Source organism: Spinacia oleracea, chromosome 3 (assembly GCF_020520425.1).
Source record: "Spinacia oleracea cultivar Varoflay chromosome 3, BTI_SOV_V1, whole genome shotgun sequence".
NCBI classification, from domain to species: Eukaryota; Viridiplantae; Streptophyta; class Magnoliopsida; order Caryophyllales; family Amaranthaceae; genus Spinacia; species Spinacia oleracea.
The window spans coordinates 24,551,204-24,622,905 of record NC_079489.1 but is presented as its reverse complement, the minus strand read 5'-3'; the positions used below and the strand labels follow the sequence as shown (position 1 = coordinate 24,622,905).

General features: G+C 37.8%; 6 protein-coding genes and 2 long non-coding RNA genes across 27 annotated transcripts; 5 read left to right on the top strand and 3 right to left on the bottom strand.

Annotated features, from left to right (window-relative positions):
- Positions 1-9,432: 9,432 nt before the first annotated feature.
- Positions 9,433-11,008, top strand: LOC110800436 (probable aspartic proteinase GIP2). The gene has a single exon (XM_022005743.2). It carries the CDS (start codon positions 9,472-9,474, stop codon positions 10,801-10,803), a length of 1,332 nt encoding a protein of 443 aa, XP_021861435.2. The 5' UTR covers positions 9,433-9,471; the 3' UTR covers positions 10,804-11,008.
- Positions 11,009-11,941: 933 nt separating this feature from the next.
- On the top strand, positions 11,942-13,379 carry LOC110800276 (probable aspartic proteinase GIP2). The gene has a single exon (XM_022005591.2). It carries the CDS (start codon positions 12,042-12,044, stop codon positions 13,362-13,364), a length of 1,323 nt encoding a protein of 440 aa, XP_021861283.2. The 5' UTR covers positions 11,942-12,041; the 3' UTR covers positions 13,365-13,379.
- Positions 13,380-19,253: 5,874 nt separating this feature from the next.
- On the top strand, positions 19,254-20,748 carry LOC110800428 (probable aspartic proteinase GIP2). The gene has a single exon (XM_022005737.2). The coding sequence runs from the start codon at positions 19,306-19,308 to the stop codon at positions 20,623-20,625; it is 1,320 nt and encodes a 439-aa protein (XP_021861429.2). The 5' UTR covers positions 19,254-19,305; the 3' UTR covers positions 20,626-20,748.
- A 1,649-nt stretch (positions 20,749-22,397) lies between these two features.
- On the bottom strand, positions 22,398-26,774 carry LOC130470254 (uncharacterized). 16 transcript variants are annotated; one of them, XR_008930226.1, is made up of 6 exons: positions 26,294-26,771; positions 26,052-26,102; positions 24,648-25,963; positions 24,318-24,491; positions 24,127-24,210; positions 22,398-22,667 (listed from the first exon to the last, which is right to left on the bottom strand). It is a non-coding gene; the product is annotated as an uncharacterized lncRNA (long non-coding RNA). The 16 variants fall into 16 exon arrangements; XR_008930218.1 differs by having other exon boundaries at positions 24,648-25,850; positions 26,287-26,770; XR_008930231.1 differs by having other exon boundaries at positions 24,648-25,850; positions 26,294-26,770.
- An 11,286-nt stretch (positions 26,775-38,060) lies between these two features.
- On the bottom strand, positions 38,061-39,848 carry LOC110800422 (probable aspartic proteinase GIP2). The gene has a single exon (XM_022005731.2). It carries the CDS (start codon positions 39,464-39,466, stop codon positions 38,306-38,308), a length of 1,161 nt encoding a protein of 386 aa, XP_021861423.1. The 5' UTR covers positions 39,467-39,848; the 3' UTR covers positions 38,061-38,305.
- Positions 39,849-40,093: 245 nt separating this feature from the next.
- LOC110800269 (uncharacterized) lies at positions 40,094-42,084 on the top strand. Of its 3 annotated transcripts, none has more exons than XM_056839967.1 (3): positions 40,094-40,808; positions 40,888-41,027; positions 41,112-42,084. In XM_056839967.1, exons 2-3 carry the CDS (start codon positions 40,902-40,904, stop codon positions 41,565-41,567), a joined length of 582 nt encoding a protein of 193 aa, XP_056695945.1. In that variant the 5' UTR covers positions 40,094-40,808; positions 40,888-40,901; the 3' UTR covers positions 41,568-42,084. The 3 variants fall into 3 exon arrangements, with proteins under 3 accessions (XP_056695945.1, XP_056695946.1, XP_021861269.2); XM_056839968.1 differs by having other exon boundaries at positions 40,096-40,808; positions 40,900-41,027; XM_022005577.2 differs by having other exon boundaries at positions 40,096-41,027.
- An 830-nt stretch (positions 42,085-42,914) lies between these two features.
- Positions 42,915-45,146, bottom strand: LOC130470256 (uncharacterized). Of its 2 annotated transcripts, XR_008930235.1 has the most exons (3): positions 45,046-45,146; positions 44,690-44,822; positions 42,915-43,330 (listed from the first exon to the last, which is right to left on the bottom strand). It is a non-coding gene; the product is annotated as an uncharacterized lncRNA (long non-coding RNA). The 2 variants fall into 2 exon arrangements; XR_008930234.1 differs by having other exon boundaries at positions 42,915-44,822.
- Positions 45,147-46,091: 945 nt separating this feature from the next.
- LOC110800402 (dual specificity protein phosphatase 1) lies at positions 46,092-52,579 on the top strand. Of its 2 annotated transcripts, XM_022005713.2 has the most exons (7): positions 46,092-46,240; positions 47,195-47,341; positions 47,440-47,575; positions 51,227-51,347; positions 51,841-51,986; positions 52,161-52,189; positions 52,320-52,579. In XM_022005713.2, exons 2-7 carry the CDS (start codon positions 47,234-47,236, stop codon positions 52,356-52,358), a joined length of 579 nt encoding a protein of 192 aa, XP_021861405.1. In that variant the 5' UTR covers positions 46,092-46,240; positions 47,195-47,233; the 3' UTR covers positions 52,359-52,579. The 2 variants fall into 2 exon arrangements, with proteins under 2 accessions (XP_021861405.1, XP_021861411.1); XM_022005719.2 differs by lacking the exon at positions 52,161-52,189.
- Positions 52,580-71,702: the final 19,123 nt, after the last annotated feature.

The following is a 71,702-nucleotide window of genomic DNA, read 5'->3' as shown; positions in this document are numbered from 1 at the left end:
AATGCTCGGCACCAAAACCGAGCATGCTAATAATTATGAATGTTCAAATGAAGTTTTTAAGGAAAAATAATGTTCGAATAAAAAAATAATAAATCCGATTCTAGACTAGGCTATGCCAAAGTACAATCCAAATCCTAAAATCTTAGTTGTCTTATCCATAGAATCAGTCCTGATGCTTGGTGTCGTTCTGCAAGTTAAAAGGTTAAACCATATTTGAGTCTCCCTTCCTAACATTTAAATCAATAAGCACCCATATGTAATTGCCATCCCTTGCTAAGAATCCACGGCCTCAATACTCTCTCTCACCAATAAAAAGAATATATTATAGTATTTGCAAGAGGGAAACAGTCACATTCTGAAAATCATTCCCACATAGTCGCACAACCCCCAAAGTGAACCTAAGGTGTCAACACCATTGGCAAAGAAAAAATTAATGGCCTCAAGGCTTATAATCACATTGGGTCACGACTATCATAGTCCTCTCGAGTCACTCCCTCCATGAAATACTCCTAAGTACGGACTAAAAGATTTTCCATGAATGCAACATGACGAACCATGAAAATACCCAAATCGGCATACCATAAGGCTACCATTGGGGTAAAGCAATACACACTAAGAGGGAAGCCGCACTAATGATTCTAGTCTTGCAAAAATAAAAATTCGATCTCCCCAATTAACTACCTTGCCAACATTAAACAAAATGGCGCATGACAAATGAACACCCAAGGGTTAAAATCTAAAGTGTCAACCAACGAAAGTTATGGTCCAATTAGCCTAAGTCCGAGAGTTGCTTGGTCAAGTATTATAGGCTTACGCCACGTCATTATTTTGAGTCTAGGCCACGTCCTTGTATTCATACACGGGTTATAATTAGAAAGATTAATGAAAGTTTGAGTCTAAATCACAACTTCCAATTAAATCCCAGAAACTGGAATCTCAAAGAAACAAAAAATTACTTTCGATGTAATTCTTTCGTTAAAATTCAATAAGGTAAAAACAACATTTTGAATCTACGCTATTTGCATATTTTAAGAAACGACTAAATACGCTTGCAAAGTAAGACAATTTAAAGGTCCACCCAAGGCCTACTAAAATTAAAGGTCCACTATAGGCCTACCAAACGAGGCTCACTCAGTCTCGCCTCGTGACTCAAAGACCACAACCCTCTACCTTTTAGCCCAAATTAAAAATTGAAGAATTTATGTTAAGGAGGAATCCCAAGGAAAAAAGAAAGAAAAAAATAGAAAGAGAAAAGGGAGAGCGAAAAGAGCAAGCCAGGGAATACTTATCCCGTAGTGCAACATTTACCTAAGTAAACGAAGGAAAAGAACTGAGTCAACCAATCCAAATCATAAAATTCTACGATGTCTACCCTTTCCAATCCTTATGCTCTTAGACGCCTTCGCTCTGGGCCCCTGTTCAGCTCATCTAACCCATCCATGTTCTCATTGCCATGACCCAAGAAACCATTACCTCGACTCTTGTCCTTGAACTTGTTGTCAACTGCAAACCACGCACGGCCATTGACACGTGCGTCATACCCATTATTTCCAAAACTTGCTCCTACACCACCATTAGCACAATGACCGTATAACTTGTTTGGATACGTCCTGTTGATATACCCTTGAGCCGTCCCTATGCTACTCATTGGCCTTGATTGATGTAAACTCGTGACACCAGCCTGATGCCGTAAAATGTGAATCCTAGCAGATGTAATCCTTATGCTTGACCAATACCTATACAAATTACCCTATCTTTTAAACCGTCTTGAGTCACAAATAAAAAAGGAGAGACAAATAAAAAGTGCATTCTACACTCAAAAATGAAAATTAAAAAAAATTAAAGAATGTGAATAATAAAAAAAAAGAAACTTTGCCAAGCGCCTCTAAAGTTAGTCTCAAAAGAAAAAGAAGCATTTAGCGCACCAAAAAAGATCCGCCCAGAAATAATTTTCAGCGCCCACAGCTGGGCGACGAAATCTTTAGCGCCCCAGCCTGGGCGCTGAATCTCTCTGCCAGCCAAATTTTGTCCAAAAGTGCTCGTCATTTTATCCGCACATACGCGGAAAAACAACGAACACTTGGAGGGGTACAGCACGTATTCAAATATACGTACCACCAAAGAAATACATGTACTCAATCAAAAAAAATATAAAAAGAAATTTTTGGCTTACGGCAAGGCAGCAGATTAAAATAATAATAAACTTCACTTATTCTACCATTTCAAATAATATGTTTCCACCTCAGAACATACTTGTCTAAAATCGGCATTCTAAGAGACCATTTTCTAGGCTAAGAACTACGCAAGACCTGATTCCAAATTAAATCTATTTAAGGCGGATACGTAGGCAATCCATGATTCGGTCCAACCAATTTGTAAAAATATTAAAGCCTGTAGAAAAACAAGAATAAAGAATAGAAGTCCCTTATTGAAATTTAATTACTTGCAACCCAAGCCGAAAGAAAAACTTAAGTCAAAGAAAGAATCCAAGTCGTCAAGATGCCAAAATGAGCACACATCGAAAAATAATAAAGGGCACGTACCCTTGCCAGAAGGAGCACTCACACTCCCAGGCACTTAGCCAAGACTCAAAAGACCGCTTTGCCTCAATTGAATGGGGGCTGGCGCAAGCGTCCATGACCTCTAAAGTACTCGACTTGACCCTCCCTAAAGCGAACTAACTCACTTAAAGACCTTCTTTCACCACTAGACACAATCATGATCGCCAACAAGTAGTAAGGCAGTAAGCTTGCAATAAAGAGGATTGTTCTACGGCATCGCCCCATCGTTCCTTCGAACTCAGGGCACCCGTTCATGGTAATTCAAATGCTTGCTAATCCCCTTTGAAAAAAAATAAAATATGGTACATTGTCAATAGGACTTGGCACTTAACCAAGGCTCACCCTACTCAGGAATATCACATGGGCATCTAAAATCGAAATCTGAAAGCATCATTAATGGGAAGACATAACAGCAACTAGGGGCTAAAAATTGAAATGAAAGAGCTAGGGAAAGAACTAAGTATACCTTGACCTTTTGTACAGACATACACCAAGTAAATCTAAGTCAATTTGAAAACAGTTTATATTCCCGCAATTCTGGAAAAGATGGCCCTAAAAGCCCAAAGCATGTGCCACACGGGCACAAGTAATATCTTGACGCCTGCACCCTGGCTTCCAGCAAATCCTTAGACAGCATCCCAAAAATCGTAGCAGTATTTTGATTCACTCATGTGATCCTGTACGAACCCTTCTATAAGTCAACCTACTTAGGACACCTCGGATTGTACACAGTAGGACTCGGATTTTAAATGATTTTCAAATGATTTTAAAAAAAAAGACTTCTCCAAACGTAATAAAGTGTCGTTGGTTTAAGCTAAGTATGCGTTTATCTCGATGTTGCAAGTGAGTCAAAAGATTCTAAATATGGTTATGGGTAAAGAAAGGCACCTAGCTTTTGACCAAGGCATACTACAACATGTGACTACCTTGACCATGGCAATGGCGCACAATACGACATTTACAAAAGAAGTAGCAAATCACTACTCGAACATACCTCGCACTAAACGAGTCTGGTTCAAACTATTCATGATCCGTGTCACCATGAATGCATAAAAATGTATGCAAAGCATTATAGCACCTAGCCAATCCCGTAGCTACAATTGGGGGCTTGAGAAAAATACTCTAAAAATGCTCGAAATGACGATTTTATCGCAAATTCTCGACGCTAATGCTATACATACATCATAGGGGCACAATCCTAAGCTTTAAATTGTGAAAAACAAACCTTAGAATGGCTACAACCCCTCCCAAATTCTAAGCACTACTTAGAATATATAAAGTCACCCCACTAACAAGGGTAACTGAAAATCGTGAGTCACCAAAACTTCGATCAAACCACTGCACATAACGCTCGCCCTATAAAACGCCCGTTACACAGTCTACATCGTTCCAAAGCAAAAGCGAAAGAAAAAAATACTGTCAAAGTTCTGCCCAGAAATCATTTTCAACGCCCAGAGCTGGGCGCCGATATCTTTAACGCCCCAGCCTGGGCGCTGAACCTTTCTGCTAGCCAAGTTTTTCCCAGATACAAAAATAAAAAAAAACACATATGAATCCTCGCATCGAACGAAGTGATAAGCCGTGCAAACCCGCGCGGAAGGTGCTACACTTATTCGAGCACCTGAACGAGGCGTGATGAAAGTACTCCAATGCAAAAAATAATAATGTTATATCCCAACACCTGGAGAAATGTTCTAATACATGCGGTTAGGCCACACAAGCCTACGTCGCACCATAAGTTCAACCATCCCACGGTACAAGTCTAAAAAAGGGTAAGGCACATTGCACTAATGCAAGCACGACCAAGAGTAAGAGGCAAAGACTACTTATCGCCCAAATGCAAGCCACACGACTTCTACATTAAGGATTAAAGGTAGCAAAATATTACCTACCACGGAAGGGATAGCTCGCACCTACACGACCGGAACCCCAAGGCATCTTTCTCGAAAGAACCTACAAAAATCGTACGCCAAAAGGAAAGCATCCCAACATGCATACTTGGGGGCTCCAAACTACGAAACGACCATAGCAAAATAAAAAAAACTCGAAGCAAATGTTTGAACGATCAAGAAGGGCACGATGCTTGGGCCCACTTCATGAATGGGCCTGAACCCTATCAAGCTTCTAAGGAAACTATTCAAAATCAGTCATTGCTCAAAAAAAAAAAATGATTCAAGCAAACTGACTAATGGACCGCACACAACGGCCATTCTAGGAACGCTCGTTCGCACATACATATCATCATTCTGAGTATCGAACATTCACGAACGCGTTCAAAAGGAAAAATATACAACAACAAGAGCGGTCAAAGTCTTACGCCTCAAGGTATGTTCCTCGGGCCATATAGACTCGCCCGACTATTGCAATAACTGTACACCTTAAGAGCAACAGTTCCTTAAAATAATCGCCCCAAAGCGACAAGCACCGTAGTCCACCAATCGGCTACGGCTTCTCAAGAAAATCATCACAACAAAGAAAAAAACAAAAGAAAAGAGAATACATAGAACTTCCAAGTGAAATAAACGAATGAACAAGAGGCCAACTGTGTCATCAAAAGACTAGCCCGAACAACACTTTCAACGCCCCACCTGGGCGTGAATTATTTCAACGCCCAGGCCTGGGCGCCAAAAATGTACCCATGCTCAAAAAAGGCCCTAACTTCTATTGGGCCCTGCCATATTTCGGTTTGAAAATTGCCGATTTCTTCACTGAAAGTCGCACCTCACGGCTTTATTAAGAGTAGCACACTACTATAGAAGGTCGCTCGCACATACGAGCATGACCCCAAACATGGTTACAAGCTGCGAAAAATAACCAACGAGCCCTAGTGCTTGGGGGCTCGCGAAAAAATAGACTTCAACGAGGAGCGCACGATCAAAATCACATTTCCAGACTGCGTCAAACACCATATCATGTTTGGATATCTCAAAAAAAAAAAAATTGTTAAACAAAAATATACACAGTGTGGACCCACTTATAGGACACATCTAATCAGGAAATATTACGACCCACCAACAGGTTGTAATCACAAAAGCCCTTTTACATAGGCAAAATAAGAAATTCAAAATGGGCACGCCCACCCTCAGCGGGCGGGGTCTGCGTCACTAGCCGCGCAGGTCCTCAGTTTTCGAAAAATAAAGTCTTCAAATTTAAAATAGGCTCGCCATCTTCAGCCGGCGGGGTCTACGGCGCAAACCACGTAGGTCCTTATTTTAAAAAAAAAACAAAATAAAATTTCAAAACAGATTCGTCCACTTCTATCGGACGGGGGGTCCACCCTCAGCGGACAGGCTCGTCATTTTCAGCCGGCGGGGTCTACGTCACAAACCGCGTAGGTCCTTATTTTCAAAAACATCAAAACAGATTCGTCCACTTCTATCGGACGGGGGGTCCACCCTCAGCGGACAGGCTCGCCATCTTCAGCCGGCGGGGTCTTCGTCACAAACCGCGTAGGTCCTTATTTTCAAAAAACATCAAAACAGATTCGTCCACTTCTATCGGACTGGGGGTCCACCCTCAGCGGACAGGCTCGCCCACCTTCAGCGGGCGGGGTCTGCGTCACTAACAGCGCAGGTCCTTAGTCGCTGCAGCGATAACTTTTAAATGGATTTTCCTTCGTTTTACGTCCTATAAAAACAAGGGTGCTGGATTTTCCTTCGTTGTACATCCTATAAAAACAAAGGGGTTTTCTCGTTTAGCTAGCCCTGAAAATGAGAATCTTTAAAAAAAAAAACGTTTTACCTCGTGATTGGGCTTGGCCAGGCCCAATTACACTTTACAGCTTTGATTTTGAAAACATCTGTAGTTAATCCCAATGACAAAGTGAGGGAGTTTCAACGCATCTTTAGATCCTTCCAATGACAAAGTGAGGAAGTTTCTATACTATCAGTTGACAAATCCCAATGACACGTGAGGGATATGTCGACACTTCAAGTGATGACCCTTAAGTCAAATGTTATCACTCGGGGGCTCGTGAGACCCTCGCAAAACAGGTCGCATACACCATGGCTTGTGTGACGCACTCCGTCTAATACTTTGACCATCGTCTTACTCCAAGACTCAGTCAAAGTGAGGGCTAACTGTAGACACCTACTTTTGTCCCCATTCCCGCAAGGGAAAGGTTCGATGATGAAAGCATAAAAACTCCACTTGACAACGCATCTCCTATAAAATAAACGAATCTCAATTCTCCATTTCATTTCACCCAAAACCTGCTATTTATGAAAACCTGCTAAAAATAGTAACTGCCGTAAAAGGTAGCGTCTAAAAGTGGAAAATCATAAAAGATAGAAACCTGTCAGAATTAGGTGTTGCACTCCAACATAAATCCTAAATGAGATAGAAAACCGCGAGAATCCTATTCCTAATATGATTCGGAAATAAGAGTTACGTATTAATTAAAATCCTAACGAGCCTAGAGTTCGTAACGGGCCCAGACGCATTCCGTCATAAAATTGATACGCGCTAAAAGACTCGATTAAGTCTCAAACTCTACGGATTTTAGGAATCCGAATCTGACTAAACAAAACTGCCCATACCCTATTTTCAACGCCTGGCTCTGGGCGCCGAAATCTTCGGCGCCCAGGCCTGGGCGCTGAAAGTACCTGGGTCCGTGTTTTTTCCTAACTCTTTGCGGATTAGAACTCTGCAATTCTATCTTTCCACGAACTCTTCCCTATAAATAGGCCCCTAGTTTCGACGTGAAACGACACAACAACACATACATTCTGAGTATTGACTCTAAACCCCTTACCCTAAGCCTCTCGCTGCGAAACTGTTCACGCGTTCTGTCGCAAATTGATCCATAAATCGAACAGAACGTATCCTGTCCCATAATCGAGATTCGTTAAATAAAAAGGAGAAATAGCAAAGTCAAAGTGGTTAGTTTTCTGAGAACCGTGACGCACCTCTCAAGGGTGCGTCGTAATGTGTCCCTTTTCGATGATTTAACCGCTTTCCTCGCCCTTTTTATGAACTGTTAAACTAACCTAATCTGATTGTTCTATCACGCCTAATAAATATAATATTTTTGGGAAATCGGATTAGCATGCTAGTTCCCTTAATGTTATTTAAATCAGATAATCACGATCGAATTAGTATTATATGTTGCATATTGCTAAAATCAACTCAGATTAGTTTAATAGTTAACGCATGTCCCTTCAATTATTTATGCTGAGCTAGTAAGGATATCCTGCCTCTGGAGTTATCGACGAGCGAATTACTCCTCTCGGTAGTTACAGTCCCCCGAACCCTCAATCTCTACCTTGCGGGTGTATATTGAGAGATCCCCACACCAGGGATCACAAGGGAACCTACGGTCGTCGTGGTCAAACATAATTGCACTCCCTTTGTGTCACGATAACCGGGTTTTGTCAGTTTTTCTCATTGTCGTTAAAAACTGAATGGCGACTCCTATATTACTAGTCAATTGGGTGTATACTCACAGGAAATCCAATTACACTTGATTGAATAAAAAGAATCGTCACACCCACGAGGGACGAGGTCACGCATTAGCCTCGCGCTTTTTCGACCCCCCTCACACCTAGTTTCTATGCATGATCATAACATCAATAACTAATATGTCAGTTATATTAAACGTGATATATTAAACGTGATTTAATAATTGATTTCATAGGATTTACAAGTTAATAGGAACCCACCTAATTAACCTACTGATGAACGTAAATTAATATTTGACTAACCTAGGATACCCAAATTAATAGGACTCTAATTAATTAATTAATTAATTCCAAGATACCCAACTTAATAGGACTCTAATTAATTAATTAATGAATTCCAAAATATAAAACATATTTATCTTATTAAGAATCCTAGACTTAGTCAATTGCCTATTTATTTAAGGACTTTTAATCAAATCAAAACTCTTAAATAGACTATACTAAATCACGTTTATATTCTAAACTTACTGACAATTAGATTAATGCATACTGACATTATATTTAGGATGCAGACCAAGTTCCTAGACACGAGTTCCTCAGACAGGAGTTCCACATACCTGAGTTCCTCAGACACGAGTTCCTCAGACATAGGTTTCACTTACACGAGTTCCTTTACATTGAAGCCCATAATGTAAACTCGTGCCCTCCAGACTTCTTCTATTCGAGTTCCCCCTCAGGAACTACTGCTTCTCTTTCGGAGTTCCTCTAGCTCATCTGGAGTTCCAGTTCTTCCGCAGGAACTTTGCAACTCCCAGCTTCTCTAGAGTTCATCCTTAGGAACTGCTCTGCAGTTCCAGCTCTGGATTTTATGCTTCTTTGTTATAAGCATCTCACAATCATCAACTTCCAGTAAGCTTTATTATTGATGACTTGGGCACAACTATTCATTAATGATCCTTGCACACATACTACTTCAAAACCACGTTAGTTGATTACTTTAGTTTGTCATCATCAAAACCATATTGGCTCAACATGTACGTTCCAAGAAATTTTACCACGGATTACTCTCTCCGTCTCTTAATACTCGCACCAGTTTGACCGGTGCGAACTTTAATACACTTGAATTGACTAAATAATTTAATGGGCGTTAGTTAATAGTGAGGTATTTTTTTAATATAATTAGTGGAAAATGTGTAAGGGATGGAGAGGGGTGCAGTGGTGAGTGTGAATTTAAGTTAGTTGGTATCTACTATTGACATGGTTTAAATTGATAAAATGCGAAATCTATATTTATGCACTCTAATTTTAGTTATGTCCCCCACCGCAATACTCCGACCCTACTTAGAATTGTGAATTACACATCGTCGACCCTACTTTGAATAGTCAACGTCGTTGGGCGCCCAGCTATCATACGTAATAATTGATCTGATTTCCACTTCCCAACACCCTTAAAACTGGTGACTGGTGAGGATCACTTTCATTTTTAATCCTGCCTCTCCAATTAACTTACCATGGTTTCTTCCTACCATCACCATCACCATCACCATCTTTTCACTTTCTCTATCCTCCTCATCCATTTCATCTCCACCACCTCTTCGTCCGCCTCCTTTCATCCTAAAGCTCTAGTCCTACCAGTCTCAAAGGACTCCTCCACCCTCCAATACACAACCAAACTCATTCAAAGGACTCCTCTTGTAACTGTACCCTTAACACTAGACCTAGGCACTCCCTTCTTATGGTTATGGATCAACTGCGGCAAAAACATCATCTCCTCCACATACCACCCTGTTTCATGTGGCTCTCCTCAATGCACTCTCGCCAACGCTAAAATCTGTAAGACGTGCCCTTCCCAACCTACCACCGGCTGCAACAACAACAACAACAACACATGTGCAACTCACTCTCTCTACAACCCCATCACCAATATCTCCCCACCTTTGGGCGGGGAGCTGGCTACCGATGTAGTCCAAATTCACTCGACAGACGGGTCCAACACGGGTAAAACCGTGACCGTGCCCAACTATCTCTTTGTTTGTGCGCCCAAGTCCTTGTTACAGGGCCTACCAAAAGGGGTGTCTGGGATTGCTGGGCTTGGGAGGACTACTGTCTCGCTCCCTTCTCAATTCTCCTCAACCTTCGGTTTCCCTCATAAATTCGCACTCTGTTTATCGTCTTTCCCCTCAGAAGACGGCGTCGTTTTGTTTGGGGACGGACCTTACAACTTGTCGTCCGGTTCAGATGTCACAACCTTATTTTCATACAATCCTCTTATCCGAAACCCGGTCCGACCCTCTGAGTATTTCATTGGAGTTACAGCAATCAGAATATTGGAAAAAGACTTGCCACTTGACAAGTCTTTACTATCTATAAACAACAAAGGAAATGGTGGAACCTTGCTAAGCGTTATTCATCCTTACACTGTTATGGAAACTTCTATTTACAAGTCATTTATAACCACCTTCGATACACTACTGAAGAAACTGTATCAATTGAAAAGAGTTACTCCGGTTGCGCCATTCGAGATGTGCTACGATTCTGGTACCTTTGGTTACACGAAGATTGGGCCTTTTGTACCGGATATCAACCTAGTGTTGCAGAATGGAGTGTCTTGGAGGATACAGGCGATGAACTCCTTAGTGAGAGTACAAAGTATACAAGCTTATTGTCTTGGTTTTGTGGATGGTGGGAGGAACCCAAGGGCTTCCATTGTTATCGGAGCGTATCAAATGGAAGATGTTTTGTTGCAGTTTGATTTAGCTAAGTCTAGCCTTGGGTTTACTACTTCTCTGGTTCCTGATAGGATTAGATGCTCGAACTTCAACTTCACTTCGAATGTGGTATGAAACGAAATCGTATTAGTGTTCGTGTTTGATTTTACTAGCTACAAATATATGATATGATGTCACACAATGCAAAGACTAGGGACTTACAAAAAAATACTCGTATATGAATATCATCACTATTGTACCAAGTTCATAATTTCACGTAGTATATGTGAGAATGTGACATATCGGGTAATGATCAATATTTAATTATCATATTCATATGCATGCCGTTTTAGCTTTATATATCTTTACCCATAATAAAAAGGCAATCAAAAGTCTTCGTTATTGTATCCAACCATCTTAATTGCTATGGACCTATGGTCCTGTACTCCTGTAGTTTGTTTGGCATTGTTAGGCTTGGACACTTTTAATTCAAATCCTAGTCCTGGAGTTCATCCCCAAACGGTTTGTGCTTGCTCGAACTCGATTGTCAAAATCAAATCTATCTCTCGAGTAAATATATATATTAATCTTACTGTGACAATCAAATCTATCTTTCTAGTAAAAATATAAATCTTACTTCCTACGTACCTGATGAAGAGAACAGACAGGGGATGAAAGTTTATTATCGTTGTCATTGGAACCTTGGAGGAAAAAGTTGGTCACGTGATTTTACGTAAATAAAATAACGAAACTTTATTTAATACGCCTAACTCAGTTGATAAGGTGCAAGAGGTCAAGTGCGCTATGAAAATACATGGCATGGTCTAGAGTTAAAAATAACGTACCCATGATTTCCATATACACTGACCAATTGTGACACATGTTGTGATTAACCTCCTCCAAGACACTCGAATACCAATGGGGGCCGGGTTAGGCTTTTTCCATTTAGATTTGAAAAAAAAATTGTCAAATGGGTGAGTATGGCAAATGTAGGTGTGTACACTCCATCTACACCGTATGATTTTATTGCCGTTTATTTGGAATTCTGTAGGTACGTTCTTGTAGGTTTTATTGACCATCCAAAACATTTAATTTGCCCGTACGTTATGGGGCCTTGGAGGGTTAGGTTTTTAATTTTGTTTTCTCACTCTACCTTCCAATCCTTATTACCGAAAAACACTTTTGCTGGCAGGCACCACTCAAGTTGCAATCAAACAACTTGATGTCTAGTATAAAGATGAAGACTTTCATCATATCCCCAATTGACTTTGAATTTCAACCACTAATAAGTAATAAGGCATCCATCTTTAACTTTCTATAAAATGTATATTATATTTGTTATTCAATTACACTAAGTCTCATACCTCTTTAACATGGCTTCCTACTTGAATCATCATCCCTTCATTTTCTATCTCCTCATCATCTATACCATCTCCATCTCCATCTCCATCTCCATCTCCATCTCCACCACTTCCGCCTTGTTCCTACCCAAAGCACTAGTTCTCACAGTCGTAAAAGACCCCTCTACCCTCCAATACACAACCAAACTCATCCAAAGAACTCCCCAACCCTTGTCACTCGACCTAGGTACTCCAATCTCATGGGTGATTTGCGATAACCGTTACATCTCCTCTACTTACCACCCTGCTTATTGTGGCTCTCCTCAATGCACTCTCGCTAACTCCAAATTATGTAGGACATGCCCTCCTCCAGCTAAGCCAGGGTGCAACAACAACACATGTACAACTACCTCCCTCAACAACCCCTTCACCAACATCATCATCTCCCCACCTGGAGGCACTGAGCTAGCTACAGATATAGTCCGTATCCCCACTACGGACGGGTCTAACCCGGGCCAACTAGTAACCGTGCCCAACCATCTCTTTGTTTGCGCGCCTAAGTCCTTGTTACAGGGCCTTGCCAAAGGAGTGTCCGGGGTTGCTGGTCTAGGAAGGTCTAAAATCTCTCTCCCGTCTCAAGTTTCCTCATATTTCCGTTTCCCTCGAAAATTCACGCTATGCTTACCTCCACTTACGGAAAGTGGTGTAGTCTTTTTTGGGGACGTAACTTACAATTTTAACCCGCCTGGTGGAGCGGCCTCAGCCAACCTTTCTTACACTCTACTTGTTGCAAACCCATTCCGACCCTCGGATTATTTCATAGGAGTACAAGGAATCAAAGTTGGTGGGGAAGATGTTCCATCAGTGAACAAGTCCAAATTATCTATAAATAGCAAGGGAAATGGTGGAACCATGATAAGTCTTAGTCATCCCTATACTATTATGGAAACGTCGATATACAAGGCTATCACTACCATCTTTAACGAACAACTTACTACAGTAGTTAAAAGAGTTAATCCAGTTGCACCATTCCAGTTTTGCTACGATTCTAACACGATCGGTTTCTCGCCGATCGGGCCCATGGTGCAGGACATCGACCTGGTATTGCAAAGCAAGGAGGTAAAATGGACTATAGCGCCATTAAACTCAATGGTGAGGATGAATGATAAAGCGTATTGTCTTGGTATTTTGGATGGTGGAAACAACCCAAGTACATCAATTATAATAGGAGGGTTTCAGATTGAGGATAATTTGCTGCAGTTTGATTTAGATAAGTCTATGATTGGGTTTAGTTCTTCATTGATTTATAATCGTATGAGATGTTCCAACTTCAACTTCACATCCAATGTAATATAAATCAAATTTAGATTATGCTTAACAACTTATAGTCACGTACATAATGAGTCTAGCAGTTGGCAATCTTATGGTAGAATACCAATAAAGTGGTTATGATCGAACTTGATGACAGACGTACATGGTTATAATAAATACAGCATTTTAACTTAAGTCACAAAGTATATTTACAACTCGAGTAGAACTAACCGTGATCATATGTAACTATCTCTAGCTTTTTTACTACGTACTCCGTAGTATGTAATAGTTTCGTAAGGGGTGGACGTGTTGTAATTATTGGGTTTTCAAGGTAAAATATTAGAATAAGAATAACAAACGTGTTTAGAAAATCGTAGCGCCGTGGTAACCAAATCACTGCCTTGAAAACGAGATTTGGTGCAAATGGTGTGCACAATTGTATTCACCGATTCATTCCCTAAGCTTTACACAATTCTCAACACACAAAGACATTTTTGGGTGATGAGATTGAATCACTAGAACTTATGCCCAAAAGGAATAAAGAGATAAATGCTAGAAAAGATAAGAGTTATCAAGACTAAATCACGAACTGGAAATCTTCCATCCAAATCAAGAGAGAGGAAGAGCGGAGAAAGAGAAAAGCATTCTCTATTCCAAAACAAGAAAACAAGTATTTATAAGATTTAGTGGAGGAATCAAAGCACATTGAAATTAAGTTCTGTGTTGTTAAAGAAAGAGGTTAGAGTGGAAAAGTGTCTATGAAACATATAAGAACAAATTCTACGGTTGCGGATCCGCTTACTAAGGGATTACCACCCAAGGTCTTTCATGAGTACACTGCTCATGTTGGTGGTATGCCATTTAATGACATTCAGGTTTAGTGGGAGTTTGTGATAGAGTGCTCATTTTGTTAATGACACATATTTTGTATTTAGATTTTATGTTTCTGCAGAAAGAATGTTTCAGTTTATGGTTAACTCTGGTCTATTGTGGTACGATCTCGCTTAAGATTTTAATAATACTAGTTGGAAATAAGCATGTTAAGATCACATTACATGAAAATTTCATGCTACACATCCATAGTTGATCTATGTCATTTGGTTATGTTAATATACGTAATCATTGAGGGCTGAGTCACAATATAGATAACGAAAATCGTTTTGTTCTGTGTTGGCATGATTAATGGACGAGATTGTTCGGTGATATCTTTGATAATGATAGCAAAGATTTTGAGCTAATAAGGTTATACATATTACATAAGGTAATACATAAGGCCCAAGTGGGAGATTGTTAGAAATAACCATGTGGGCCTACATGTATGAACGTATGTGTATAAAAACTTTCTTAAATATAGCCCATAAAAGTGATCGGTTTATATTTAAGTATATTGGGCTTATATGTATCTTATTGATATAGGCTAATATGGGTAGATACCCACTTCTCTATCTCTTATTTTATGATGGCTTAATAGGAGATATGGAAGACCTTATATATATACTCCCTCCGTCCCTTAATACTTGCACCGCTTTCCTTTTCGGGCCGTCCCTTAATACTTGCACCGCTTCTATAAATGGAAATTCATACCAATATTATATTATTTCTCTCATTTACCTACTACCCCACCTACACCCTCACTCCCTACAAAAAATCATTGAAAAATTCACACCCCCCACTCACCATTTCCCACTCCTTACACATTTTCCACTAACTATATTAAAAAAAATACTCCACTATCAACTAACACATATTAAATTAATAAGTCAATTCAAGTATCTTAAACTCCGCACCGGTCAAACCGGTGCGAGTATTAAGGGACGGAGGGAGTATATATATATATAGGTGCTAGGGTTAAGGTTATAATGGTCCCCGATTCGTATGGTTTTCTGTTCTCTCTGACATCCCATCATCCAGGGGCGGTTTTGAGGGTGTGCGAGCCCAAATATTCAGAATATAATATAATTAATTAATCTCCTTAATATACACAAAAACAAAGGCAGAGTTGTGGTTAAGGCCTTATTATATAACTAGTATAGGACCCGTACCATGCACGGTTATCCAAAATTATTGATATGTTATAAATATAATTTTTTTTTAAATAATTCGTATCCATCTATTATGTACCACTAATATTCTGTTTTTCAAATACTTCGTATAATTATTAATTTCCATTGTTCTTACGGTGCATAAGTGAACGATCTATCTACTAATAATATGAATATATACGCGGTGCAGTCCCCTGTCTGTCTGCCCTCCCCACTTTTTTTTTAACAAAATAAAAGAAAAATAATATGAATATAAATGAATAAGAAACAATTTTAAATTTTTATATTAAACATGGATATACAGTTTGGCAAAGAAAAAAGACATATTTTTTTTTTTTTGTAAAAAGACGTTACACTTATAATATTAAGACAATATTATAATCTCGTAAGTTACTAAGACAATATTCTTGAACATGGTAATTTGAATAGGCGTTAAACCAAAAAAAAAAATTGAGAAGCAATTTTCTCCTCTGTTCCACCGCCTAAAACTTATTCATGCCACAAAACACACCAGATCGATTGAAGCCAAACCAAGAACAAAGTAAATTACGCCTAAATTTGTAGGTTTGCAAGATTTCTTTCACACCTTCCAAAATTTAGATCAAGAGTTTACAAAACTGTTTTGGAAATCCAATCAAAAACTCCAAATAAATCTTTCACACTTTCCAAATTTTGAAGTTGATTTAGTGTATTGCGTTGAAATCGTTCACCATCCGCGTCGTTCTTCCTCCTAATGTCTTACAGGTTAGTATAATACAATTTTGGTTGAATTCTGAATTTTGAGATTTGAAATATACGAATGTCTTTGAAAATAGTTTGATCGAAAAAAGTTCATGAATATATTCTGGATCTTTGAAAATATATTGATAGAATAGTCTTATTAATTGTTTTATTTCATTTGGATCAATTCCCACTTGATTTTGACCTTTCTGGCATTCAGATTTGTTCCTAATACAAAGGTGGTGACACAAGCGGTTATCGGTCATCTTATTGGAAGAATCGGGTCATGTCAATTGTTCCGATTGAAACGCCGGTGGTGACACCAGCGGCGGTGGGGGTGGGCGAGGTGATTGGGAAGACGCTGCCGGTAAATGGCGGAGGTGGCTGATCGGATGAGGAAGAGTTGGCCGAATAGTCATGGCTGCCCTGTTGCTTTTTATTCTGATGATTATGTGCAGGTAACTGATAATATCACCTTGGAAGGTCATTCTGATGAAAATGTGTTGTTGTTGATTCTAATATCAGCTTTTCGTATTTTCTGATTTTCCTGAAAGTAATTGCTAATTAACCTGGATTCCTGTATAGCATGATTATCTGTATCATTAGCCTAGTACCCAAGTTTGTGACTCAAATTACGTCCTGTTGGTCTAGGGGTTTAAATTAATGGTTTGTTTAGCATGAGAAACTAATTAAAGGGGACTGTAGTGCAGCTTGAGTGTCAATACTCTGGGGTGTAAAATGTGTAGGGGGTGATTAGTTCTCAAGAGAGATGCCAAAACTGAGCATGACTTTGAAGAAGCTGAAGGTGATTGTGTCAACTAAAAAGTACTTGGATGCTATTTTCAGTTCCTCAAGCCTCAAGTTTGATCGACTCCATACATTCCGCTGTGAGTGGAAATCTAGCATGGCCTTATGTGTAAATGGTGTTTTCTCTCACAACCAATACCTGAATAAGTTGATATTGGTCGGGAAAATACGTTTGCAGAACCCGAATCACATTCTATGTACCACTTGATTCTATTGGTCCACCTCATTACATTACAATTTCTTAATTAAAATAATAATAAAAAACTGTTATAATTTAATGATGTGGACCAATAAAATTAAGTGGTACATGGAATGGGACACAAGATTGGGACGGAGGATTTGAATCCTATTATAATACCCATAGTCCTAGGTTCAATTTCTATCTAGTTCATTTTTTTATTCCCTTTTCTTTGGTTTTTAAGTAAATGAGGGTCTCATTTATTCATTTAGAGTATTTAGTTTTGATCAATTCTAACAGTGCTACCAGAGCGTGTCACAGGGAGGATGTTTTTAATTTGTTGCAGTATGATTTAACAAAGTCGATCTAGGCTCGGGTTTTATTTTTCTTTGGTTGCTGGTCGGATAAAATGCTTCTAGTTAACTTCAACTTCGGTAGGTAGAGGCGTAGAGCTGGCAAGTGGCAACACGGGTAAACGGGTTTTGAACGTTTATGATTTTCATCAGATGTACTCACTTCACATGCAAGGTTGTTTTTTCGCATATCAGATGTGTGTGGAAACACACATATCAACTAAAATACAAATAGCTAAAAGATAAAAAAGGAAGTACCATTCATGTAAAAAAAATTACCATTCTATAAAAAAATTACCATCTGTAAAAATAAAAAAATAAAAAAAGTACCATTTTTATTTAAAAAAATATCATTTAATTTCTTTTTTGTCTTTTTTCCTATTTTATCTTTTGTTCTAATATATATTTGCCAATACATATCTAATATGCGTTTGTACTTCCTCCTTCACAGAGGGCGTCAAAATCGCAGCCATGCATGTATTATGAAATACATGCCATGGGCTTGTTTGTAATTTCCCAGCCATTTTGAAATTGTTGAATAGTCAACCCCGTTTGCCAACTTGGATCCTATGAATACCATTTTAAAATATTTAGCACCATTTTTGTGATATTAATACCACTTTATAAAATTTAGTACAAAACGAGTACCATTTAAAAAAAGTTTAGTACCATTTTTGTAATACCAATACCATTTTTGTAATACCAATACCAACTCAGCAATGCCAAATCACCACCCCGTTTTACAAATTTACAATTCCGTTATACATTTCCCCCCAAAAATATTTAACATTTACATTTATCTTTTTATTTGGGATTGGCATGTTTTTGCAAATACATGCCAGGCATGTATTTGGACTTCCTCTCCTTCACATGCTATGCTAAGTAGGGCAGTCGGCAAACCTTGCATTTTGTCTTGGTTGTTGCAACTTGCAAGTGTACCCATACGTAGTACTATTATTTAATTATGTACGGAATTATAAAGTTTTGGCAACATATCGACATCACATATGGCATATTAAATGGTTACTTGAATCGGGTTCACGTCAGGTTATTTCGGGTCTCAGGTCGTGTTGGGTCCTTTATTACCCTGGTTTAGGTCGGATTTGGTCGGGTTTGTTTTCAGTCAGACTGTTTTTTTTATTTCGGGTACAAGTTGGGTTCAGTCGAATCATATTCGGGCCACGTAAAAATTAATGTTCAATTTATTTATTTCAAATGAGTTTATACAAATCAATTAAGTCACCTACTCATCGTGTGTTCTTGTTAAGTCAATAAAATATAAAGTTAATATGAATTTCGACCCCCGCATTATTTTAGAGGTTATAAATTGACTTAGACAAGTATTAAAAATAGTTTAATGTGATGCAGAGTAATAATTAAGAATACTTAGATTTATTTATATTTTCACCATTTATTACCGGTAATCAAACGGACCGTTAATACCGATTGTCAACGAGACTGTTAATAGAATACTCCATATATGGGTACATGAAAAGGAAAATATCCCGATAAAGGAAAAGAAAAAGAAAAGCTAGGAAAATATCCATAGAATGGGGAATGAAATAAAGAATAGAAACAAACTTGCAGTTTAAAACAATGAAGCTACTTGTATTAAACAACAAACTCTTTCTTGATATTGCGAAGTTAGATCCGTTTTACAGGTTTCTTGTTTGTAATTTAATTTTAGTTTACGTAGAAAATAATCAAACTATGTCAACTTCCATGAGTTGGGACCTCTGGAATTGCAAAGAAACAGCTTGGTTTATTAATAATATAAAATTGATGAATCTTATCACCAATTGACCTTTCAACACTGTATATAATTGGTCATCTCATTTTCAACACTCTCATACTTGATCATATCCCACCTCTAATTACCAATTACCATGGCTTCCTTGTTCAATCACCATCCCTTCATTTGCTCCCTCCTCATCATCTATATCATCTCCACCACCACCACCACCACCAATGCCGCCGCCACCTTCCGCCCCAAAGCACTACTCCTCACAGTCTCAAAGGACTCCTCCACCCTCCAATACACAACAAAACTCATCCAAAGAACTCCACCAGTACCAGTAACCTTAACACTCGACCTAGGTACTCCGTCCACATGGGTTCTTTGTGGAAACCGCTACGTCTCCTCCACGTACCGTCCTGCTACTTGCGGCTCTACCCAATGCACACTAGCAAACTCCAAAATTTGTAGAACGTGCCCTCCTCCAGCTAGACCCGGGTGTAACAACAACACATGTAGAAGTCTTTCTCTAAACAACCCCTTCACCAACATCACCCCACGCAGAGGCGGCGAGCTAGCTACCGACATAGTCCGTATCAACTCCACTGACGGGTCTAACCCGGGCCAACTAGTAACCATACCCAAGTACCTCTTTGTTTGTGCGCCCAAGTCCTTGTTACAAGGCCTAGCAAAAGGAGTGTCTGGGGTTGCTGGCCTAGGGAAGTCCAAACTCTCTCTCCCTTGTCAATTTTCCTCAGCTTTCCGTATCCCTCAAAAATTCGCGCTATGCTTAGCTCCCCTTAGGGAAAACGGCGTCGTCTTTATCGGGGACGGACCTTACAATTTCTCCCCTAATATAGATGTTACAACCTTGCTTTCTTACACTCCCCTTATCCATAACCCGGCCCGATCCGGGAACTACTTCATAGGAGTACAAGGAATCAAAGTTGGAGGAAAGGAAGTTCCGTCAATAAACAAGTACTTGTTATCTATAAATAGAAAGGGAAGTGGTGGAACCATGATAAGTGTTAATCATCCATACACTCTTTTGGAAACTTCTATTTATAAGGCTGTCACTACTGCCTTCGATCAACAACTGAGAAACTCATCTTTCCCAGCTAGAAGAGTCAATCCGGTCGCGCCATTCAAGCTGTGTTACGATCCTACATCGCTCAGTTTCACAAGGATTGGGCCCGTAGTACCCGATATTGATCTTGTGTTACAGAGCGAGGACGTGTTCTGGAGGATAGCAGCGACGAACTCCATCGTGCGGGCTAGTGATAATGCGTATTGTCTTGGTTTAATGGATGGTGGAAAGAACCCAAGGACGTCAATCTTAATAGGAGGGTTTCAAATTGAGGATAATTTGTTGGAGTTTGATCTAAATAAGTCTAGGCTTGGGTTCACTTCTTCTTTGATTTATGATCGGATCAGATGCTCATTCTTCAACTTCACGTCTAATGTATTATAAGTAAAAAATAAAATGTAAGATTAGATGACGCTTAATTATGTATGCAAGTCACATGGAAGTGTCTAGAAGTTGGCAATTGTATGCTAGAATACCAATAAATAAAGTTATGAATTTTATGAGAAACGTAATACGTAGTATTTGACTTTGCTTATTATTAATAGTAAAGTATTTGTAGTCACAAAATCTATGTCAAAGTGGGAAATATAAGGAGGGAACTTTATTGACTCAGGTGGTCATTTATGATCTGCCAAATTTTTTTGGAAAATGAAATAAAGGAAAACAAAATAAGAAACCACACAAGGAGATGGTCATGCTAAAATCCAGGAATAGGAACGAAAAATGAGTCCACCAATCCACTAGAATACTTAGGTAGAAACTAAAAAAATAAGGCAAGTTTTAATTGCGTAAATTAACTAGGGAGAATAAGATGGTTTTAATGCTTGTGAATTTGTATCTTCTGGTCGTGTACTTGGGTTGTATATATAGATGCTTGGCAACTGCTACTATACATGATCAATCAGAATCCCTTCAATATATATAGGAAGCGGTTGTACTGTCTTTTTTACCACGTCCTCCATGTTTGACTCGCTCCCTTCAACACCACTTGGACGTGCATAATTAACTGGTTAGACCCTTAGAGCGGCGCAGCTGCTTGAACCCAAACCCATTATCCTTGACCTGATTTCTCTTATAATTTCGCCATGGCTCTGCTGTCGTCTGTCATCTCTTGGCGTCGCAACATAGCTAAGGCGTCATGGAAATAATTATGGTCAAGATAAATATCTAGCTACACGACAAAATCATACGACAAGAAAATCACGATGTTAGTACAGAAAGTAGCATAACAGTTTACCCCCAATTGTGATTTTGCGAGAAACTGGAGCAAATTGACAATTAATAGGACTCTCAAAAATATAGGAATTACACAACCCTAGGAATTCTAACAACTGCCGCAATAAATATCAGGAAAAATCAGAGCAAAACACAAAAATATTTCAAAAAGTTCTAGATCTGAGAATTGGAGGAGATAGAAAGAAAGTGGTTCAACATCTTAAGCAGCTTCGGTCTTCTTCAGGTCATTCTCGCTGAATTCTTATTCTTTGAAACTTCTTTCTTTTTGATTTGCTTTCCGATATGGCTAGATCAAAAGTTTTAGCCCCTAAAGAGAAGGGAAAAGAGATGGTCGAAGTCGTTGTGAAGTTCATCATCTTTCTCTCCCTTCCTCCCTATCTTCATCTCTCTCCTAGTTGAATACTGGACGCAAAATCAAAATATTTTGAGGTATGCTTAATGCGTGAACCCATTAAAGGATTTGGAGGAATATAGTATGAAAGAGAGATTTACACACTACTACAAATCCCGTACTTTAGAGACGCTTTTTCGGCCTTTTATCGACGCCTTAAATCGTCGAGAAATTTCTGCTCGGCGCTTTTCGGAAGCGTCGTCGAAATGTGAGTCGAGAATTTCTCGACGCCTTTAAGCGACAATAACCTCGACGCTTTTTGTGGTCATGTCCTTTTGTCCAGCGTCGTGAATCTCGACGCTCTTCTGCGACTAGAAATTTTATACAGCGTCTATAATTTCCCACTTACCCGCCAAGCTCAAAATAGACAAAAGCTTTATTTTTGCGACGCGTTTGGTTGTCGATAACTTCTTTCAACCGGTTATATGTTTGAACTAACAGTACTATACCAAAAAAAAGTCAATAATAGACGATTTAATATAAAATAAATAAACTCTGTTATAACAATCTAGCAGCAACAGATTGCATATCAACGACTTTAACAGGAACATGTTTTATTTCCAAAAATAAGAATATACAAATATCAATTACAAAGGTACACATACATAAAAAAATCCCTCACATATAAAACCTATTACTTATCAAAAACATTATCTAAAAAAATATATGATCAATGATGGAGCAGCAACAGGGCGTCGAATAAATATAGGATCCCAACTCGATGTCCTTTCTAGCAACCTTAGCTTTATGGCAGTCATCCGTTTCTCTCCTGTCAATTTCCTTAGATTACAGTAACAACCTATAAGGAATAGTAGCAATTAATAAGTATTAGCATGATATCATCTATTTTATTCTAATGCTTAGACTATTTCGAAAATAGCACAACCATATCAGGTAGAGCAGAACCTGTAAATTTTGACAAGGAATAAAATTGGAAGAGCAGAACTCATATTTGGTGCCAGCACTTAGTTTTAAGCTACAATAACAACTCCAATATTATGCATCCATAACAAAAACAAGAATCAACAACCAGACATGTATATGATAAATAAAAGGGGTCGTTCAGGTTTTGTGGAGTTTGGTAACCATTGCGGTAGAATACCACTTTGTTTTTTCAATGAAATAAAAAGTTATAATTTAGCATATATCTTGTATTGCATAGCATATTATTATCCCATCGTTTTAACTTTAGAACTTCATGAATTTGCAGAACCATTCTATAGTACTATTTGCTTATACAATAAAGAGAACACCGAAAAGTTATCAGAAGACTTCATTTTCAGGCTAGCTTACAGATTAAACTTATTACGAGGTCCTGCTTTTATTGACAGAGTCATGGACTGGATCTACACCCCCCTCAAGCTAAGAGTGGTATCAATGACACCTAGCTTTTTCACTAAAAAATAGCTTAATAAGTCGACTAATTTTGGACTCATACCACAACAGAAAGGTTTCGTCCTTACCCGTATGAGATTTTATCCAATGGGATAATAAATTCATTTTTTCTCTATGCTTGTCTTCCTATACATGAGTAGCAATGTAAAAAGCACTATAGAAAATTTGAGAAGATGCATAATTTAACAAACACAAAATCTATGAGTAAAAGAAAGCATTGTGAGTCCATTTATACTCTTTCACCCAATTTTATAGTACATTTTGTAGTGTAATTTATAGGGCTAAATTCATGATTCATACATAATAAGCTTGCTGGTTCGCAAAGCTGTTAGAACCGGATATGTGAGATTGATTTTAGGAGTCTCGAGCTTCTTTTCCACCACTCTGATAGTTTATGCACTCATATTCAAACCGACTTTAACAAATAGATTAAGAAAAATCATTCAAATAAGTAGAAAATGAGGAATAGACCTACAGAACTAGGAGATGTTGTTCAAGGATCACTTGGTCATTAAACTAGCTCAACCAAGTACCTGAGAAAGACGCACACACTATATAAACTATAATTTCAGAACATAATGAACACAACTGACCAGAACAGAGCAGGTCCTGATAATCTGAGCACCTTAGTAATAAAGACAACATAACATTAGCATACTACTTCAGTTACAAACTAGAGTTGAATATAAACATGAAAGCATACATTGAGAGTTGTTCAAAATAGTATTAAAAGGGATTCGCATAAATTGAGGAGAGGGGTTTAGTTGAAAGATGGTTGGATAAGGGATTCAACATAATGATAACAAAATCCATCAATTGAGAGTTGTTCAAAATAGTGTTAAAAGGTATTCGCATAAACTTACTCTTGAAGCACACACAATCCTATCTTGCAGCTTCTGAACATAATTTACAAAACACGCAAGCTAGAGTGATGCTGTAAAAATTTCCTAAAAAAAGCAGGGAATTATGAATTAATAAAGATTTTTTTTTTTGCATTCAGATGTTAATCAATCTTTTTATTTTTATTACAAAGGAAATCAACTCAACAACTTACCAAACTCAATTACATCCAAAATCTAGTATCATCAAATTAATCGCATTAGTCAATGCTCTCTCAATGCCTCATCAGAATCTTGAGGGTTATCATTGGATCAGAATTTGTTGTCCCGATGGTACACGTGATAAGACCTTGAGGGTTGGGCCTTGGTACATTGGCTGTCGAATTTTCCTGGTTTTATTTCAAGATAAAATTAGAACAAAAAATATATACGAGAGTGATTAGCACTACATTAGAAAATATCATGCCTTGATATTTATCAGAAGGAAACAATTTTTAAATAGATTTTTGTGAAAATGTAAAATAAATGGAATCAAAACTAATTACCTTGATCTCCAGTGTATTCATTCAATCCCTTGTGGGAAGAGCAAGTTCATGATGTTGAGCCGCTTGGTCATCTCCATAGCTGGCAGGCCTGGAACAGAGGCAATCCCTCTGGCCATTGACAAGTGACAGGTCATAAATTGGAACTGAATAGAACATGACTCGAAACAAACTGCGAGGCTACTTGCAGATTGAACCTACAACTATGATTGAAGAGAACAATATCAGATGAAATAAGGAAATGCGAGAATGAGGTTGCTTTTTGTCTGGGGAGTTTAAGAATCAAACCATGTTATGATATCTGGAGCATATAGATGATTATTCAAATCAGTTAAAAGGCTTGAGGACAGACCAAAAATTTCCCCAACGCTGTACGTACCGCGTCGAGCTCATGTCGTCGAGAATTAGCGTGTTTTGTTGTAGTGAACACATGAAATCCTCAGATAAAACCCTAAAGATGGAAAAAAATAAATCTGAAAGAAGCTAGTAATAATAATTGAATAAATCGGTACACATACTGAAAAACTGAAACGAAAGATATTCTTCTCATATCTGCAAATTCAGTAACATCGTACAGAGAATATCAAACAATTGTTAAGCCCAGGCAGCTTAATGAACTCAATTACTGTAGAATATGACCGTAATTTCGCTATTGGGAATCATGTGGTGCTAATGGCCATAAAATTTAAGCCAAATATGGTCAAACTATGAAATTCATTTCATTAAACCAATAAATGAACCCATATTCATTGACAAAATACAAGGAGACAGAAAAATTGCCTTCCACTAAAGCTTCACTTCAATCTCACTTGAGTCTCAAGACAACAAATTGCTGTAAATAATGCCCATATGTTACTGTTTTTGGACACCCAAAGAAGATTCAATTCAAACTTAACAGACCATAAAGCATCATCCAATCAAATTAAAAGAAGACAATTTGAACATCCCAAATATCTGATTTAACATAAATATAAAAACCAAATTTGTTGAAAACTAGTTCACATCATTTAATGGAATGAATTAAGAACAACAAAAGCAAATCCCAGATATAGATCAAAAAGAATATAAATGTTCCTCCTAACACAAATATATAACCAAAATTGTAATATCTAAAAATAAAGAACACTTAGGCAGTGATCGAGAAGCACAACCCCACCGTTCTCCGGCCTTGATCTTCTCTTCAGCAATTTTAGAAATAAACTTACCCTAAATAACAACAAGATGAGAATTAGGCAGAACATCCTTACCAAGAACCTTAAAAAAAAACCGAACTGAGTGACATCAATGACTGAAGCCTTCTCTTGTTTGTTGGCCTTCTCCTTGATATCATCAGGAACCATTGACCAGATAAACTATAAATACACAAATCTAAATTAAACTCGAATATTTAATAATAAATTTCATTACCTCAACCAAACACGATTAACGATTTCCCAAGCTACCTTCCAAATCTTCAATCTAGTAACAAAATAGTTATAAAAAAACCAATAAATTACCCAAATAAAAAACGAAACCAATCTTGCCAAATAATGAATTAAAATCCCTAGAATTGAACAATAGATCTACGAAGAGGAAGGATTAAAAACGAAGATATAAAACATAATTTGATATCGCAAATTAACAGCGGAATACACAAAATTACAAGTTACATCAGCAAGATAAGCTTCAAACGTAGGGAAAACGCGAATAGGAACCAAAGAGCCCTCGATCTGTGGTTGAAATCAGTTGATGGATCTGTGATTTTTCGAGAATACGAATTGATGAGAGAGAAGTTGATTAGTGGGAGGCTAGGGTTCAGTTAACACGGGGTGGGAGTGGGTGTTTTTCCCCCAAAATTTTTGAAGCGGAGTACTATTAGTCTACCACGTGCCTAGCATGTGCCAAGTACTCGACGCCTTTCTGTGTCCACTTTTAGAGAAGACGACAAACCGCGTCGAGAAAATACGCGGACCCAAATTTTCACCAACGCTGTACCTTCGGCGTCGAGCAGATATCGTCGAGAATTAGCGGGATTTGTAGTAGTGACATAGAGAATTTCTTTTTGAGGGAATGTATATAAAGATTTAGAGATAGTAGAAAGTAGGTAGGGTTTAAGAGACTGGTAGGAACAGGCAGAGGATTCGAGAGAAATGTTCATAACCACTTTTTCTTAGTGTGCTTAATCATAGGGCAAGTTGCAATAAAAGACATAATTACAATGCCCACTAACACTGCACGTTGCGATTAAGTATTTGTTTTTTTTCCAAGTTTTAGCAAGTTTCATAGCTGAAATACGTCGTGAATTGCTCACTACATTCTTGACCCGCGTTGACTAAAGACTTCTTGCAAAATTCACGTATCAGGTGCACTGTAAATGTTGTGCTGCAAATGTACTTTTTTCTACTAGTGATATTGACATATTGTTCTCTCAGCCTCAGATTAGTTATTGATATATGTTTTACATTTTCCATTATCTCCAGCCATATTAGTTTTTATAATTATATTTGGGAAAAATCTCACAATTATTTTAATAACTCTCTCTTTCCACTACCAAAAATTTAGGGTCCCGCACTTTCTCACTTTCAATTAAAAAATATTCCATTATCTTCTACTCCCTCGCTAGATTAAGTTGTGTATTTCCCATTATCGGGCGTATTTCATTAAGTGGTGCACTTTTCCTTTATTGAAAGTATCCCTCGTTTTTTATAATTTTCGTCTTTCCTTATGGACCCCACTGGTCATATTTTTTACTCTCACTAGTCAGATTTAATACTTCCAGTCTTTCACTATCTTTTACCTCAATTGTTTAATCTACACTTACCTCACTCTTTTCTTTGTTTAATATTAATAAAACCAACGCACCTTCATTAAACTATGTGTTGGTCAAAGTGCATTACTTAATAAAATACGGAAGGAGTATCACATTAACTTTTCAATAAAATAATACTCCCTCTGGCCCTAAATGTTTTTCCCATTTTCTTTTAAGGTGTCCCAAAATGATCTTCCCATTTCTTTTCTTTCCTTTTTAATATCCTCTTTGTATTTTTATCCATGTAATTCTATTGGTTTATCAATAAATAACCTTGTAATCTCATTGCATTGGATGGTTTAAATTTGGATGGATTAATGAGTTGTCACTTTTATTCTTTGAAATTCTATTGGCTCACAATCTTTAGACATTTTTTTTTGTGAAAATGAAATAAAAAAAAAAGCAACAATTCCCTATAAAAATACAACAATGACAGTTAATTTTATAATGTTTCATGCTCCTTAATAACCGCGTAAAATGGAAAATGGGAAAAACTAATAGGGACGGAGGAAGTAGTTGATAACCAAACAATGATTATCTCCTAAAACTTTGTGCTCTAATAAATGTCAAAACTAATATGGGACGTAGGGAGTAATAAAGTTAAGTTTTCTTTATGGATTAATCTTTTAGAGACGGAGGAGGAAATGTTAGTTTTAGTTAAACAATACTATCTTTGTTCCTGAAAATTCTTTACGCCTTAGAATATTTTCCAATGTATGGAAACTTAAACGTAAATTTCCAATATTATATACATCAAAATATTATCATGTAAGATCCTGTTAGATTGGTTTCGGTATGCATTTCCAAAATATCAATTTTTTTCACATACGAAATTGGATATATTAGTGGTTAAATATTGAGTTTGAGTTCGTGCAAATAGTAAGTGTAAAGAACTTTAAGAACGAAGGTAGTATCCAACTTTTAGAGTTGTCAAAATTGACCCGACCTGAAAACCCGACCTGAACCGAGCGAACTTGTAACCGACCATGACCCAAAATTTTGGTAAAAAGGTATCCTGTAACCCGACCCGAAAAAACGAACCCGACACCCTACTAAAAGATCGATGACCGATAACCAAACTGACCCAACCGGAAAATGACCCGAACCTGATTCTATACCCAACCCGACAATGACCTTAACCCGATTATTACCCCCACATAATTTGTTAGGGACCCAAGGTGTGGTTTAAATATTTTACTCTTGAATATTTTGAGATGACCAAATCAGTTATTGACAAGAAATCCATATTAAATTTATTATGTATTGATTTGACAAGAACACACGATGACCTAATTTGAATAAAACTCAAATTTGATATAAATTGAACATTAATTTTTAAAATATAACATAAAAATTATCGTAGGTTAAAACCTTGACCAGACCCAATAGTTATCGGGCCAGATCTTGACATGTGTCTGGGAGTGAACCCGACCTGAATTTTGATCAACCCGGTCATTAACCGATCCAAACTTGATCGGAACGCGTGTCAGTTTTCATGTATTAACATGAAACTCGGTTGAGAGATTGTTAAAGCATTCAGAGAGAAAGAGAGACTTAGATAGAATAATTTGAATTGTATTGAATGAATAATATTATTACAGCATTGGTTATATGTAGAACTGATTAGATGATGTGTTCTAACCAATAGGAAGCAAGCTAAACACTAGGATCCAATCAGGATCATCTACTTGTACACCTAAGCTATCTAATCTACTTGTACACCTAAGCTATCTAAGCTAATTTCATTACAAGATGAATCAAGTAACTGATTCTCTAACAAACTTTCGTGAATGTAGGAGTGTTTGTTGAGCATGCTTGCTTCTAAAATCATCCAATATGATCACTGCATTGCTGGTTGCATGACCATGTAGTGTGTTGCCAGAGCTGGAGTTTGCAGGGAGTTGTAAACCAACACTGCCCCCACTCCCCTCAAACTAGGGATGGGATAAACATTAACCATGCCTAGTTTGGATGACAGAGTCTTGTGTTGAGCACTATGGAGAATTTTTGTAAAGATGTCAGCCAGCTGATGTTGAGTTGGAAAATAACCAAGTGTGAGAAGGCCTTCAAGAACCTTGTCTCTAGTAAAATGACAACCCACCTTTATATGCTTAGTACGCTCATGAAAATTTGGATTTTTAGCAATACGAATAGCATATTGATTATCACAATGAAGCTCCACAGGCTTTAAATCAGTAACACCCAATTCTTTTTAATAACCTAACAATCCAAGTAACCTCACTTGCTGCTTGACACATAGCCTTGTATTCATATTCTGAGGAACTTCTAGAAATGGTGGATTGCTTCTTGGATTTCCAGCTAGTGAGTGTTTCCTAATAACAAGACATAATCAGTTACTGATCTTCCGATGGTAGGGGAAGCAGCCCAATCTGAATCAGAAAAAGCTTGGAGAGTTAACTTATCAGTAGCTCTAAGTAAAATACCATGTCCTGCAGTATGAGAAATATATCTAAGTGTGTGGGTGAGAGCTTATATTATTCTATATGATGGACCTTAGGAGACTGCATGAACTGACTGAGGGACTGAACAGCAAAGGCAATATCAGGCCTAGTGTGAGTGAGAAAGTTTAGTTTTCCCACATAGAATTTGTACAACTCTAGATTGTAATAGAGCTCACCATTAGAAGAGGGCTTTAAGTTGAGAGAAAAAGGAATAATAATTGGTTTGGTGATATGAAGTTCACACTCATCTAGCTAGGAGCTCTTTAGTGTATTTCTTTTGAGTAAGAATATAGCCTTCATCAGTATGACTAACCTCAATGTCAAGGAAGTAGTTCATTAACCACAAATAATTTATGCTGAAAGTATGATGAAGATGAGCTTTGAGGGAATTTATGTTGGCTTCATTAGACCCTGTGATAAAAAAAATTCATCCACATAGACAACTGCCACAGTGAGATCCTGAGAGTCTTTGGTGATAAACAGAGAATAATCATTCTTTGACTGGGTGAAACCATGTGATTTGAGTTCATTAAGTAATTGGGAAAATCATTGTCTAGAGGCCTACTTGAGACCATACAATGACTTGGTAAGCTTGCAAACATGGCATGTAGGTGCAGCAACTCCTTCTGGAACCTTCATGTATACCTCATCATCAAGGTTGCCATGAAGAAAGGCATTATTGATGTCTAATCTGAACAATTTCCAATTTTTATTAGCTGCTAGAGATATGAGGCACCTGATAGTTGACATTTTAACCACAGGAGAGAAAGTTTCATGATAATCAAACCCTTTGCAGCCAACCTTGCTTTGTATCTTTCAATTGAGCCATCAGCATTATTTTTAATTTTCTAAATCCACTTGCAGCCTATAGTTTTCTTCCCTTTGGATAAAACAACAAAATCTCAAGTTTTATTATGCTGGAGAGCATAGATTTCTTTATCCATTGCCTATATCCAGTTGACATCAGAAATAGCCTCCTTGTAAGAGGTAGGTTCAACACATTCCATGTGTGAAGCGATGAGAAGTTTATGCTTCTCTGACAAGTTATAAAAAGCAACCATATTACACCAATGTTTGGTTGGTTTGTGACAAAAAAATCCTTCAAGTGAGATGGAGGTTTAATAGTTCTAGTGGACTTTCTGGTGAAAACAGGAATGTCAGGAGAGACAGAAGAAGGAACATGTTGAAGGAACATGTTCAGGAGATGGTGGAGGAAAGCATTCAAGAGAAGAAGAAGAAGAAGAAGAAGAAGAAGAAGAAGAAGAAGAAGAAGAAGAAGAAGAAGACTGTAAGGTAGATTCTGTTTTTATTGGAGTAGAATTGGTGTATAAGGAAGAGAATCTTCTGAGGAAAAACGAGTAACAATAAGTAGAAAGAACTTAGTTGAGTAATTTGCGGATGGGGATGAAGAAAAGTGAAATGGAAAATGTCTTTCATGGAAAGTCAAATCTCTGGAAACTACAGTCTTTTTGGTAGCTATATTTAAAACCTTGTAGGCCTTTTGTTGTGGAGGATAACCAATAAGAACACAAGGGTCATCCCTAGCATCAAATTTTGATATATGAACCTTGGAGGTTGTCATGTAACAAAGGCAGCCAAAGACCCTTAAATGAGAAAGATTTGGGGGCTCTTTGAACAATCTTTCATAGGGTGTAGCAAACTGAATACTTTTGAGAGGCATTCTATTGATCAAGTATGTTGCAGTCAAGATGCAATCACTCCAAAATCTGTCTGGAAGTTTGGATTGGAATGACAAGGCCCTGGCAGTTTCAAGGAGATGTTTTTGTTTTCTCTCCACAACAACATTTTGTTGTGGTGTATGACTGCAACACTTTTGTTGTAGGATGCCTTTTCTAAGAAACAATTGTTTCATTTCTCCTTCTGTCAGATCAGGAGCATTATCTGTCTAATGTGTTTGACAGTAGTTCCAAACTGATATTCAACATAAGGCAAGAAGTGAGTCATAATTTTCACATAATCAATTTTTCTTTTCATTAAATGTGTCCATGTCATCCTGATGTAGTCATCCACAATAGTAAGAAACTGATTACACTTTGAGGAATCATATACAGAATAAGGCCCCCACACATCTATGTGTAACAACTAAAACGGGTTCTGTAGTTTTAATACTACTGACTGAAAATGGAAACGTAGATTGATTAGCCAGAGGACAAATCTGACAGAAACACTCTGCTAAACATCCTTTAACATCAATACCCTTGATGTTCTTTATTTTACCAAAAGAAACATGACCTAGTCTAAGGTGCCACAACATAGCTTCTTCAATAGCAGTAAGACATGTACTTGACGAGAAAAAATTATTGAAAGTAGATTTGCAGGGAGATCCCAAGAGGTCCTCATTTAGGCTGTAGAGACCTTTGTCCAACTTACCAAGCACATAATGCCTTTTCTTGGAAAGGTCCTGAATAGTGCATTTATTATTACTGAATGAGACAGAGACCAATATTCATATATAACAAAGTTTTGAAATAGAAATTAGGTTAAATTGAAATCCTGGAACATGCAAAACATTTTTGAGGATGATGTTGTCTCCTAGATAAACCAGACCTTTGTGTTTAACTTGAAGTTAAGTGCCATCAGGTATAGTAATTGAATGTTGTTTGTCAGTTAGAGGCTCAAGACTACTGAACATGTTCAAATCTGAACACATATGGTCACTTGCACCACTGTCCAATATCCACTTTTTCTTGAAATTAGATAGAAGACAAAAAGTACCTTGAGTTTGAGAGCTAGTTTTTAGTCCAAGAGAGCTAGAGCCATGATTCTCAACTTGGCTAGAAACCTGGTGAGTATTGAGGTGCTTCTTCAATTGATTATACTGCTCCTCGGTGAATATAGCATGAACAAGACATGCATGTTTCTTCTTGAGTTGAGTTATCATTAGCATAGGTTTCTTCCACTTGTACAGCAGCTGCAACTCTTTTTCCTTTGCCTTTAAAATCTTTAGGATAAACATGCAGCTTCCAACACTTGTAAACTATATGATTCTTCATCCTACAATGTTCACAAAATAGGTTGTTTCTGGTGTTGTTCCTTGACTTTCCTCCATAAAATGTATTTTGATTACTAGGACTAGAGTTGTATTGAGATTTGTACTTGTTGTCAACAAATTTCCTAGCAGTAAACACTATTGACTCTGAGTTCATATGACCCCTGTTGTTCTGCACCTCTCTTTGTTGATCATCTTGAAGCAGCAGGCCATATGCTTTGGAAATAGTTGGCAAAAGATTCATCATAAGAATTGTGCTCTTAGGATGTTCATATTTCGGATTAAGTTTCATCAAGAACTGAATCAGCCTTTGATTCTGCTGAGATTTGAGTAGCTTCTGAGTAAGTGTGCAACTGCAACCAGTACAAGAATAAAAAAGCTAGAGATCCAAGCCATCAAGCTGATCCCATAGTAGCTTGATTTTAGTATAAAAAAAACATGATATCTCCTCATCATCATCTTGATTAAGATTATACAGCTTCAACTGAATAGAGAACGGCTAAGGACCAGATGATTGACAGAACCTATCTTCTAAATCAAGACATATCTCTCTTGTTGTTTTCAAATACATAACACTTCTTGCAAATGAAGGCTCAAGAGAAGCTAACATCCAAGAAATAACTAGATCATTGCATTTGGTCAGGATTATATGGTTTGGAGAGTTTGTTGCTGGTTGATTTAATGATCCATCAACAAAACAAAGCTTATTCCTAGCTGATAATGCAATAAGCATGGAGCGTTTCCAGTTATTGAAACACTTTCCATCAAAAACTATGCTTACTAATTTTGAAGCATTAACATCATTGTTGCTAAAAAAAAATGCAGAATTTGGATTAAGAGAAGGATTTGTTGCTTGATCAGCAAGCATTTTGATTGAAATTCAATTGAAACAAATTTAAGAATTTAAACTAATTACCGAGAATTTGCTAAAAACAATCTGAAGAACAACATGCAGTAAAGAATCAAGACAAAATTGAAGGAATTTCAGCAAGATCGATTGATCTGCTCTGATACGAAGTCAGTTTTCATGTATTAACATGAAACTCAGTTGATAGAATGTTAAAGCATTGAGAGAGAAAGAGAGACTTAGAGAGAATAATTCGAATTGTATTGAATGAATAATATTATTACATCAGACTTGGCTATATATACAACTGATTAGATGATGTGTTCTAACCAATAGGAAGCAAGCTAAACACTAGGATCCAATCAGGATCATCTACTTGTACACCTAAGCTATATAAGCGGATCATTACAAGATGAATCAAGTAACTGATTCTCTAACAAACTGCCGTGAATGTAGGAGTGTTTGTTGAGCATGCTTGCTTCTAGAATCATCCAATATGATCACTGCATTGTTGGGTGCATGACTATCCAGTGTGTTTCCCAAACTGGAGTCTGCATGGAGTTGTAAACCAACAACCCGAAAGTATTTGCTACGAAATCGACTTAAACCCAACTAGATAAGACCCCCAAATTTAACGAACATAACTCGACTCGTACCCGACCTGTATCCGAAATGAAAAAAATATACCGACATAACCCGAATGAAAACTATGCCGACTTGATTCTGGGTGACAAAATGACCCGACCCAGCCTGATCACGACATGAAACCCAAGCTAATCTAACCCAAATCGACCCGTATAACCATTTTGACAGCTCTACCAACGGTTGCACAGCTCCTCAACTTTGCCATGTGCCAATCTAATTTTTGTCGCGACGAATATGCTTTTGGGCATTTTAGCACATAGACTCCTTCAAAAGCCATAATCCAGTTCAATCACACACAAAAAAAAAGGTAACTGTATGATTTAATCACGTTTTTTAACTTCCAATTTTCTGATTTGAACTAAATAAAGTCACAAAATAATTGTTGCTTAGCGGGAGTGGTAGTGGGGCTGTTCAGGCCGCTTTCAGCTTTTATATGATAAAGATTAGTTTATCCTTTACGCTGCTTGCCTAATTTTATAAATTGACTTGTTTAAATCTAATACTCCGTAATAAGTCAAGTTATAGTTATTTATTTATGGACTAAATGCAGAAAAGATTTTCTTTATGCAGAAAATAAAATTACCAAAAGATTCCTAATTAATTATTAAAAAGTTATTAAAAGAAAAGCTATTGATTTTTAAATACGTAAATTTAGCTTTGCTTTTGACAGCTTTGGTGAAGCAAAGTAATGATGTCATCAATTCTCTATAACTCTGATGACATTAAGGGGAAAAGAGGACCAACCAAGAGGAGCAAAGAATTGTGCCATCAAGGAATTTCCGTCGGGGATGCAATTTTTATAAGTCGGTTGATGATATTTTAGTTGGGTCAGATGGACCACCCAACGTACTCCGTATTTAAGAATTCTAGTAATATTAACGATTAGTAACATTATTTTCATCATTTAATTCATAGTTGTAATATGTGGAAATAATAACACATAATATCACTTACTAACACCTACTGAATTCGAGTCAAGTATATTGACGACATAACGTACTCGATAATATTCAATTTATCAATACCCATAAAATATTAATGTACTCGATATTGACGACATAACGTACTTAAAATACATAGAAAAATAAAAACCACAAATATGTAAGCCAGGGGTAAGTAATATTATAGAGTATCCTTCAAGAAAAAAATAAAATAAAAAATAGAGTAAACTAATTATCTAAAATATGGTACGTTGGGTGGGATTTTTTTTTTTTTTTTTTTGACAATTTGGGGTGGGATTATATAATAGAGTACTCCGTATAGTTATGGGATGCCGGCCCCACTAAAATATGGTCGTGACTTGTGAGACCACTCCCGAACAATGCGTTGAGAGCATCAGCATATTCCGTATTAATCTAATCTAAACTATTTCACTTTTTATTTAATTATTTTTTATTTTACTAATTAGGGACATTATGGTAATTTTTAATTTCTACACAAAGTAAATATTTTCTGCATTTAGAAGTTATGCCAATTTATATCAATGTCTATATTATTATTATTGGGGTGGTGGAAGATTGATTACGATTTTTGCAGAAAAGAACTAGTATTCGGGCTTGGGCGATTCCCCGAATGATTATGTGTATAACAATTAATTATTATATTTTTTAGTGAAATTGTTTGATTTTTTTTCACAAGATAATTATTTAATATTATATTAATAATAATTTTGCAAAGATAACATGCAAAAAGTAATAGCTCAATTGGATAAAGCTCTTGTGTTTGAAACTGGAGGTCGTAGGTTCGAATCAATTGAGAGAAGAGCGACATATGGCATGTAGACGTTTGTAGAAACGCCTTTTAATATATCATTTCCGGCCGTATTTCATTAGGAGTCACACTTTTATTTTTAGTCATTTTTCTACCACACCTTTAGTTATTTAATATATCTAATTTGCTAGGGACCCTATAATATACTCTCACTCTACTCTAATTAAATACAAACTTTTATATAAAGCAGTCTAACGTAAAAGACCACATTGGTGTCATATAAGTTAAGCACTGGAACTAATTAGTTAATCTATTACTATATACTAAAAGAGACACCAGGAATGACACGTGTCACTTCCTGGTGAAAAATTTTCCCGCCAAAAACTCTTTCCTAAACAGACATATTTATTTTAGTCTTTTTTTTATTTTTTCTCCTTTTGTATAAATATTTATATATGGAAAAAAAATATAGGATTATAGGATATGCTATTATTTAAAACTGTCATATCAATAAAAGAAAACATTATTACTCGATATTTTGGTCAAATTAGCATATTAAATATATCAAATATTTTAGTCAGATCATCATATTAATCATATTAAACATATAAAAAATATATAATACGTAGTAAGTTAAAATATGATAAAATGAGTACATTCGAAATTATTAATTACGCAATAGATTTAAAGGATAAATATTTCAATTAAAATTTTTATTAAAAAGATGGTCAAATAATAATTTTCAAATATCCGTGCGTGCATGGGATCTAATCTAGTACTAGAACTAATTAGTTAACCAATAGAACCAATTAGTTAAGCAATCAAAGTGGTCTTTTCGGTAAGGCGGTCTAACACAAAAGTTACCGCTAATTAAAATATTTTTCCCACATCTTTTTTCTATTTGTTTATTACTCCCTCCCATACGCGTAGGGATGAAAATATCCAGTGGATGATCCAATAACCCGGTCACCCGCTCTAAATAAACGGATGAAAACCCGAAATAAATGGATGAAAAGCGGGTGATGGATGCGGGTGATGTTTTTTCATCCATCAACCGACCCACCACCCGTTTATCACCCGATCCATCACCCATTTATTTTATATATATATATATATTTTTTTTTTAACATAAAAATGTGTTAGTAAATTCATTATTTATTAAAGTTAGTGTTTGTTTAATTTTTTTGGGTTACAAGTTATGCATGATGAGAAACAATTATAGGTTTCGGTAGTAAATGTAGGTATGTAAGATTTTTTTTTTGCTTAATTATTATGCATATTCTTAGGTGGTGAATTTGTAGTGGTTAATAGTTTTCACCCGAATATCACCCGATCCACCCGCGGGTGATGGATGGACGAAATGCGGGTGATGAGTAAAGCGGGTGACGGATGGACCGGGTGGAGCAGATGAAAGCGGGTGATGGATGCGGGTGATGCTCCACCCGATCCAAATCCCACCCATTTACATCCCTACATACGCGTGTCGATCAGCATATACGGAGTAACTCTTAATAAATAAAATACGGAGTGAGTAGTTCTGTGGCATCAATGTATACTCGACCATTGTGGTTTCTTTAAAATGATCGATTTATAAGGAATTTCTAATACTCGCTACTCCTACTCTCCAATTATATAGGGATTATATCTTATTCAAGTCTTGTTAGTTTTGTCAAAATACTCAATAGAACACCACATAAGAGTACATAATTTTCATTACCTTTGGCTTGGAATACCATTTTAAGAAACAGTTCCAAGTTTTCAATTAGAAAAGTTGACCTTTTGAACAAGGGAGAAGATACCTTTAATTTCCAATTAATCAATTAAATCCTCCTCTATTTTCTACTTCAATAAAAATTGAAATTATCCAAACGAATCAGCAAGCTAAACAATGTAGGAGAGGGATTATTCCCCAATAGCACTGAAATTGTGCTCTTATTATTCTCTTTCGAACTCATTTCTTAATATTTATGCCAAATTCTTCATTTCATGATACTCTCTATTAAAACATACGGAGTACCCATTTACAAAATCATAGAATATGCCAAAAGCATATTCGTACAATATTAGTGTCATTAATCCCACATCAAAATTGTTATTCTACTATAATCACATATCTTTAATCTAACCCACCAAAAATTCAAAAGAAAAAAAAAACTAAAAAATTTACAACAGCAAAAAAAATTATAATAAAAAAACTAATCAGGAAGATTGAACACCCTGCAAACTCAATTGTGAACAACTAGTTTGCAATTTAAGCAATGAAGAACTAAATCCAAGCATTGAACTTCCCAAATCAAATTCCAACAAGTTATCTTCCAATTGATGAGCACCCAGTATAATTGAACCCTCTTTTAAATCAATTCCACCATCCAAAAATCCTAAACAAATCACTTCATCATTAATCTTCACCATTGAATTATGCCCATAAATCCTCCATTTCACCATCTCACTCTGCAAAATCAGATCAATCATAGGACTTACAGTAAACCCTTCCACACCATAGCATATCTCAAACCCACCGTGAGGCGGGAACCTAACCAACTTAGAGTTCAATGATTCAGCCTCCGTTATGAAAGCTTGAACAAATTCTTGATACACCCTTGTTTCGATCTTCGAGTACGGCTCGATCGTGCTGATTTTGATAGAGGATAGAGATAGTTCATCCAGTGGTAGCTTCTTGTGCTGGATTTTGACTGATTTGAGATTGATATTGTAGGATGAATCCCCGTCTAAAAGGGGTGTATATTGCATTGATTTGAAAGCTTCGATTTCGTTGTTTCCCGAAGAAATCATCCCGTTTTTTGCGGATAAACAGAGGGCGAATTTTTTCGGATGTTCGAATATGTGGGAAATTTGTGACATGGGTCCGATTCGGGTTCTTCCGAGCCCGAATACACCTCTCGAACCGGAGGGTAATCCCGCCAGGAGCTTCGGTGGCGCGCATGACATTAGGAAAGAATCAACAGTTGAGATTTTGTCATCGAAGGATACAGTACCTTCGACAAGCTCCCCCGCTGTGGATGCTCCGGTGACGGGGTTGCGCAGCGGAAGCGAGCAGGGTTGATTTGAGTTTGGAGTAGAAGATAAACATGGATTAGGTGAGGCGGCGGAGGTGCACTGGATTGAGCGGCAGTAGACTGCGGTGGGTTTAGGTGAGGAGGTTGAGCAATCCACCCATAAGAAAGGCGAGTTAAGATCCAGCAAGAGTTGAGCGGGTTGAAGGCGAAAGCCGTAGTGGATTCGGGTTAAGTATTGGTTTGTTGTAGGGTGTTTGGTGAGAGGGAGGGTAAGTGTTGAGGAGAGAGAAAATGGGAGTTGGAGAAAAAAGAGGAGGAGGAGAGAGAAAATGAGGGAAGGCATTGGAGAGTTGAGGAGAGAGAAAGTGTTGAGTGAGGAAGAAGAAGAAGAGAGGTGTGTTGTGTTGAATTGCGTTGGAGAGGCGCCGCGGAATTAGAAGGTTAAGAAGGTAGGAACGTGGGGGGAACAAAAGGAGAGATCTAAGCCGTTGAATGTGAAAAGGTTAGGGGGGATTAGTGGACGGTGAGATGAGTGGATAAGTGCTAGGGTGTTGCTGAGTAGGAAACTAAAGTAGGAGTACGCGAATACACGACGTTGTGTTAAGTGTTGACAAAAGTAGGTGTAGATATACCAATTACTATACGTGATGATAATTTGACTTTATGACCAAATTCGACGAATTAGGGATATGGTGGGGGAGTGTGGGCAGAAACAATTGGTGGTCTGCTTATCGGATATGACCGTGTTTTGAGATATGAGAGTACTACTTAAAAGTATCAATTGTACTCTAATGTAATGGAAAACAAAAAGGAAAAATATGGAAAATAGAGAGTACTTATCCATTTCAAAACTCTTTGGATAAGGATTGAATTTTTAGAACGAAAGACCGTGCTCAACACCCAATACAGACTAAAAATAATATATTTCTATTCATAATAATGGGATATTTCACGAAAAATAAGTTTAGATAAATTCATGAAAAATAAGTTTAGATAAATTTATGAAAATAAGAGAATGTATATTTGTTGGTTTTCCAAAGGCTTCTTGGAGTGACTCTCCATTCTCTTCCTACCACTATCTCTCTACAACAAACTATCAATAACTCTTTCAAAAAAAAAACACTTAATATTGGTTGATTTTTCAAAAGAGCTTTCCAATATTTTTTTACTATTTGGTGGTCCACATGTCCATAATTAATTGTCTTTTACAATCAAAGTCACACTATTTTTTCACATGAATCGATTTTTGGAGGTGTCATGACCAAGAGCTACATTGAACTAGCTCTCCGTGAAGAGCTACTCGAGAGCCTCCGAGCCCCAATGTTGGCTAAAATATATTTCTTGTAGGACAACTACTTGAAGAGCTATTTGGAGAGTCACTCAAAGAGCCTCAATGTACATGCTCTAGGGGTCACCCGAATATAATTTTTAACTAAAATAAGTTCTGATAATTTTTCTGTTCAAAACTGTTGAAATATGCCCCTTACCCGAAAAATTTGGGGCGATTATTGGATGGCCGGCCAACCTCGGCGAATCCTTGTATGTCGAGTATGGAGGAGCATTTGTTTTCTTCTTATGAGAGGTTCTTGGGCTTGGAGCCCCCGGCTTAGAGTGCAATTGTAAATGGTTGAGGTGATGACCTTGCTCTCCTTGTAGCTCATTTAGCAAACGGTGGTGCTTCTAAGGTATGTTGTATGAGGGCTTTGCATTTCTGTTTAATTGCCCGTTTCCTTTTTTTGAACTTTGGTTGCGGGGTGGGCCAAGTTGCCCTTGTAGAAATGGTGGGGCTATCCGCTTTTGGGAAAGATCCAATGCCGCTTGTAATTGGAGAGACTTTGATGGGTCTTGATGTTGCTAAGGCCAACCCTTCTACCATGCTTTCAGGAAGTCCGGTGCTCCTTCTGGTAGATGTCTTTCCTTTTGAATTTTGAATTTGTATTTTGTATCTAGGATTGGTTTATTGAACATTGCATTTGTATTCTTCCAAGGTTTGTCTTATGGAAAGGCTCGTGTTGGTGGCACCACCGGAGAACATGGAGAGCTATAATCGAAAAGGCTTCACTATGCGGCATTTGATGTATGGTCGATTGTCTTTGCATGAGTGGGAGGGCATTCTCCACGAGTCTTCTATTAGATGGATGGTTCCGTGGTGGGGAATTGTTTCCATGAAATATGCACTTGGCTCTTCTGTTTTGAGGGTGCCTAGCCTCACCGTCTTGAGCTTTTACTCTCATGTTCGAGTGATGAGACGATTTGGCTTGAGGCAAGAAATTCCAGATTGTGCTATGGAGAACCCGATGCCAACTATGTTGAATGTTGATCGCCTTGGGAGGTGGATAAGGTATTGGGTTGCCAAACCCTTTCTCAATGTTCGATTCCCGCCCGAGCCTGCCACTCTTACGGCCGGGTATGTTGTGTGGATGAAAGGTCAAAGCCAAAGGTAGGCTCCTCTTCATGAGTCAATGAAAGTCAGGGATTCTAAAGCTAGACATCTTGCATCAATCAGTATTGAAGGGAATGATTAGAGTAAGGGTCATCCGGTTCGTGACCGTTTGGGACCAAAAGGAGGTTCATCATCGACTCACTTCGGTAAGCTTGCTATTGCTTCCTCCCGCCGCTTGGGCAAAGAGGAAATGAATGTTGATGATTGCGGGAAGGGTAAGGGGAAAGTAATCAAGGCGCCAAAGCTCAAGAGCATCATAACCAAACCCAAAAATGATTCCGTTTAGAGGAATTTGAGGTTGATTTGAATGTTGGAGAAAGTGTTTGAAGATTTTGTTTTAGAAGTGTGTTTTAGAAATGTGTTTAGGAATGTGTTTGATGGAAGTGAAAAAGGTTTGAAATGACTTTGTTTCACTTGATTCCGACCTTGTAGTCGAATTATCTTTGAATTAAGGTTTTAGAGTCATTTATACTCGTTCGAAAAGAAGTTTAATGAATAAGAATCATCATCACTTTCTTACTTTTGAAAATTGTGTCAAATTCCTCTTGAACATGCTTTTTAATTGCACATTTGGAATTAGAGCAACAACAACACTTGAATCGATCATTTGAACTTGTACATTGAAACATTAGTTTTGGACATTGATTGCTTTTTAGAATGCCTTTAATTAAGGAGACTTGAATTTTTTTTGAATATTAAAGTGGTCAGTCCTCGAAATGAGCTTGCACACGTGTCCCGTTAAGGAATCAGGCCGAACGTAGTTCTAAGTACAAAACTTTTTGAAATGTCATTTGAATCTAGACATAGAATTTCTTGAGTTGGTCCATGTTCGTCAGAGAACGAAACTCAGTTCCATCGACATCTGTTAGCTCAACTGCTCCCCTGGAGAGGATATTTTTGACAATGTACGATCCGGCCCAGTTGGGTCTGAATTGAAATAGGGGTATTTTATGAATTTCTGATAGTCGAAGGTATTTGGTGAATTACGCCAAAATTCAGGGGTATTTCATGAAAAATTCGTAGATTAAATAATAGTATGTGAGGAGAGACATGTGAAAACCACAAACTAAATAAGATATGAGGTAAACAAATAGGGACATCCTTTATATAAATGAGACAATATTTTGGAGACGGGGAGAAAATGAAACAGAATGAGAAAGTAAAATGTGTAATGTAGTTTTAAAAATTAAAGGAAAGAAAATAAAAGGAGGAGGATCATATGACAGATAAATCATCTTGTTTTAAAATATTACTACGAACAAATAGAGCAAGATTCCATAGTTTACGAATAAATAGTCGGGCCCCCTTTTTCCTACAACTAGTAACTTGGTACGTGCGATGCACGTAATTTATTTTTAAAATTTAAGAATCACCATGAAACGTGTTATTAACATTTCAAACAACAAAGTACTAACAAAATAGTAACAATACAACTATATACACAAATATTTACAAGGAGAAGCAAATATACTTTGTTTGCTATTTATGTTATTTGCATTGAGGATGATGCGTTGTCTTGGCTTCAGAAGGACTTCTTCAATTGGAAGTATTAACCTTTTGTACACTAACAACTAACAAGCATATTTCTTTTATTCTTGTGGTAATGACAGATTTAGTTATTAGCTTCTTCAAATCAAGATAATGCAATACGTTACAAGTATAATTTAATTGTAGCGAGTCATAGAATTACCCCTTAAGATTGCGTGAGTTTGTAGCAACAACCTCTCCCAAACTTTCTTTTCAAAGATGGCTGCATATGTGAAGCTGCGTAAATCAGATTAATTAACACTATAGATATTACAAAGGAAATTCAATTGAAAGTTTTTATAAGTAGGAGCTATATGAAGTAATACCCTCTATACAACTTTTACTCCATCTATGGTTATGGTAATTTTTTCCATTTATATGTTATTCGTGTTTATAATTTTACATAAGAAAGAAAATCCATAAAAGAAACTTGTCCTTGTCGGTTGGCCCTTATAAATGTTTTGTCATTCTGAATTGTTCTAGAAGAACTTCATGGAGTTCTCATACACAAAAATTTCAAATATGTTAAACGATCAAATACCAAAATTATAAGAGCAACTCCAATGGTGAGCTACAAGATGTTGTGGCTATGTGCCACATCAAATTTCTAACTAAAACTGATTAAAACTATAAATTATCACATTGGTGGGCTACAATACTTTTAGCTCCCTATAATATTTAATTTAAATAATTTATTTTTTTGAACTATATTTTGTTTGAGCTACGTAGCCCAAAATAGCTACAAGGTTTTAACAGCTGCTTATGTCATTGTTGTACCAATGGTGGGCTACCTGCTCACATGTTCATTTTTTGTGTGTGCAGGTCCATTTTGTAACCATTGGAGTTTATCTAATATGCTCTAATTAATTTAAAGTGGAAAACTAAGACATTAATATTATGGAGTGTAATAATATTGTTAAACTGCAGGCATGCATCTAAAATAGGTTTATAAATCCTCTTATGCCTCACGCAGTTTCCTCAAGATAAAGCAACAAAGCCAAAGAAAAAACAAAATTAATATTCCTACACAACTACTACTACTATATACGTAGTACTTTGTTTCTGAAGAGAGAAGAGGGGCTAGGAGCCTAGGAGAGGTTGCGAATCCAGGAAACATGAAGCTCCTCCTAAGGAATATGATTCGCTTCCATGGAGTATCAAAATGACGTTTCTGGTAGCTGGGTGGATTGTAGGGCTTGTCTTGCTCTTCCAATAAACTATACTCTTGAATCTCTTTCGTAATTAAATTGAAATTGATAAAGTGTAGTTCAATGAACTATATACTATAAAATTCAACTACTCAAGCAAAAGATGCATGCTACGCCTATTACTATTACTTTAAAAAATAAATTATCAAGAAAAACTCAAATTGAACTTAAAGAAGGAAAAATACAATCATGTATTTAATTAAAAAAGAAATTGAAAAATATCTATGCTAGGGGGGGGGGGATCAACCACTTCGTACTCAAGAAAAAAAACCCAAATTGGAAAAAATCAGTTTAAAGAATAAAATAAAATAAACCCAATTCTAATTTAATATTGAGTAATATTACATATAATTGGAAAAAAATGAAGAAAATAGGAGTGAAAAAGAACCTGACTCCAGACGGATCGAAGCACTCAATTCAGACGCATAAGACATAACACGGAATATCAAGAGAGAGAACAACGCCTCAACATCTTCACATCATTGATTTTTAGAGGATTTAATAGATTGTCACTTACACCCCTGCAATCAGATAACTTTAAACCAAATAAAAACCCAACTTTGAGACCAATTTCAAATAAATAAACACATGCATGTAAAAATCTGAATTAAATTAAGTACTTAACTTATCTCCAACAATGGACGTTAAACTGAAACTCGAATCCAAAACTCTAATTAATGAACAAAATATGAAAGGTAAATCTTAACATATAACCGATTTAAAGTTGAGTAGTAAAGTACTTACCTTATTGAGTTTTTCTTGCGATTGGCGATGGTTGTGGTTTTGTTATGAAGGTGAGGGAGAGAGCGAGAAACTGCTACTGGTTTCTACGGAGTGCATTTACATAATAATGTAATATTTAATCAAAGGGAGGGGCAAAAATGGATTTTTTTTTACGAAAAACGCTTCCTTCATTTCGACTTTTTAATCCCCCCTTCGTACTTATTTAAGAGATACACTTGGCTGGGCACGAGTATTAAGAAAAAGAATTGAATGAAATAAAATAATAAAGCAAGTGAAGTTAGATGGATATTTTAATAATTAATCAAGTGGGGACCATGTCATTTTGGGGTGGGAGGTGGGGTGGGTTTATGAAATTATTTGTTTAATAGGATGGTGGTTTATAGGATAAATTAGATGTATTACTCCATCCGTCCCAAAATTATAGTCTTATTTTCTAAATTGGGCGTCCCAAAATTATAGTTCTATTTCTAATTTTGGCTATTAAGGTCTCCACTTCCCAATGTACTATATTAATTAAAAATGCATTGTAAACTCCACAAATGTACTATATTCCATTTTCTTATGTACTACTCCCTCCATCTCTTTTTGTTCTTTACGTTTCCTTTTTGGAGATTTCAAAATGTTCTTCATATTTCCTTTTATATTATCTCATAAATGACTTAGTATTCAATCAAATTTTGTGTCCAATTATTATTTTAACCAATTAAATTCATTGGTTCATTTAATCTTTCACACTTTTTCATTGGAACATTAAAATTTTCTCATTTTTCAATATCAGAATTTTGATAAAAGTGAAAACATTATAAATAAACGTAATTTATCTTGTTTAAATAAAAAAATTGAGGAATCTCGATGCATATTAATTAATCGTTAAAACGCGTGAAAAATATCAAACGTAAAAAACAAAAAGAGACGGAGGGAGTATATTATCTTTCCCATGTACTTTATTCTACTTTTCCATGCAACCCAATGATCATTTGTACTTAATTCCACTTTTCCATGTACTATATTACATTTTTTCTTAAAATCCGTGTTTTTGGTCAAACGAGACTATAAGTATGGGACGGAAGGAGCATTTAATTAGATGGTGGAGTTGATAAATTACTAAAAATGACAATAGTATCTCTTAAATAAATACGGTAAAGAGAAGATTTCTTCATTTCTTCACAGACATTGGAGACTATATTTGGCACAGGTCAGTCTCTCTCCTCTTATTCCTTTTATTAATTCATCCATCAATTTATCGTAATTTCTTGATTCCTAATTTCCGATTTTCTCTGAACAACTGTATTGGTAACATTAATTTGCAATCATTCATTTGTCAAATTTGGAGAAAAAGTTAGGAATTTGTTCTTTGTATTTCTGAGCACATCTGATTGTTGTTAGTTTGGATTGTATAAAGTTTTGAATATTATTACCTTCATTTTCTATAATAATTGTTGAATTTGAGTATTTATGGTAAAAAGACTCTGAATTTGTTAAATTAATGTGAAACATTTACAATTTTCGATTCAAACCCATGAATTATTTTCTTAATTTATCATCTTATCGATTTGGCTGACATATATTGATGACAAGTTATGTTTGAAGTTAGCAAATTCGGTTGAAATGCATATTCGGTTTGCTCTTTTTTGTTTCTGAACAATTTGGGGTTGAAGTTAACAAATTCAAACACTTTTTCTAAAGGCAATGGAGATACGATTTTGCTAAATGGAAACACTGTTTCTGAAGACAATTTGTGTTGGGCAATGCATAATTTTTAATGAAGGAGTAATTTGCCAAATGAGGACAAATGAAAGAGTATGCTTGTGCTTGTGGTATTTCAACAGTTTATTTCAATTTCTGTTAAACAGTAATTAAAATTTGGGGTTTTGAAGTAAAGATCCTAATTAATCACCAGTTTTGCTTATTCGGTCACCAGTTTTGATGCACAAGTGTTTTGGTAGTTGGGCAGTGGTTGCTTGGGTCTATGCTATTTCCGGCACACCGGCTAACTATGTGCAATTTTTCATGGACGTTGCAACTTTCAAGTTTTGTGGATTGATAGTTCTAATTATTTGGTGTTAATTTTGGACTAATTTTATCTACAATTACATTGAACTACTATATTAAGTTGTGAAAGTTAACTTCATAATGTGATTGTGGTTAGGCATTTTTTAAGAGGTGAAAAAAGTTTGATTTACTTGGAATGGATCAGTTCGATGATTACTACAAGAATAGATTACAAGCACTTTTGCGTGCTGCCTATGCGACAAGGTTTGTGAAGGATGACAATGTACCATGTCAAATTGAAGAGGCAAGTGTTTGTAATTCATGTCATTTCCCTTTTCCCATGTGATGATTTTTTTCTGAAAAATGTCAAGTTTAGCAACTTCATTCTTCTGGTGTTTACAGGATCTCTTTGTAGGGTCTATTGGAGCGGCAAACAACAAAGCTGCGTTGAAGAGGAATAATATTACTCGCATCTTGACTGTGGCTGGTTCGATGGCCCCTGCTTATCCAAATGACTTCACATATAAGGTCATTGAAGGTAATCCATTTCCCTTGAAATTCATTCAAGTTCAATGCGAGGACGTTGTAGTCCTGTACCTATGGGTGTTATTGTAGCTAAAATGTAACTGCATGCAAGAGAATTTACAGTATGCATCGGTATCTTGTCATGTTGAAGCAAAAAGAATTGAAGGTACTAGAAGAAGTTTGAGGAAAAGATTGCTTCTCCCTTGATATCAAAGAAAATTGTTTTTACATGGTCATTAAAGGGTGTACAATCATGAAAAGGTTTGTTGCATAGATATTATCTATTGTGAACTATGAACGTGGTGGCTAGCAATCCAGATTGTGCCGAGATTCGGTTTTGAAATTTTACTTTCCATACGAGGCATTTCGGTTTAATAGATCACCATTCACCAAGCTAGAAAAGAGAGGCAATGAAATTATAGCTGATAGAGCGGATTACAAAATGGAAGAACGTTTTATTGAAATTATAACAGAGATGAGAGAGGAGAAAGAATGTAGCAAAATTATACTACTATTTCATTCAATCCAATTAGTTAAGTACATCAAAAACCTTTTATAGGCTTATAAACATACTAAATTGCTAGAATGTAGAATAACCCACTAACCCATTACTGTCCACTAATAATATTCATGTTCCTAAAAGTAAGGACTACTAACACACAAATTTTGAAGCACTAAGTCCAACACTTTCCCTTGCTTCAAATTTTCACGACCTTCACCTTTAACCTTCACCAGAACATCAATTCTCAAGCTCCATGAAGAGCTTGCCTTCTTCATCTGCAGTTGAAGCAAAAAGTATTCTGTTTTCTCCAACTTGTCAAGTCCATGTAAATTGTTTCTGCCATAACCATAATTACCTTCATTCTATCAATTATTTGACGTACTTGTCAAATTTCACATCTTGCATACACTTCAATTTGTGATGCACGTCTCATCACTTTACACAATTTGTTGATGCATATTATCATCGACACCATATTTTCGGAGCACCTCTCCCCGCATGAACTTGGGAAGGACTTCTCTTCACCCATGATGCACATAATCATCATCATCTACATTTTTTTTTCAACCACTTTTGCCATGGTGGTTTGCCCATTCAACTTTTCACTCACAAACGGAAGATAGCCTGCAATGGCTTACTTCTCATTCTCTCTCCCCCCTTCTTTTAGGGATCTAACCCGACTCTAATACCATATTGAAATTATAACAGAGATGAGAGAGGGGGGAAATGTAGCACAATTGTACTACTATTTCATTCAATCTAATTAATTAAGTTACATCAAAAACCTTTTATAGGCTTATAGACATACTAAATTGTTAGAATGTGGAATAACCCACTAACCCATTACTGCCCACTAATAATATTCATGTTCCTAAAATTAAGGACCACTAACACTAATTTTGAAGCACTAAATCCAACACGTTTCAGCTTTTGTGGTCACTTGGGTGTAGAGGACCAAATAAGTTCATTCTGAACGTGACCCATGTTCAGTTTAAGGCAGGCTACTGACAGGTGCTCGACTAAGTGTTTTTCCTTTCTTCCATCATGATTCTTCTTGTCATCTGTTTTGTTGATTTCTCCAAGATAAGCACCATACAGCTGGTTGTGATTAGTTGAATCACTAGCTTCTTGTTCCCGGCCTTCAGATGGAGTGCTCTATTCGCTGCTGCATTCATATCTGAATGCTTTCCTTTGTTTTATCTCTAGAGTAGGCAACAATCAAACACACTGACGGTAGGAGAAGATCTTATCTTTACGACTCCTCTGCTAAGGGTATGGGTATTGAACTAAAGGTCCTCAAACTTCCAAGTATTTCCATTCATGGATGCTGTTTATTAGTTTCACCAATATTCATTTCCAGATTTTTGATACCAGATGGCCAGATATTCAATTGGAATATGATGTTGCTTGATTCAAATCTAAATAAAATTGAATTGGATACATGTAAGGATTTTTTGTCAAAAAGGACTTTTAAAGTCAAAATTTGAATTTGTGACAAAGGACCTATACAAAAATGTTGTGAGATAGGACCTGAAATTGATTTTTTGTTGTGAATTGGGACCTGCACCCATTTTCCGATGGTTGACTTGATTTTTCCGGCGTTGACCCGTGCGTGCGGGTCACGTGCCTAATAAGAAATGATTTTTTTTTTCTTTCCTTATTTCCACCTCCAATTCCCCCCCTTAACTACCTAATAAACCCAAAAAAAAAACCATATGCACTCTCTCTCCTCGTTGCTTCGTTCTGTCTGCATTTCATCTTCTTCGTAAAGATTCATCAATTCGTGGACGATTGCTTAAAAATAAAACTTCGCTGCTTCCCCCTTTCAATTCGTTGCTATTCGAACAAAGTAAGAGCAAAATCCCCAATCTATTTGCTTCAATTTGTCCAATTTAATTATTGTGGAAGTTAGGGTTCATCTCCACAAAAATAAATTCTAACCAAAGGTCAAGATAGGTGGATACATGATTAAGGCACTAATCCGGCTTGAGAGTATGAGTTATCCTTCCATGCTAGCCTCATGTCCACCACCATCTATACTACAAGAGACAAAAGCAAAAGTTGAGGCAGCAATGGTTCATAAAGCCCATATACTTTCTTTAAAGAATGTTTCTGTTCAAAGTTATCATTTGCAGCAGCCCAACCAACATGTAGTCGCGAAGTGGGAAATATGTCAGGGATGGAACAAGCTAGCAAGACAAATCAGCCTTCAATAGATGCTGAGAAAACCAGGCCAGAACCTTTGTGTGAACCTAATCAGCTAAGCCAACTTGCTTCTGCTGGGCATTGCAATGAGGAGAGAGAGAGAGAAGCAATCCTTCTAATCCTCCATCCCAACAAAACATTGAGACAAGAGACAATAGTTAGAAATTAATGCAGCCACCAGCTATGTCATCTGTATTTCAATCCCAATTGACCGACGTCCCTCCATCTGATCTTTCTAATCTAAACGGTTTATTCCCATACCTGGATACTTTCTGATTGGCTACCATATTCTTCAGAAACAAATTCAGAATTAATCGATCATTAATTGCCTTCAATTGGTCAAGATTTATAGGATCAAAATCAGAACCTGAGGTATCCGGCTCAATCTGATTAATTTGGTTCATAATCACAGTTTTTTTTTTGTTAGGGTTTATTAGGTAGTTAGGGACTTAGGGGGGGGGGGGGGGGGGAATTTGAGGGAAATCTGAAAGGAAAAAACAATCATTTTTTAGTAGGCACGTGACACGCACGCGCGGGTCAACTACCTGAAAATGGGTGCAGGTCCCAATTCACAACAAAATCGATTTTAGGTCCTATCTCACAACTTTTTTTTGATAAGGTCATTTGTCACAATTTTTTGACTTTGAAAGGTCTTTTCTGACAAAAAATCCTATATGTAAATCACCCCTCTGCCTATTGATTGATATAGTTGAGTTTCTTATGTCCTTATATACTGTATCAAGTTATTCTACATTTCTACTGTTTGTTCCTTAGACTAGGTTTCATGTCTCATCTAAACGTACTTTTCATTTATTAAGGTCTTTCGGTTTTAAGTATATGTTGATCTAATGTTGGAATATTAATTTCTGAAATGAAATGCAAATATATTAAATTTCTTATTGGCTTACTGGTCTGATTGTTTCTCTCCTTTTTTCTTCATTTTTGGTATCGAGGTAGTTGCGGACAGAGAAGATACTGATCTATGTCAGTACTTTGATGAATGTATTGATTTCATTGAGGAAGCTAAAAGGTCAGGTGGCGGAGTATTTGTTCACTGCTTTGTGGGGAGATCTAGAAGGTAGCCTATATATTATCAAATGATCATTGTCTGAGGACTGATAGTTGAGAAACAGGTTTCATATATACGAGTGATGCTGTGTTTTTCCTAATTTTTGTAGACATAAACACAGGTGTTAATGGGAACTGAATACAGGGTTTAATCAAAATTAATTTCAAATCAAAGCCTGCTTTTTATTCTGTAGGATATCCGTTGGTTTGTGTGTAGTTGGGACCCTTTGATGGAACATGATTTTAGCAAAATTTTGGTTCACAAAATTAGGTATTGAGCATCACATATTGAGAATATGCCCCTGGAACTGAAAGTGAGCGCAGCATTCTCATTCTCGTTCATAGATTAAGCAAGCTGCAGCCAGCCACTCAAGTCTGATTGTTATGTTGCTTTCTCAATTTGAAAGTTGAGAGATGAGTATTTCTCATTGCTGGCTATGTGATCCTTTTTGCTGATACTGACAGTGGATAAAATACTATGAGTTGTTTCTTTTGCCGTGCAGTGTGACAATAATTCTTGCTTATCTGATCAAGAAACGTGGCATGATTCTATCTCAAGCTCTTGAATATGTGAGAAGCAAAAGACCGCAGGCATCACCTAATGCCGGCTTCATAAAGCAGCTTCAGAAGTATGAACAATCACTACGAGGTGTGTAGTTCTTACTGAATCTATTCCCTTAAATAATTGTTATCTCTGCTCTATTTGTCATTCGTTTGCCTTATCCTAAGTCTTGTTTAATCATGCTCTTGTATTCTTCTTTGGGCTTTCCTTGTTTCCATCTGGACCATCTCTTCTACTTCATCTTTCTGCTTCGTTTATCAGTTTCCAAGACACAAGAATCAGCTAGTCAGGTTGGTTATCGAGTAGACAGTAACAAAACTAAGTGCAATTTTGAGACAATACCATGACATTCCTGCTCAACCCCCCTCCCCTCCCCTCCCATATCTTATTTAACAATATCAAATTATCAACTGCTTGCAGCCAAGGAATGTCCCGATTGAGGGTTGCGGAGAAATGTGAGTGGCTTGTAGATCAAATATCAATGACAGTTCTGAAACCAAAAGTGTATGTATCAACGAACACACCATATCTTATTTAATATTTATACTTGTATACTAAGTGATTTCTGTGCCGTATTCTGTAATAAATTGAAATTTACCTTCTGCATTAGTACTTCACTACTTTGTAATGGCGCATGCTTCAACTGAGGAACTTATAGTATATGCTTTATTTTTACATAACTACTCTCTTTATCGAAATTAATAGTCATATATTTTTGTTGTTGTAACCATGTTTAATAGGAAGTATAGTATTGTGGCAAAGTGGCAAATTGTCTCCAAGACTTTCATCAATTGTTCAACCAAGTCTCTTTACTTTTAGTTGGGGCAAGTTGGCCCCAAAACTTTGATCAATTGTGCAATAGAAACATTAACATTATTTTGTGACCTAAGATGACTCGGAAGTGTAGAACTATTAAGTTGTATTGAATTAACTGTTAAAATTAAGAAGGAAATTTTGTTGTTTATAATAATAAGTTGTATTGAATTAACTGTTAAAATTAAGAAGGAAATTTTGTTGTTTATAATCCAACCTTTATCCATTCTTCGAATAACAGTCTCATCTTTTACTAATCTAAGAATAATCTAAGCTCCGCGTGGTATTTGTATCTTCCCAAAATAATCTTCAACCTGTTTGTAATCGGATTAATAAGTTAATATGACACGTGTCTCACTCTAATTTGTCTAAATTCATTTAATATAAATTTTATTTTAGAAAAACCTCCTTCTTCTTGCCCTCTCCCATGGACAACCCATGGTTGTTGTTCTCTCTCCTCACATCTTCCATGGAAGTCTCCCATAGTCTCCTCCCATATGATTGTGCCTATCCAGTTTATGCCGCTTTCTCTCTCTTTTGAAATCCCACCACCAACCCATTTCTCCCTCTGCTTCGTTGTGCTCAACCCGGTTCTCCGCCAAAATCGTAAACGGGGATCATCGCAGTGCGTAAATGAAGAATTCACGTTTGCCTGAAAACCATGTTCTTGGGTTTGTCAACGAGATGAGGGGCGAAGATCGGCTTCTTCTACATTGGTCTTCTTGATGCTGAATCTGGAATTATAGGGAGTACTAGACCTGTTCAATGGCCCGGGTTAGGGCTATGCTAGGCTAAGCTGAATGGGTCAGATTGGGTTGAGCTGTATTTTCAAACTTAATGGGTTGGGCTGGACTTATATGGATCCAGTTGGGCTGGGCTGGGCTGGGTTGGATTGCACCAATTTTTTAGGTAGATAGGAACATAGGAACACAAGAAGCAAACTATACATGCACCATGTAGGGTACAAAACTGATTAAAATATGGGAGGAGTGTAGTTCACTATGGAACAAAAAGCTTTACTAGGATTCGCCATTCCCCCATTATATTACAGACAAGCCACCAGCTTTTCTTTCTTCTTGGAACACCCTCCACCACTGGATTTTGTCATTCGGCCTTCATCACTTGCTCCACCACCGTCGTGTCTCTTAACCTCTCTTCGCTTTAAACCTCACCAGAATCCTCTCCTTTGATATGTTTCCTCACCAAACTACAAAACCTTGCTTGATTGCCCTTGTGGCTCATTGGAATCAAAAAACAAAACCTTGCTTGACAATGAAAAAGAAATCTAAAAAACGATCGAATAAACAAAATATAGAATTAATCGGCAAACAAGACCCAACAACTCTCGAGATAAAAGACGGACAATTTACAGTTCAAGAGAGAGAAGTTTAAGTAGAATCATGATTTGAGATTTTGAGGAGACAGAAAGTGAAATGGGAGAGAGAATGAGAAAGTATGATTGTATAGACGAGAAAGCCCAGTTCGGTAGAATTGGTGGTTCTCATTAAAACCCCAGTAAGGGCCCAACCCAACCCAACCCTTTAAGAAACCATTTGTCATTAACTCTTTAAGAGCCCCATTCACTTATAAAAATAAAGGGCTTGATTCGGGGTTTTAAAGGGCCTCCAACACATTGAACATGTCTAGTGAGTACTAATTGATTTAGGCTCCTTTTGTTGGTGTTGATTTATGATTCAAATTCAACATGTAATTGTTAGATTTTTTATATGCTTGATTTATTTAAGCATGAATTTTAATTGTAATTTGACCGGAGATTGTTCTAATTGCAATGGCATTTGATCTAATTGTTGGTGGGGATTGCTAATTTGGGTTGTTTGGGACAAATTTTCTACTATACTCTTGCTATGAGATCATGGTCTTTGGAGCTCAATAAATTTTTATTGGAAGTTGATTGATTATCAAGTTAATGCATCAATCATCACGATTATCCTATCATTGATGCGTTTGAGTAAACAATTTTCCATTGAGAAGTTATTTAATGGCGAAGAGTTTCGGTTAGGAAAAAGGAAGAGGTTGTGTCTAAGAGATTATCAATTGTTCATAATGTGGCAGAAGTGGAGGTTAGAAGGGAGGTTGAAGAACTTCTCTCCTGATGACTCTCATATGAACTGCATACACTCATGGAGTTTGGAGGATTAAGGGGATTTGATCACCTTTGAGCCGAATGACATTCTTGACCAGCGTTACCTGGTTCGCGCCTAACCCCCGCGAACCGGTTCGCCCGTACCAATTCGCGATGTTTTGCGAACCAAACCAAAACCCTAGTTTAAACGATTGAAGGTCCGGGAAGGAGATAGAAGATATAATATGTTGGGGCTTTTGATTGAGAAGGACATACGAGTTGATTGCCACTGGAAATTGGTGTTTTGTTGTTTTTTCATCTTGCTAAAAATAAACAACCATGGATGCCGAAGAACCTGGAACTCGAAGAATGAAGATGATGGATTTTTTTTATTTGTTTTATTTTTTTACTTCATTTTGTACTTTTTGTCTGCACATGGTGACATGGGTCATGGTGTGAGGGGGTCGAAAAAGCACGAGGCTAATGCGTGACCTCGTCCCTCGTGGGTGTGACGATTCTTTTTATTCAATCAAGTGTAATTGGATTTCCTGTGAGTTTACACTCAATTGACTAGTAATATAGGAGTCGCCATTCAGTTTTTAACGACAATGAGAAAAACTGACAAAACCCGGTTATCGTGACATAAAGGGGGTGCAATTATGTTTGACCACGACGGCCGTAGGTTCCCTTGTGATCCCTGGTGTGGGGATCTCTCAACATACACCCGCAAGGTAGAGATTGAGGGTTCGGGGGACTGTAACTACCGAGAGGAGTACTTCGCTCGTCGATAACTCCAGATGCAGGATATCCTTACTAGCTCTACATAAATAATTGAAGGGACATGCGTTAACTATTAAACTAATCTGAGTTGATTTTAGCAATATGCAACATATAATACTAATTCGATCGTGATTATCTGATTTAAATAGCATTAAGGGACCTAGCATGATAATCCGATTTCCCAAAAATATCATATTTGTTAGGCGTGATAGAACAATCAGATTAGGTTAGTTTAACAGTTCATAAAAAGGGCGAGGAAAGCAGTTAAATCATCGAAAAGGGACACATTACGACGCACCCTTGAGAGGTGCGTCACGGTTCTCAGAAAACTAACCACTTTGACTTTGCTATTTCTCCTTTTTATTTAACGAATCTCAATTATGGGACAGGATACGTTCTGTTCGATTTATGGATCGATTGCGACAGAACGCGTGAACAGTTTCGCAGCGTGAGGCTTAGGCTAAGGGTTGGAGTCAATACTCAGAATATAATTATGTGTTGTTGTGTGTTCTTTTCACGTCGAATTTAGGGGTCTATTTATAGGGAAGAGTTCGTGGAAAGATAGAATTGCAGAGTTCTAATCCACAAAGAATTAGGAAAAAACACGTACCGAGTATTTTCAGCGCCCAGGGCTGGGCGTCAAAATTTCGGCGCCCAGCTCTGGGCGTTGGAAATAGGATCCAGGCAATTTCAGCGCCCAGGGCTGGGCGTTGAAATTGCTGTTTGGGCCGTTTCTTTGTCAGATTCGGATTCTTAGAATCCGGAGTGTATGAGACTTAATCGAGTCTTTTAGTGCGTATCAATTTCATAACGGAATGCGTCTGGGCCCATTACGAACTCTAGGCTCGTTAGGATTTTAATTAATACGTAACTCTTATTTCCGAATCATATTAGGAATAGGATTCTCGCAGTTTTCTATCTCATTTAGGATTTATGTTGGAGTGCAACACCTAATTCTGACAGGTTTCTATCTTTTATGACTTGCCACTTTTAGAAGCTACCCTTTACGACAGTTACTATTTTTAGCAGGTTTCCATAAATAGCAGGTTTCGGGTGAAATGAAAAGGGGAATTGAGATTCGTTTATTTTATAGGAGATGCGTTGTCAAGTGGAGATTTACGCTTTCATCATCGAACCTTCCCTTTCGGGAATGGGGACAAAAGTAGGTGTCTACAGTTAGCCCCCACTTTGACTGAGTCTTGGAGTAAGACGATGGTCAAAGTATTAGACGGAGTGCGTCACACAAGCCATGGTATATGTGACCTGTTTTGCGAGGGTCTCACGAGCCCCCGAGTGATAACATTTGACTTAAGGGTCATCACTTGAAGTGTCGACATATCCCTCACGTGTCATTGGGATTTGTCAACTGATAGTATAGAAACTTCCTCACTTTGTCATTGGAAGGATCTAAAGGTGCGTAGAAACTCCCTCACTTTGTCATTGGGAGTAGCTACAGATGTTTTCGAAATCAAAGCTATAAAGTGTAATTGGGCCTGGCCAAGCCCAATCACGAGGTAAAAGTGTTTTTAAAGATTCTCATTTTCAAGGCTAGTTAAACGAGAAAACCCCCTTGTTTTATAGGACGTAAAACGAAGGAAAATCCAGCACCCTTGTTTTTATAGGATGTAAAACGAAGGAAAATCCAGCACCCTTGTTTTTATAGGACGTAAAACGAAGGAAAATCCAGCAAAAGTTATCGCTGCAGCGACTAAGGACCTGCGCGATTTGATGGCGCAGACCCCGCCGGCTAAAGATGGCGAGCCTGTTCGCTAAGGGTGGACACCCCGTCCGATAGAAGTGGACGAATCTGTTTTAAAGATTTGAAAATAAGGACCTACGCGGTTTGTGACGTAGACCCCGCCGGCTAAAGATGGCGAACCTTGTCCGCTAAGGGTGGACACCCCGTCCGATAGAAGTGGACGAATCTATTTTGAAATTTGTTTTGCTTTTTTGAAAATAAGGACCTACGTGGTTTGCGCCGTAGACCCCGCCGGCTGAAGATGGCGAGCCTATTTTAAATTTGAAGACTTTATTTTTGTCGAAAACTGAGGACCTGCGCGGCTAGTGACGCAGACCCCGCCCGCTGAGGGTGGGCGAGCCCTGTCCGCTAAGGGTGGACGTCCCTGAATTCGTTTTTTTGATTTGGGAACTCGCGCGGTTGGTGACGCGATCTTGCCGAATGAAGATGGGCAAGTTCCTATTTCATTTTTTTCTTTTGATTTCTTTTTATTCATTCTTATAGGAGCGAATTCTTCCGAGGGATGCTCGGATTTAGTTGCAACCTGAATGTGGGTTGACAATGTGTTTAGATGGACCACAGTCTCGTGGTCATCTTCCTTCATGGTTTTGAGCTAGTCCTTACGGCTCAATTTTGCCACTACCTAGGTCCTTGATTGGGGGACCATGTATAAGTATCAACGGCGACCTTTGTCTTGAGTTCGTAAACCGGTTCTTTTTCTTTTGAGATTATCCAAACACGGGACTTTGTACAGCGTAGTCTGGGAATATTGTTTTAACTTTGCATACCTTTTTTTTTGAGGTATATTTTTTCTTTCGAGCGACCAAGTACTCGTGCTTGGCGGTCAGTTCTTGTCAAAGAGGTTCTTTGGGGATACGCATTCTGTAATTTCCTTGATTGTGTTTGGGATCGTGCTCGTAAGTGCGAGCGATCTTCGTAGTGGTGTGCTACTCTTGACAAAGTCGTGAGGTGCAACTTTCAGTAAGGAAATTGGCAATTTTCGAGTCAAATTGATGCGGCAGGGCCAAATAGAAGTTAGGGCCTTTTTTGAGCCTGGGTTCATTTTCGGCGCCCATGCCTGGGCGTTAAAGATTTCGGCGCCCAGCGCTGGGCGCTGAAAATAATTTCTGGCGAGGTTTCTTGATGACACAGTTGACCTCTTGTTCGTTCGTTTTCTTTTTTTTTCTTTTGAACGCGTTCGTGAATGTTCGATATTTAGAATGATGATATGTACGTGCGAACGAGCGTTCATAGAATGGCCGTTGTGTGCGGTTCCATTAATCAGTTTGCTTGAATCATTTTTTTTTGAGCAATGACTGATTTCGAATAGTTTGCTTAGAAGCTTAGTAGGGTTCAGGCCTATTCACGAGGTGGGCTCAAACATCGTGCCCTTTCGATTATTCAAACATTTGCTTCGAGATTTTTTTTTATTTTGCTATGGTTGTTTCGTAGCTTGGGGCCCCCAAGTATGCATGTTGGGATGCTTCCTTTTGGCGTACAATTTTTGTAGGTTCTTTCGAGAAAGATGCCCTGGGGTTCCGCTCGTGTAGGTGCGAGCTATCCCTTTCGTGGTAGGTAATATTTTGCTACCTTCAATCCTTAATGTAGAAGTCGTGTGGCTTGCATTTTGAATTTGGGCGATAAGTAGTCTTTGCCTCTTTTACACATACTCTTTGGTCGTGCCCGCATTAGTGCAGTATGCCTTACTCTCTTTTTTAGACTTGTACCGTGGGATGATTAAACTTTATGGTGCGACGTACGCTTGTGTGGCCTAACGACGTGTCTTAGAACATTCCTCCAGGTGTTGGGATATCATTATTACTTTTTGCATTGGAGTATTTCATCATGCCTTGTTCAGGTGCTCGAATAAGTGTAGCACCTTCTGCGTGGGTTTGCACGGCTTATTACTTCGTTCGATGCGAGGATTCATAGGTGTTTCTTTCTTGTTTTTATATCAGGGCAAGATTTAGCAAGCAGAGATATTCAGCGCCCAGGCTGGGGCGTTAAAGATATCGGCGCCCAGCTCTGGGCGTTGAAAATGATTTCTGGGCAGAACTTTGACAGTTTTTTTTTGATTTTTTTTTCTTTCGCTTTTGCTTTGGAACGATGTAGACTGTGTAACGGGCGCTTTATAGGGCGAGCGTTATGTGCAGTGGTTTGATCGGAGTTTTGGTGACTCGCGATTTTCAGTTACCCTTGTTAGTGGGGTGACTCTATGTATTCTAAGTAGTGCTTTAGAATTTGGGAGGGGTTGTAGCCATTCTAAGGTTCGTTTTGCACGATTAAAGCTTAGGATTGAGCCCCTATGACATATGTATAGCATTAGCGTCGAGAATTTGCGATAAAATCGTCATTTCGAGCATTTTTAGAGTGTTTTTCTCAAGCCCCCAATTGTAGCTACGGGATTGGCTTGGTGTTATAATGCTTGGCATACGTTTTTATGGTTTCATGGTGACATGGATCATGAACAGTTTGAACCAGACTCGTTTAGTGCGAGGTACGTTCGAGTAGTGATCTGCTACTTCTCTTGTAAATGTCGTATTATGCGACATTGCCATGGTCAAGGTAGTCACATGTTGAAGTATGCCTTGACCAAAAGTTAGGTGCCTTTCTTTTACCCATAATCATATTTAGAAATCTTTTTTACTCACTTGCAACATCGGGATAGACGCATACTAAGCTTAAACCAACGACACTTTATTATGTTCGAAGAAGTCTTTAAAAATCATTTGAAAATTATTTAAAATCCCAGTCCTACTGTGTACAATCCGAGGTGTCCTAAGTAAGTTGACTTATAGAAGGGTTCGTACAGGATTACATGAGTGAATCAAAATACTGTTACGATTTTTGGAACGCTGTCTAAGGATTTGCTGGAAGCCAGGGTGCAGGCGTCAAGATATTACTTGTGCCCGTTTGGCATATGCTTTAGGCTTTTAGGACCATCTTTTCCAGAATTGCGGGAATATAAACCGTTTTCAAATTGACTTAGATTTACTTGGTGTATGTCTGTACAAAAGGTCAAGGTATACTTAGTTATTTCCCTAGCTCTTTCATTTCAATTTTTAGCCCCTAGTTGCTGTTATGTCTTCCCATTAATGATGCTTTTAGATTTCGATTTTAGATGCCCGTGTCATATGTCTGAGTAGGGTGAGCCTTGGTTAAGTGCCAAGTCCTATTGACAATGTCTTATTTTTTTCAAAGGAGATTCGCAAGCATTTGAATTACCATGAACGGGTGCCCTGAGTTTGAAGGAACGATGGGGCGACGCCGTAGAACAATCCTCTTTATTGCAAGCTTACTACCTTTATTACTTGTTGGCAATTATGACTGTGTCTAGTGGTGAAAGAAGGTCTTTAAGCGAACGACCATGTCTAGTGGTGAAAGAAAGTCTTTAAGTGAGTTAGTTCGCTTTAGGGGGGTCAAGTCGAATACTTTAGAGGTCATGGACGCTTGCGCTAGCCCCCATTCAATTGAGGCAAAGCGATCTTTTGAGTCTTGGCTAAGTGCCTAGGAGTGTGAGTGCTCCTTCTGGCAAGGGTACGTGCCCTTATTATTTTTCGATGTGTGCTCATTAATTTTGGCATTTTGATGACTTGGATTCTTCCTTTGACTTTCATTTTTCTTTCGACTTGGATTGCAAGTAATTAAATTTCAATAAGGGACTTCTATTTTTTATTCTTGTTTTTCTATAGGCTTTAATATTTTTGCAAATTGGTTGGACCGAATTATGGATTGCCTACGTATCCGCCTTAAATAGATTTAATTTGGAATCAGGTCTTGCGTAATTCTTAGCCTAGAAAATGGTTTCTTAGAATGCCGATTTTAAACAAGTACGTTCTGAGGTGAAAACATATTATTTGAAACGGTAGAATAAGTGAAGTTTATTATTATTTTAATCTGCTGCTTTGCCGTAGACCAAAATTTTGTTTATTTGTTTTATTTTTTGAGTACATGTATATTTTTTTTGGTGGTACGTATATCTGAATACGTGATGTACCCCTCCAAGTGTTCGTTATTTTTCCGTGCATGTGCGGATAAAATGACGAGCACTTCTGGACAAAATTTAGCAAGCAGGGAGATTCAGCGCTCAGGCTGTGGCGCTAAAGATTTCGGCGCCCAACGGTGGGCGCTGAAAATGTTTTCTGGGCGGATCTTTTTTTGGTGCGCTGAATGCTTCTTTTTCTTTTTAGACTAACTTTAGAGGCGCTTTGCAAAGTTTGCTTTTTTATTATTTATTATTTTTTTGTACTTTTCATTTGTCTTCCTTTTTTTTTTACTCGTGACTCAAGACGGTTTGAAAGATGGGTTGAATGAGATAGGATAATTTGTATAGGTATTGGTCAAGCATGAGGATTATATCTGCTAGGACTCACAATTTGCAGCCTCAAGCTAGTGTCACGAGTTTACATCAATCAAGGCCAATGAGTAGCATGGGGACGGCTCAAGGGTATATCAACAGGATGTATCCACACAAGTTATATGGTCATTATGCTAATGGTGGTGTAAGAACAGGTTTGGGCTTTGGAAATAATGGGTATGACACGCGTGTCAATGGCCGTGCGTGGTTTGCGGTTGACAACAAGTTCGAGAACAAGAGTCGAGGTAATGGTTTCTTGGGTTATGGCAATGAGAACATGGATGGGTTAAATGAGCTGAACAGGGACCCCAGAGCGAAGGCGTCTAAGGGCATAAGGATTGGAAAGGGTAGACATCGTAGAATTTTATGATTTGGATTGGTTGACTCAATTCTTTTCCTTCGTTTACTTGGGTAGATTTCGTACTTTGGGAGGTACGGGCTAAGTATTTCATGGCTCTTTTCGCTCTCCCTTTTCTCTTTCTCTTTTTTCTTTTTGCTTGGGATTTCTCCCCAACATAAATCCTTCAAAATTTTTTATTTGGGCTAAGAGGTAGATGGTTGTGGTCTTTGAGTCACGAGGCGAGACTGAGTGAGCCTCGTTTGGTAGGCCTATAGTGGACCTTTTAACTTTAGTAGGCCTAGGGTGGACCTTTAATTTTAGTTGGCCTAGGGTGGACTTTTAATTTTTTCTTACTTTGCAAGCGTATTTAGTCGTTTCTTAAGATGTGCAAATAGCGTAGATTCAAAATGTTGTTTTTACCTTATTGAAATTTAACGAAAGAATTACATTGAAAATATCCATTTTGCTTCTTTTTCAGATTCCAGTTTCTCGGATTTTAACTGGAAGTTGTGACTTAGACTCAAACTTTCATTAATCTTTCTGATTATAACCCGTGTATGAATAAGGAGGTGGCCTAGACTCAAAATAATGACGTGGCGTAAGCCTATAACACTTGACCAAGCAACTTTAAGGTTTAGATTTATTGGACCATAACTTTCGTTGGTTGACACTTTAGATTTTAACCCTTGGGTGTTCATTTGTCATGCGCCATTTTGCTTAATGCTGGCAAGGTAGTTAATTGGGGAGATCGAATTTTTATTTTTGCAAGACTAGAATCATTAGTGCGGCTTCCCTCTTAGTGTGTATTGCTTTACCCCAATGGTAGCCTTATGGTATGCCGATTTGGGTACTTTCATGGTTAGTCATGTTGCATTCATGGAAAATCTTTTAGTCCGTACTTAGTAGTATTTCAAGGAGCGAGTGACTCGAGAGGACTATGATAGTCGTGACCCAATGTGATTATAAGCCTTGGGGCCATTAATTTTTTCTTTGCCAATGGTATTAACACCTTAGGTTCACTTTGGGGGTTGTGCGACTATGGGGGAATGATTTCCAGAATGTGACCGTTTTCATTTTGCAAATACTATAATATATTTTATTGGTGAGAGAGAGTATTGAGGCCGTGGATTCCTAGCAAGGGATGGCAATTACATATGGGTGCTTTATTGATTTAAATGTTAGGAAGGGAGACTCAACATGGTTTAACCTTTTAACTTGCAGAACGACACCAAGCATTAGGACCGATTCTATGGATAAGACAACTAAGACTTAGGATTCGGATTGTACTTTGGCATAGCCTAGTCTAGACTCGGATTTATTTGAACATTTTTTTTTTTTCTTGAAGACTTTATTCGAACATTATTTTTTGAATATTTTGCCCATGTGACATTCAAGGTCGTTTAATTAGCATGCTCGGTTTTGGTGCCAAGCATTGTCGTCGTAGGAGGCCTAACAACGACACAAAGAGTTATTTATTTTTTTATTTTTTAGTCGCTTTTAGAGTCGAGTGCCTTTTCATACGCCCTTGCAGCAATTTTTACGAAAAGTTTTTTTTTGCTACGTATATTTTCTCATGCGCGGGCACCGAGGCTGCTGTGCCTGACCAAAAGGCCAGGCAACAACTTCAGCGCCCAGCAGTGGGCGTGAGAAATTGTGGCGCCCAGCCAGGGGCGTTGAAAATGCGTCCCTGGCTGGTTCTCGTTTTCTGTTAACGTATACTTTTGTTTTTGCGACTTTAATTTTGCGTGCTTGCCTTATAACGTCCTTTACGCGTTGTGCAGCGTTTGTGGGATTCGTTACAGGCCATCCCAAGCGTCGCTTATTTTTGTGGCGATCGTTCGGGTTTGCGGAACGCGTATTTCGGTATAACTCTTTGGCAAATTGGTTTATGAATGTTTGGGCAATTTTTAAGGTCGTTGGTTTTCTAGCATTATTTGTCTAGCATTATTCGTACGCACAATCATAACATAGTCACATAGTTCGCTACACATAACTACATTACAAACATGGATTTGAAAATTAAATATGTCACATAGTTTATGATAGGCTTCTATGGGTAGTATTTGCGCCTGGCTTGGTACCGCTTCTATCGTAGATCCAACACATGCCCCGGTCGAGGTAGTGTCTTCAACAGACGAATTTCGCTCAAGAGGCCAACCCGCAAGTGCAAGCCAAGGGGACATGCAGGCGAGAGGGACCTAATGAGCGAGCGATTGGGTTCGGGATAGGTGTACTACCTGCACAAGTACCGAGTGGGCAACATGCGCGGCGTATGCACCCCCCTATTGGCGAAAAAAGGTATCCTTAGTCCCAACTCCCGAAGGAGCCGAGATTCGTTATGCGGTTCTGCCCGTTCACATTAATATGCTGATTTTCAGGTCGTCCCAACTTGATGGGGAAATAAACGCGGGGTAGGATCGTTTCCCCCTTCGGCTATTTTGATTACCTACAAGCACGAGTGTTTCCTTCACTATCCCCAGTGGAGTCGCCACTGTGAGGGGGTCGAAAAAGCACGAGGCTAATGCGTGACATCGTCCCTCGTGGGTGTGACGATTTTTTTTATTCAATCAAGTGTAATTGGATTTCCTGTGAGTTTACACCCAATTGACTAGTAATATAGGAGTCGCCATTCAGTTTTTAACGACAATGAGAAAAACTGACAAAACCCGGTTATCGTGACATAAAGGGGGTGCAATTATGTTTGACCACGACGGCCGTAGGTTCCCTTGTGATCCCTGGTGTGGGGATCTCTCAACATACACCCGCAAGGTAGAGATTGAGGGTTCGGGGGACTGTAACTACCGAGAGGAGTACTTCGCTCGTCGATAACTCCAGAGGCAGGATATCCTTACTAGCTCAGCAAAAATAATTGAAGGGACATGCGTTAACTATTAAACTAATCTGAGTTGATTTTAGCAATATGCAACATATAATACTAATTCGATCGTGATTATCTGATTTAAATAGCATTAAGGGACCTAGCATGATAATCCGATTTCCCAAAAATATCATATTTGTTAGGCGTGATAGAACAATCAGATTAGGTTAGTTTAACAGTTCATAAAAAGGGCGAGGAAAGTAGTTAAATCATCGAAAAGGGACACATTACGACGCACCCTTGAGAGGTGCGTCACGGTTCTCAGAAAACTAACCACTTTGACTTTGCTATTTCTCCTTTTTATTTAACGAATCTCAATTATGGGACAAGATACGTTCTGTTCGATTTATGGATCGATTGCGACAGAACGCGTGAACAGTTTCGCAGCGTGAGGCTTAGGCTAAGGGTTGGAGTCAATACTCAGAATATAATTATGTGTTGTTGTGTGTTCTTTTCACGTCGAATTTAGGGGTCTATTTATAGGGAAGAGTTCGTGGAAAGATAGAATTGCAGAGTTCTAATCCACAAAGAATTAGGAAAAAACACGTACCGAGTATTTTCAGCGCCCAGGGCTGGGCGTCAAAGATTTCGGCGCCCAGCTCTGGGCGTTGGAAATAGGATCCAGGCAATTTCAGCGCCCAGGGCTGGGCGTTGAAATTGCTGTTTGGGCCGTTTCTTTGTCATTGTATGAGACTTAATCGAGTCTTTTAGTGCGTATCAATTTCATAACGGAATGCGTCTGGGCCCGTTACGAACTCTAGGCTCGTTAGGATTTTAATTAATACGTAACTCTTATTTCCGAATCATATTAGGAATAGGATTCTCGCAGTTTTCTATCTCATTTAGGATTTATGTTGGAGTGCAACACCTAATTCTGACAGGTTTCTATCTTTTATGACTTGCCACTTTTAGAAGCTACCCTTTACGGCAGTTACTATTTTTAGCAGGTTTCCATAAATAGCAGGTTTCGGGTGAAATGAAAAGGGGAATTGAGATTCGTTTATTTTATAGGAGATGCGTTGTCAAGTGGAGATTTACGCTTTCATCATCGAACCTTCCCTTTCGGAAATGGGGACAAAAGTAGGTGTCTACACATGGCCTCATGGGTGTGGGCCCATTAGTCTATTAAGTGTTATTTTATTGACAATTGACTTTACTAAGTGCTAACAATTCTATTACTCTTCGTATATTACTCTTCAATTATTATAGCATATTACTTTTGTATATTATTCTTCAACCTTAATAATACAACTACTATTATTATTATTATTATTATTATTATTATTATTATTATTACTACTACTACTATTATTGTTATTGTTATTGTTATTATTATTATTATTATTATTATTATTGAATATTTGATCTTTGTCCTTACTTAGTGAATCAAAGTCAGATTCTGCACTTAAGAATTTAACCCTCAATTTGAATGACACTAAAACACACACACACACACACACAAAACCATAACCCTCTCGCGAACCTAAAATCAGCTACCCGCGAACCGCGAACCCGAACCCGTACCCCGTACCGAAGCGAACCACGAACCAGGTAACTCTGTTCTTGACTACTCGATTTCAATTTGTCTAGTCGTCTAGGGTGAATTGTTGATGGTAACAAAACAAATTGTCCTAATTGAAGCACTTGTTGACAGTGTGAGTGACCGATACTATCAAGAAATCTCTGGTGGAGATGCTGGTGGTAGAGAGGCAGAGAGACATAGGAGAGATAAAACTCCGTTGGAGGGGTTGAGATGGTATTTTTTATATAATTAAAATAATTAAATAATATAGACCAATTAAAGAGAAACACGTGGCTTGTTTAACCAGGAAAAAGAAATTGGTCTGCTATTAAGATTGCAGGTAAAGTGGATTGTTTAGGGAAGATACAAACTTAAGGTAGGATTGTTCCTGAGTTTCAGAAAAGTGGATGATTATTTTTTATGTTGTACTATTTTAGAAGATCGGACAAAAATTGGATTATAAACGACAAATTTCCAATTAAAATATAACAAAATTAATTATATATGTATAGATTTAGGTTCCTATAAGAACCACCTTAAGGTGAGAACCTATCTAAACGTGAGAACCACCTCTATAGTCGTTTAATCACACGGAATTAACGGATGAGATTATCATGATTCAAATAAACACCACATCAATCACCGACCACCGATTTATTTTCTGATCTAGTTAACTTAGTAGGCTACCACAAACTATGCAACCAATTAAAATTAAGCTTTTGCCACAAATATCATAATTCAAACAATTTGTAAGCAACCAATTCCGTACTAAACTAGGAAAAATTAACGGATTTTTCACGAAATACCCTCGAGGTTTAAGTTTATTCACCAAATACCCTCGTAGGTTCAGTAATTCACCAAATACCCATGAGGTTTCATTTTCTCGCATGACTTACCCCTGTCGTTAAGTGGCCGTTATAAACTTTATTTCACCAGATACCTCTGTATTTCAAAAACTTTATTTAACCAGATATCCTTATGGTCTCTTATATTTTCACCATGTACCCCTATGTTTTCTGACCATTTCACCAGATACTCCTGCTCACCAACGGCTATTTTAAAAAACAAAAAACTAGTCGTTGTACTATCTCCTCTTTATAAAGGAGGATCAACAGCAGCACCTCACCACACATCTTTTTGTTCTTCCCACAAATGAGCTCATATTCTCCCAACTCACTTCTTACAAATGAGCTCATATTCTCAATCTTCCTCTACAACGTATGAATCCTCATACGTTGTAGTTCCAAACAAAACATGCAACAAATGTGGAAACAAATTGCAATAAGAAGTTCTGAAACAACGAAAAATCCGCAAAGACTATATTACAAGTGTGACTTATGTGACAACTTCAACTGGTGCAAGGGAAGCACTGATCAACCACATCCAAGCAGAAATAACAGAGGTAGCACAAAGGAAGAATATAAGCTTGAAAGAGGAAATTCACCAAATGAAGAAGAAACTCAAGCAACAGAAGAAATTAATGCATGTAGCTATCAAAATTTGCATTCTAATGTTTCTGATTCTAGTATTTGTAATGAGAAAGTGTATGATGTGTAATAAATAACAAAATATCATCAATAATATGACATTATTTCTGCATTAAGTAACTTTACAAAAGTGTGCCCCCGACACGCAAAAAATAGACAACGGTCTTTAAGTGCAGCTTTACAAAAACTTGCTCCCATTGGCAAGAGATATACCCAATAAGTGTAGCTTTACAAAATATGCTCCAATATGCAATGAAATGTGCATTTACAAAAAAGTTAAGCATAAATCGGAAAATCAAGTACACTTCCTTTTATTTCTCTTACTTGGTGCATTACCTTGTTGCTGTGAACCAGAAGCTCCAAGGTCCCCTTGTTGTGAACCAGAAGCACCAGCACAGAAGAATCAGTAGCAGCATCCTTCTTTTTCTTTGCAGTGGCTCCACCTCTGCATGTCATTGCATTGTGTCCCACCTCCTTGCACTTACTACACTTCACACTGTTGTTTCTCTTCCCCTTCTTTGGATCATGTTTACTTCTCTTTCTCAGTTTAGGTGGTCTACTGGAAGCTCTCTTCATGGGTGGTGGGAGGATTATAGGGAGATCAAAAGAAGGGCATTAGGTTGGATCAGGCATGGGTGTATATGGTCTAAATAAGTTAACTTGTAAGCTGCCCCTTTGAAGTAGTGAGACACAAAATTACTTGGCTAAGTCTTTGGTGGTAAATAACCCTAAGACCATGTCTACAAGGTATCCCAGATATTTTCCAAAGTCCACAACAACAAGTCCTTGCATCTAACCTAATAGGGTATTTGACAACATCCTCTTTCACTTCAAATTCCCTTCCCCCATCACTTATTACAGAACAGAACCTAGATTCATGACCCCTCTCTTCTAATACACCAACAACATACTCAGTCAATTGGTTTGGACCAATTTCTACAAAATTGTCAAATCTAGACTCAATATTCTTCATAAACCAATTCCTAGCCTCTATTAGATTCAAGCAAAACAAAACAAATCCACAAAACAAAACTAAGTTTTAGTTACATGCAACAGAACATATAACCACAAAACAAAATCGGATATTTGGTCATGTACCCAAGTCCGAGTGAAAAACAGAAAATATATTAAAAAAAACAGAAATAAATAAGTTACCTTCCATCAAAGTGTAGACTGGCATATCCCTGAAAGGCTTGGTACAAGCAATGAAAGATTCAACAAAATTGGTGGTGTTGTGATCATAAACCACATGTGGTTCAAACTTGTGCCTTGACCACTGCTCTGGAACTTGGGACAGGTAATCCAAAACATTTGGATCAATTTTGGCAATCTTCTCCATAGTCTTGTTGTACACATATGGGATGTGAGCATTTGCAGCAACCTAGAAGGACTTGTGGAATGCAGTTCTATGCCAGCCAGCTTGTTTACAGTTTGAGTACAGGTTCTGGGCACAAACTCTCCTTGTTGCTGTGGGGAACACCTCGTAAACAGCAGCATCCACACTCTACATCAGATACACATATAGTTAATTAGTATCCTTTAACTCCTCACACTTTTGAGGTAACACCACCTTCCTTTGTACCTCAAACTTCCATCATCATGGATCTTAAAATCCGTTTCCTTTCCTTGCGAAATCTTTTCCTTGATTTGCTCCAACTTTACGTCTCCAGCTTGATTTTCCTTAATCTCATCAAATACTGATGGTTGAATAGTCAACACATTAATAATTCCCTCCAGATATTCACCACTCACGATCTTTGGATTCAATCGTTGCATATCCTTGCACAACTCATTAGCAACTACTAACGCATTCACACTATGGCTTGATTTCCTACTCAATGCATCTAAAACTACATTAGCCTTTCCCTTGTGATACTGTATGTCTAGATCATAGTATTTAATCAGTTCCAACCATCTCCCCTTACGCATATTCAAATCCTTTTGTGTGAAAATATACTTTAAAATTGTTGATTTAAAAAAGCAATAAAACATACCCTCATTCTGTCCCTTATGAAATTCCAATCTTCTCTATGCACACAAACTTTATGAACATGTCTCATGCATCTGAAGAAGTATGTCCAAGTGTCTCCAGTTTCCCCATCAACAATAAACTAAGCAATGGGGAATATCTCATTGTTTCCATCTATGAAAATTGCAGTGAGCATCTAACCCTTGAAGATTCCACTGAGGTGAGCACCATCAATGCCAATAATTGGCCTACAACCTTAAAAAAACCCTTGATCACGCAGACAAAGGAAAAGAAACATGACTTAAAGTGAGGGGTTGCACCAACATATTCCTTCGTCAAACTCACAAGAGCATAGCTTCTGGGATTTTTCCTCTTGAGCATCTTTACATAAGCTGGCAGCAGCCCATATGACTCACTGAACCCCCCATGAATCAACTCCTTAACCATGCTTCTCACCTTGTACAACAACCTCAACTTGACTTCAACCCTACAGCAATGGGGAATATCTCATTGTTTCCATCTATGAAAATTGCAGTGAGCATCTAACCCTTGAAGATTCCACTGAGGTGAGCACCATCAATGCCAATAATTGGCCTACAACCTTAAAAAAACCCTTGATCACGCAGACAAAGGAAAAGAAACATGACTTAAAGTGAGGGGTTGCACCAACATATTCCTTCGTCAAACTCACAAGAGCATAGCTTCTGGGATTTTTCCTCTTGAGCATCTTTACATAAGCTGGCAGCAGCCCATATGACTCACTGAACCCCCCATGAATCAACTCCTTAACCATGCTTCTCACCTTGTACAACAACCTCAACTTGACTTCAACCCTACACCTCACACTGTATCTTTCTTGTAGGCCCTCAACAGGGTAGTCAGGATTAGATTTTATGTCCTCTATAAGTTTCTTACACAACCACTCAGAACTAACCATGGGGTTAGCAGCCAATCTGCCACACAGTTTGTGCTCCCCTGTCAAACTCTTAATTTCCCAACTAACCCCATCCATGAGGAGAGATGAATGAATCCTCCAGTTGCATTGTTCATGGTAACACCTTGCTGTGAACCTACTGGAATCATGCTTATCCGGAGACAAAGCAAACCCTTCTTGGATACAGAAATCCCTTAACACCCCAAGGAAGTGTTCCTTGCTTGAGAAAATCATCCAAGATTCCAATTTAATCTCCCCATAAACCATCTCCCCCACAACCTTCCCATTCTTGTACACCTTATACAAAGGTGAATCCCCTTCCAAGAAATCCTCAAATGTTTTTTCACCCACATCCACTTCCAGAATGTCTTCCTCCTCCACATCAGAATCGACAAACTGTCTCATATCATCATCTTCCCCCTCATCAGATGTAAATAACTCCTCATCCTCACTCTCCTCATCATCAAACTCATCAACCTCATCAGGAACATGATCATCACCATCCCTGACTGGAATCTCAGATTTCCCACCCCTCCTAAACCTATTGTTGCTTCTGTTAGCACTCCTCTTCTTTGCTACAAATATGCCAAGCCTCTTAGCACTAGTTCTAGGAACCCTAAAACCTCTTTGTCTAGGTGGATGTGTGGTACATTTCTTAGCAATTGATTGTGGTTGAGGTGGTGGAGCAGGCTCTGTTGAGGCTATTTGAGGCTCTGGTTGTGGTGAAATGGGGGACTGAACAGGGGATTTTTGTGGTGGAGAAGAGGGAGTAGCATACTCTGGTTTCTTTGGAGAAGAGGGGTGGGTAGGCTCTGGTTGTTGTGGAGAAGAGGGGTGGGTAGGATCAGTTTGTGGTGGGGAAGAAGGGTGGGTAGGATCAGTTAGTGGTGGAGAGGGGTGGG

Coding starts and splice junctions, on each gene's coding strand:
- LOC110800436 (XM_022005743.2), top strand. CDS start 9,472: ATGGTTTCTTCCTACCATCACCATCACCATCACCATCTTTTCACTTTC.
- LOC110800276 (XM_022005591.2), top strand. CDS start 12,042: ATGGCTTCCTACTTGAATCATCATCCCTTCATTTTCTATCTCCTCATC.
- LOC110800428 (XM_022005737.2), top strand. CDS start 19,306: ATGGCTTCCTTGTTCAATCACCATCCCTTCATTTGCTCCCTCCTCATC.
- LOC110800422 (XM_022005731.2), bottom strand. CDS start 39,466: ATGCCTTCCCTCATTTTCTCTCTCCTCCTCCTCTTTTTTCTCCAACTC.
- LOC110800269 (XM_022005577.2), top strand. CDS start 40,818: ATGAGGGCTTTGCATTTCTGTTTAATTGCCCGTTTCCTTTTTTTGAAC. Junction 41,028..41,111: donor GAAGTCCGGTGCTCCTTCTG/GTAGATGTCTTT, acceptor TATTCTTCCAAG/GTTTGTCTTATGGAAAGGCT.
- LOC110800402 (XM_022005713.2), top strand. CDS start 47,234: ATGGATCAGTTCGATGATTACTACAAGAATAGATTACAAGCACTTTTG. Junction 51,987..52,160: donor GTATGAACAATCACTACGAG/GTGTGTAGTTCT, acceptor TTCGTTTATCAG/TTTCCAAGACACAAGAATCA. Junction 52,190..52,319: donor CACAAGAATCAGCTAGTCAG/GTTGGTTATCGA, acceptor AACTGCTTGCAG/CCAAGGAATGTCCCGATTGA.